Source organism: Oryza sativa, chromosome 8 (genome assembly GCF_034140825.1).
Source record: "Oryza sativa Japonica Group chromosome 8, ASM3414082v1".
NCBI classification, from domain to species: Eukaryota; Viridiplantae; Streptophyta; class Magnoliopsida; order Poales; family Poaceae; genus Oryza; species Oryza sativa.
Window position 1 is genome coordinate 18,571,446 of NC_089042.1, and position 67,741 is coordinate 18,639,186.

General features: G+C 42.4%; 5 protein-coding genes and 2 long non-coding RNA genes across 9 annotated transcripts; 3 read left to right on the forward strand and 4 right to left on the reverse strand.

Moving 5' to 3' along the window:
- Nucleotides 1-16,976: 16,976 nt before the first annotated feature.
- LOC4345471 (sulfite exporter TauE/SafE family protein 3) lies at nt 16,977-22,366 on the forward strand. Its single transcript, XM_015794510.3, has 13 exons — nt 16,977-17,135; nt 17,302-17,515; nt 18,414-18,573; nt 19,706-19,906; nt 19,994-20,058; nt 20,217-20,244; nt 20,318-20,394; nt 20,485-20,571; nt 20,724-20,774; nt 21,124-21,345; nt 21,507-21,600; nt 21,679-21,819; nt 21,911-22,366. The coding sequence occupies exons 2-13, from the start codon at nt 17,330-17,332 to the stop codon at nt 21,994-21,996; spliced, it is 1,398 nt and encodes a 465-aa protein (XP_015649996.1). The 5' UTR covers nt 16,977-17,135; nt 17,302-17,329; the 3' UTR covers nt 21,997-22,366.
- Nucleotides 22,367-24,023: 1,657 nt separating this feature from the next.
- On the reverse strand, nt 24,024-26,585 carry LOC9270059 (uncharacterized). Its single transcript, XR_001548254.3, has 3 exons — nt 26,187-26,585; nt 24,967-25,122; nt 24,024-24,695 (listed from the first exon to the last, which is right to left on the reverse strand). It is a non-coding gene; the product is annotated as an uncharacterized lncRNA (long non-coding RNA).
- Nucleotides 26,586-26,676: 91 nt separating this feature from the next.
- On the forward strand, nt 26,677-30,032 carry LOC4345472 (uncharacterized). Of its 2 annotated transcripts, XM_066303281.1 has the most exons (6): nt 26,677-26,993; nt 27,145-27,267; nt 27,349-28,119; nt 28,196-28,942; nt 29,018-29,471; nt 29,569-30,032. In XM_066303281.1, the coding sequence occupies exons 1-3, from the start codon at nt 26,820-26,822 to the stop codon at nt 27,406-27,408; spliced, it is 357 nt and encodes a 118-aa protein (XP_066159378.1). In that variant the 5' UTR covers nt 26,677-26,819; the 3' UTR covers nt 27,409-28,119; nt 28,196-28,942; nt 29,018-29,471; nt 29,569-30,032. The 2 variants fall into 2 exon arrangements, with proteins under 2 accessions (XP_066159378.1, XP_015649995.2); XM_015794509.3 differs by having other exon boundaries at nt 27,349-28,942.
- Nucleotides 30,033-30,174: 142 nt separating this feature from the next.
- LOC107282059 (uncharacterized) lies at nt 30,175-31,549 on the reverse strand. The gene is made up of 2 exons (XR_001548255.3): nt 31,314-31,549; nt 30,175-30,715 (listed from the first exon to the last, which is right to left on the reverse strand). It is a non-coding gene; the product is annotated as an uncharacterized lncRNA (long non-coding RNA).
- Nucleotides 31,550-38,445: 6,896 nt separating this feature from the next.
- On the forward strand, nt 38,446-45,121 carry LOC4345473 (proton pump-interactor BIP131-like). 2 transcript variants are annotated; one of them, NM_001403572.1, is made up of 8 exons: nt 38,446-38,595; nt 41,813-42,189; nt 42,421-42,615; nt 42,703-42,882; nt 42,982-43,176; nt 43,601-43,699; nt 43,791-44,300; nt 44,416-45,065. In NM_001403572.1, exons 2-8 carry the CDS (start codon nt 41,833-41,835, stop codon nt 44,743-44,745), a joined length of 1,866 nt encoding a protein of 621 aa, NP_001390501.1. In that variant the 5' UTR covers nt 38,446-38,595; nt 41,813-41,832; the 3' UTR covers nt 44,746-45,065. The 2 variants fall into 2 exon arrangements, with proteins under 2 accessions (NP_001390501.1, NP_001390500.1); NM_001403571.1 differs by having other exon boundaries at nt 38,537-38,595; nt 41,824-42,189; nt 44,416-45,121.
- Nucleotides 45,122-45,217: 96 nt separating this feature from the next.
- Nucleotides 45,218-50,947, reverse strand: LOC4345474 (protein unc-13 homolog). Its single transcript, XM_015794668.3, has 5 exons — nt 50,378-50,947; nt 48,149-49,015; nt 47,390-47,833; nt 46,727-46,916; nt 45,218-46,653 (listed from the first exon to the last, which is right to left on the reverse strand). Exons 1-5 carry the CDS (start codon nt 50,885-50,887, stop codon nt 45,737-45,739), a joined length of 2,928 nt encoding a protein of 975 aa, XP_015650154.1. The 5' UTR covers nt 50,888-50,947; the 3' UTR covers nt 45,218-45,736.
- Nucleotides 50,948-56,062: 5,115 nt separating this feature from the next.
- Nucleotides 56,063-57,635, reverse strand: LOC4345475 (DIBOA-glucoside dioxygenase BX6). Its single transcript, XM_015793894.3, has one exon. It carries the CDS (start codon nt 57,467-57,469, stop codon nt 56,279-56,281), a length of 1,191 nt encoding a protein of 396 aa, XP_015649380.1. The 5' UTR covers nt 57,470-57,635; the 3' UTR covers nt 56,063-56,278.
- Between the last annotated feature and the right edge of the window lie 10,106 nt (nt 57,636-67,741).

Sequence of the window (67,741 nt, forward strand, 5' to 3'; positions counted from 1 at the left end):
CGAGCACTTCGCCTTGGGGCGCTCCGGTCATTTTTGTGGAGAAAAAGGATAAGACGAAGAGGATGTGCGTCGATTACCGCGCACTTAACGAGGTCACAATCAAGAATAAATATCCTTTGCCGCGAATCGACGATTTATTTGATCAACTGAAAGGAGCTAAAGTGTTCTCTAAGATAGACCTGCGATCAGGCTACCACCAGTTGAGAATCCGGGAAGAGGATATTCCGAAGACGGCCTTCACCACTCGGTACGGGCTATATGAGTGCACGGTTATGTCCTTCGGACTTACTAACGCACCCGCATTCTTCATGAATCTGATGAACAAAGTGTTCATGGAATTTTTGGACAAGTTTGTTGTGGTATTCATCGACGACATTCTTATCTATTCAAAGTCCGAGGAAGAACATGAACAACATCTCCGTCTGGTACTCGAGAAGTTGAAGGAGCACCAGCTATACGCCAAGTTCAGCAAGTGTGACTTCTGGTTGACAGAAGTCAAATTTCTGGGCCATGTCATTACAGCTCAGGGTGTAGCAGTTGATCCATCGAACGTGGAGTCAGTTACAAAATGGACCCCACCAAAGACCGTGTCGCAGATTCGGAGTTTTCTAGGACTGGCAGGTTATTACCGCCGATTCATCGAAAACTTCTCCAGAATCGCCCGACCCATGACTCAGTTGCTTAAGAAGGATGAGAAGTTTAAATGGACAGCTGAGTGCGATAAGAGCTTTGAGGAGCTCAAAAAGAAATTAGTATCCGCACCAGTATTGATTCTGCCCGACCCGACGAAAGACTTCCAAGTCTATTGTGATGCATCCCGTCACGGACTTGGATGTGTCCTAATGCAAGAGGGCAGAGTGGTTGCGTATGCCTCGCGGCAGTTGCGTCCACACGAAGGAAATTATCCAACTCATGACTTGGAATTGGCAGCAGTGGTTCATGCTTTGAAGATCTGGAGGCATTATCTGATTGGAAACCGCTGCGAAGTATATACGGACCATAAAAGTCTGAAATACATCTTCACCCAACCAGACCTAAACCTTCGACAACGAAGATGGTTGGAACTAATCAAAGACTATGACATGAGTATTCACTACCACCCGGGTAAAGCCAATGTGGTGGCAGACGCTTTAAGCCGGAAAAGTTACTGCACTGCTCTATGCATCGAGGGCATGTGTGAGGAATTGCGGCAGGAGTTAGAACATCTCAACGTTGGAATTGTTGAACACGGGTTCGTAGCCGCTCTGGAGGCACGGCCTACGCTCGTGGATCAAGTTAGAGCCGCTCAAGTAAATGATCCGGAAATAGCAGAACTGAAAAAGAACATGAGAGTCGGAAAGGCTCGAGATTTCCACGAGGATGAGCACGGCACAATCTGGATGGGAGAAAGATTGTGTGTACCCGACGACAAGGAGTTGAAGGATCTGATACTCACGGAAGCTCATCAGACCCAGTACTCCATTCACCCAGGCAGTACTAAAATGTACCAAGACCTTAAAGAAAAATTTTGGTGGGTCAGCATGAGGAGAGAAATAGCTGAGTTCGTCGCACTCTGCGATGTTTGCCAGCGAGTGAAAGCAGAGCACCAAAGACCAGCAGGTTTACTCCAACCTCTTCAAATCCCGGAATGGAAATGGGAGGAGATTGGAATGGACTTTATAACGGGACTGCCCCGGACATCATCGGGACATGATTCAATTTGGGTAGTCGTGGATCGACTCACCAAGGTGGCTCACTTTATACCAGTACATACCACCTATACGGGAAAGAGATTGGCAGAATTGTACCTTGCAAGGATCATGTGTTTGCATGGGGTACCCAAGAAGATAGTATCCGACCGAGGTAGTCAGTTCACCTCAAAGTTCTGGCAGAAGCTGCAGGAAGAATTGGGGACCCGGTTAAATTTCAGCACGGCCTATCACCCGCAAACTGATGGTCAGACCGAGCGTGTCAATCAAATTTTGGAGGATATGTTGAGAGCTTGCGCTCTTGATTTTGGTGGAGCTTGGGACAAAAGCTTACCATATGCGGAATTCTCGTACAACAACAGCTACCAGGCCAGTCTACAGATGGCACCGTTTGAAGCTTTATACGGCCGAAAGTGCCGCACACCTCTCTTCTGGGATCAGACAGGCGAACGTCAACTGTTCGGAACAGAAGTATTAGCGGAAGCAGAAGAGAAAGTCAGAATCATCAGGGAAAGGTTGAGGATTGCTCAGTCTCGACAGAAGAGCTACGCGGATAACCGCCGAAGGGAGCTCACTTTTGAGGCAGGAGATTACGTGTATCTTCGTGTCACCCCGCTCCGGGGAGTACACCGCTTCCAGACCAAGGGCAAGTTGGCACCACGCTTCGTGGGACCATACAAAATTTTGGAACGAAGGGGAGAAGTTGCCTATCAGCTAGAACTTCCGTCCAACATGATCGGCATCCATGACGTGTTCCACGTATCCCAATTAAAGAAGTGTTTAAGGGTACCTGAAGAACAGGCTGATTCGGAACACATTGATATCCAGGAGGACCTAACATATGTGGAGAAGCCGGTTCGTATACTTGATACCAGCGAAAGGAGAACCAGAAATAAGGTCACCAGGTTTTGCCGAGTTCAGTGGAGTCATCATTCAGAAGAGGAAGCAACCTGGGAAAGGGAAGATGAGTTGAAAGCCGCCCATCCGCACCTCTTCACCAGCTCCTCCGAATCTCGGGGCCGAGATTCCGTTTAAGGGGGGTAGGTTTGTCACACCCCGAAGTTTTCCTCCCTAGTCAAAATTGTAATTTATAATTGACCCCAAGAAAATGCAGGTGAAATCAGGAGAAAACCCTAATAAAGTAATGCAATTAATAATCGGATTGGACATGTGGAATTTTTCTTGAGTTCTACATGTCAAAATTCATTAACAGGATTTTTAGTGGAATTTTCAGAGCCCTAGAAATAATTTTAACCAATTAAAAATCACTAAAGTGCAATTGTTAATTCCAGGGAAAATCCTTTTCCTTTTTCTTTTTCTTTTCCCTCCCTTTTTCCCTCCTTTTTCCTTTTCGGATGGGCCGCCGGCCCATTCCCCTCCTTCCTCCCCCTCCTCCTTGCTGGGCCGGCCGCAGGCCGAGGCCCAGCCTGGCAGCCGCCGCCCGCCTCCTCTCTCGGGGTCGCCGACAGGTGGGGCCCACCTGTCGGGTCCTTCCCCCACCTCCCGCCGATCCCGCTCGCGTCGCCGCCGCCGCAACCGACGCCGCGCCCACGCCTCCGCCTCTCCCGGGCCACGTCGGCCACGCCCGCGCGTGCGCCGCAATCCCCGCGCCCGTTCCCCTCCCTCTCCCGCTCGCGCCCGCGCCCGAGATGGCCGGGATTCGAAAACCGAATCCCGCCTCTCTCTCCTCCCCACTCCCCCACGTCGGCCGTCAAATCCCGCCGATCCCGGCCACGTCCGGTTTCCCCATCCCCTTTTTAAGCGTCGCCGGCACCCCCTCTCGCTTTTTCCCCATTGCGCCGACCCCTCCCGAGCTCCCGATCGCCTCCGCGCCGTGCAACCACCCGCCGCCGCCGCCTTTGCCGCTTCGGCCGCCGCTAGCCGCCGCTAGGCTCGTCGCCGTCTCGCGCCGTCGCGCCGTTAGCTTCGCGGGGTCGAGATCTACCTCGGCCGCCCTTTCCCCGTCGAGGTTCGCCGCCGGAGACCCATCCCCGTCGTGTGCCGGCAAGTGGCGCCATGGCCGCCGCCTTCGGCCGGCGCTCTCGCCCCCACGCTCTTTCCTCTCTCACTAATCCCTCTCCTTTTGATCGTTAGGTGGTTCCGGAGCTCGTCCCGCCGTCGTCGTCGTCCTCCGTCGGCCGCCGTCGTCGACCGTTGTCGGTGAGGCTTCCCCCTCCTCTTTCTCCTTTTCCCCGTACCGTGTAACCGCGTGCGCGCCGCTTAGCCGCGTAGCCGCCGCTTCCCCTCTAGCCGCCGCTCCCCGCCGCCGGTCGGTCGCCTTCGGTCGCCGCCTTGCGCCGCTGCCGCATGCGCGCCGCCGCCGTGTGAGCGCCGCGCCGCCGGCGCCATGGTCGCCGCCGTCTCGCGCCGCGCCCGCGCGCCCCCGCCGCGAGGTCCCACGCCGCCATCCGATCTACCCTTGGGTAGATCGGGGCCGTCGGTTCGGCCGCCACGTGGCGCCGCCGCCCCTTCTCTCTCCCGGCCGCTGACCGGTGGGCCCGCGCGCCGCCACCCCCTTCCTCTCTCTCCCGGTCGCTGACCGGTGGGCCCCGCCTGTCGGCGCCGAGCCGCGCCCCCTCGCTGACGTCAGCCCTGGTTAATATTGCGCAATAAATGATTTAAGGTTTTTCTTTTATAGTAATAAACACAGTGAATCTTCTAAAATTCATAACTAATTCATCCGAGCTCCGTTTAATCCCATTCAAGTCTCAGTAAATCAAGAAAAATGTGTAGAATCCATTAAAAATGGTTTTGTTCTCTGTTTCAGTAGTCTTATAGCCTGTTTGCAATGTTTGCTTTGTATGTCGCTAGATTCCGGTTCCTTCGACGCTCCGGTGTACTTCGAGATAGTCGCCGAAGTCCCTCCAGCAGCAGAGCAAGGCAAGTCATGCTTGTCACTTGATCATATTGATCCTATATTGCAAATGTCCTAATGTTTTCTTTCAAATATCGCATTCGTTTTGCAATTATACTATGGGATGGTTACCTATTGTTACAGCTATGCCTTTTGATACCATGCTCCTTTGTTAGCTTGGGTTATAACATGATTAGATTTTGGACTAGGAATTGCTTAGCCATGCTTAGTTCAACTAGCACACATTGGGGATCTCATTTAAAACCTAGACTATAGGTTTATATGATAATGTTGGTTTAATACTACCGCTCTGGTGTTGGTTAAATAAAATGAACCACATGGTGGGCTGTGGGTGCATGGTTTTGCTAGTCGCACCCATGGCAGTTAAGGACCGGTTCGCGGGATGCCCTGGAAGAATTTATCGTACTTACCACAAGCCAGCGTGGGCAACGGCTGGGCTTGTAGTGTAGCTTTCCTCTAGTCGACGCATCCAGGCAAGGGTGGGCGTGATGGAGCGGGGCGGGCCCTGCGACGGCCTCTGTCGCTTCCGGATTCACCTAGGCACGAGAGGGGACTGCCCGTCGCCCGCTGGGGACGGGGGTGAAACCTGAGGTGTGGTGTGCTTGGCTAGAGGGGGTTATGCGAAGGGTCCTGTCACGGCCTCTTTCCGGTATGTCGTGGTGACATGTCGGCGCACGGAAACGTGTCGTGGGGCTGTGTCTTGTGGGTACAGTTGTACACCTCTGATCAGAGTAAAACTATTCGAATAGCCGTGCCCGCGGTTATGGGCGGTCAACCAGATTCACCGTGATTAGTCTCACCCTAGTGTAATCTGTTGAATTTGGATAGTTTAGGTGGATGGCTGGGCCTGTCGCAACGTGGGTTAGCGTTGGACAGCGGATGTTTAATACTGCTTAATTATTACAACTGTTTTCGCATTAAATTCCTGTTTATAAATGCCAGTATTTATGCAAATGAACCACTCTAGCTCTTCTTTGTTAATTCCCTGCATCATACCCCCATTCCGGTATGACTTGCTGAGTACAGTGGGTAGTACTCAGTCTTGCTCTATTTTTCCCAACCCCAGAGGACGGGTATGTGTCAGATGAAGGTTTCCCCGAGGAGTAGGCTTCGTCCGTGCCGTCGAGGATGCCTGTGGAGTGGTGTTCCCGCTGCGGTTTAGTCAAGGCTTAAGCTCCAGTTTCTTTTGTTTTCCGCTGCATTTCTGTAAGACCTTTATAATGTTTGTAAGACGTGGATCTGTATGTCAACATTGTCGTTTGTGTACCCCGGCTGGTCCTGGACGGGGATTTTAATACACATTCTGCTTGGAATTCTATTTGGGAATTTCTGGGCGTGACATTCTCCCTTCCTTATCTCCTTCTATCAATGGTGTGTAAAATCAAATGTGTTTTTGATTATTATTCTGTGATGAACAATTGGGCATTGGAGATTATTGGTTTTGTTATTTGGAATTTATTCACGAAGTGGTTTTGGAGATGATTGGATTTCACAGGTGAATATACAGGTACTGCTGTGGTTTTATATGGACCGGTCAGACCGGGCTCTGGTAGCCGGTCAGACCGGCGTGTATTGCGCGGTCAGACCGGCGCAGCCCGCGGTCTGACCGGCCGACACTGTGTCGGTTTCGGTTTCGGGTTGTTTATTTGAATATCCGAGTTTATTCCATGACTATGACTTCTAGATGGATACTGTACGTATGTAATACTATTGTTTGCTGCTAATGAGTCAAATTGGAGATAGCTTGGTCTCGGAATATGGTTTCTTTGTTTGTTCCATGTGTAGGTGACTCGATGTCTCGGGAGAGTATTTGCGGTGATGGACCGGGAGTCAGCTTGGGGATAAGACGACGTCCGTGGTGGTCAGAGATCATGCGGGATACTTAGGCTAGAGTTGATGCACGTGGTTGATGGAGTTTCCATATGGCATACGATGGAGTTATTGTGTGCATATGGGATGCGGAGTCGAATTTGGAAGGAGTCCAAATTTGGTACGTTTGGTTATGTTAAGTTTCTTTCTTGTACTAGTGGGTTTCCTAAGGTGTTTAGGACTCCTAGTATGAGTTTGGTTCATGGCTTTAGGCTGCCTACCTCATGTATAAATAGAGGGGGAGCGTGAGGCTTCCCAGTATCGTTTTAGAGAGCAATAGAGTTGAGTTTTGAGTTAGGGTTTCGAGTTTAGTCGAAATTTTTGTAAGGAGTGCTGTTGATGCACTTTGTAAACACAGAGAGAATCAATAAAGTCGTCATCCACTTTAAGAGTTCATCGATTTGTGTTTACCAGGTTTCGGCGTTCTAACCGGCGATCTACCGGCGGTCAATAACTTTTATTTCCGCTAAAAGTTTTCGGTTTTTGGGTATACCAACCATTCACCCCCCTCTGGTTGGCTTAGTTCTTGTGATTCGATCCTACATGGTGATCCAATAGGGTAGGTGGGAGTCGAGTCCCCCAAACACCCACGCTAGATCTACTCGTGTCTTGACTGGGCTGGGGGTAATTTGTTTAGTTTAAGAAGTTGAGGGGTGTAAAATATCTGATAAATAATTAAGGGGTAATTCGTACTTATGTGATAATTGAGACACTGTATTAATCGGAGTGAACCCTTATACAAAGGTTAAAGAATTGCGCAATGGAGACTATAGATCCAATAAATAAAATGCCTTATATACGCGCATATATAGCAACTGTGTGGGTTTTGATTTGAGCAGCTACTGATCACACAGCAGTTGCTTCTTATAAAACATGGAAGCCAGATATACGTATATATAAACACTACCATACTTCACACACACACACACACAGGAGAACGCAATCCATGGTGTAGTTAATTAAAAATTCTACTCCCTCGTTCCCTAAATGTTTGACGTTGTTGATTTTTTTAAACATATTTGACTGTTTGTCTTATTCAAAAACTTTTGTAAAATGTGTTAAACTATATGTATACATAAAAGTATATTTAACAATAAATCAAATGGTAGGAAAAGAATTAATAAATATATAAATTTTTGGAATAAGACGAACGGTCAAACATTTTAAAAAAAGTCAACGGTGTCAAATATTTTGGAATAGAGGGAGTACTATAATTAAACTGCATATCAGTATATGAATGCTAAACGTGTCCATCATAGTTTAGCCTATCTTATAAGTGTAAACATATAGTCGTGCCGCTGCAAAACCTACCAGTATTAAAACGCCACGTCCTAATTAAAACAAATAGCTTTTGCATGACAATAACAAGATATATAACTCATCAGTACTGTATCTCATTGGATTCTTGCAGCAAAATGAGAATCCCATTTCACAGGTTTCTACTAGGCCACAACACAGTGGTCGTTCGGCGATTGATCCAACTATACTTTGCAATGATATGGTTTTAATTTTGTCACATCGGTGTGTAGCTGTCGGTTGGCCCGTGTGGCCGAATTGAAAACCCAGGGTATTTTGGCTACTCGTTCTGCATGATTGCAAATCGACAACCAAACAACAATAATATACTCCAATCTTGAGATGAGGGGCATGTATAGGGGTGTACATCGAGGTCCCGCCGGGCATCAATCTCTCTAGATAGGATCAAGTGCTACATGCTGCATGAAAGGTTTTATTTCCTGCCTTCCTGGTTTTTTCTTGATTAATTGGAAGTAGGCTAGTCTTTGTGTTTTCAAAAAGAAAAAAGGAAAATGCAGAATTAAAGTGTCCTCGCACCTCAAATGTCAGGGATTAAATTGTTTGTATATGGAACAGAAGATACATATGAAGAGACAGAAGATGTTTTTTTAGGAAGTTGAAGCTCCTATTAAAATTCCTCTCAAATTACTATAATTTGATCCAAATGATCAAACAAGATTTTTTTTTCATAGGACTAAATTCCTCCAAGAATGCTTTGTTCTAAGGATACCTTAATTTGGCAACTAACCAGTTTTATTTATTGATTGATCTCGTGCGTCAGTTCATCTAAAAGCTTAACATACACTGCTTATTGGCACAGCTCCAACTCCACCTTTTCTGGAGCTGGAGTCCAACCAAACAGTTTCAGTTCCACCTAAAAATGGGAGCGGAGCTGAGTGGAGAGCGTGCTCTCACAAAATAAACTAAATGGGCGGAGCTGGGTATGTAAAATCAAATATGTTTTTGATTATTATTCTATGATGAACAATTGGCATTGGAGATTATTAGTTTTGTTATTTGGAATTTATTCACGAAGTGGTTTTGGAGATGATTGGATTTCACGGGTGAATCTACAGGTACTGCTGGAATTGGGTCCGGTCGGACCGGCGGTATGCGCACGGTCAGACCGGCCAGCCCGCGGTCTGACCGGCCGACTCTATGTCGGTTTCGGTTTCGGTTTGTTTATTTGGATATCCGTGATTATTTCATAATTATGGCTTCTAGATGGATACTACACGTATGTAATACTGTTGTTTGCTACTAATGAGTCAAGTTGGAGATAGTTTGGTCTCGGAATATGGTTTCTTTGTTTATTTCATGTGTAGGTGACTCGATGTCTCGGGAGAGTATTTGCGGTGATGGACCGGGAGTCGGCTTGGGGATAAGACGACGTCCGTGGTGGTCAGAGGTCATGCGGGATAGTTAGGCTAGAGTTGATGCACGTGGTTGATGGAGATTCCATATGACATACGATGGAGGTATTGTGTGCGTATGAGATGCGAAGTCGAATTTGGAAGGAGTCCAAATTTGGTGTGATTGATTATGTAAAGTTTGTGTCTTGTACTAGAGGGTTTCCTAAGGTGTTTAGGACTCCTAGTATGAGTTTGGTTCGTTGCTTTAAGCTGCCTACCTCGGGTATAAATAGAGGGGGAGCGTGAGGCTTCCCTGTATCGCTTTTGAGAGCAATTGAGTTGTGTTTTGAGTTAGGGTTTCGAGCACTTTGTAAACACATAGAGAATCAATAAAGTCGTCATCTACTTTAAGAGTTCTTCAATTTGTATTTCACCGGGTTTCGATGGTCTAACCGACGATTCATCGGCAGTCAGACCGGCGGCAAGGCGACGGTCAGACCGGCGGGAGTGAGGCGGTCAGATCGGCGGCGGCAACAGGCGCGCAGGCGACTTCAGCGGTCAGACCGGTTGACCTATACCGGTCAGACCGACGGCATCTGAGCGGTCAGACCGGCAGGGATACTTCGGTCAGACCGATCTCCATCGATTTCGAGGGTAACTTTTATTTTCGCTAAAAGTTTTCGGTTTTTTGGGTATACCAACCATTCACCCCCTCTGGTTGGCTTAGTTCTTGTGTTTTGATCCTACAGGGTAAGCTAGGTTTAGGTTGTTCCACAGCTCCACTCTAGATCCAATTTCTGAAGCTAAATTTAGGAATTGGAGATCTACCAAACATATCCTTAAAAACCATTTTCGACAACACATATTTACTTTTACAAGTGAGAAAAATTGCCACCGGTACAAATACATCGGGGGTCCCTGGTCTCAAAAACCACATGGGAGTAGGCTGTCAACGAGCTGAGCTCAAGCGAGTTTGGCTATGTAGGCTTGAGCTTGATATGAACTCGAGCCGAGCTTGAACCGAGCCTGGATACTGATCGAGCTTGGGAGTGAGCTCGAGTTCGAGCTCGAGCGAGCTTCGAGCCTACTCGAGCTTGACAGCTTGACTTGGTGAAACTCCAAAAAACTTACTCTTATATAAGAGATATTAATGCAAATTATCGGTAGTCAAAATTAATGGATGCTGCTTGTCTTGAATGAAGCATCTGCAGCTTTTCTCATGAACTCATGGCTTTAAAACGTTGCAATTAACAAAAGCTAGCTACTACATCTAATAGGAATAGTAATACTATTACTAGCAGTCAGATAATTGCTTTATTGAGAAACATCGATGAGGTCTTGAGACTCAAGCAGGTCAAACACGATGATAAGTATACATTGACCCATCAAGAATATCTTCCTACATGCAATGCATCTTATGCTAATCAAACCCTGCCGAGCTATTCGAGCTCGAGCTTGCTAGGCTTGCGAGCCTCAGCCTAGGCTTGAGCTTGGCTTGTCTAGTATTCGAGCCGAGCTCGAATCAAGCCTGTAACGAATCAAGCTCGAGCAGCTTGCGAGCTCCAAGCTTTTTTGACAGCACTACATGGGACATCCATTTTCAGACATAAAAAAGCATCTGCCACCAAATAAGAAAACGATTATATAAATAAATCGAGCATACACATGGTTTCGATCAACTTATTAATAGTGTCCAATCGTACACAGCTGCAGATCTCAGATCAAGGGACCAGTAAGAGACCGTGCATGTGTATATGTATGGTGCTAATGTACACACACTACTGCACATATACTACTTTTTCCTTAAAAAAATAAATTCTACTTCCTCCGTTTCACAATGTAAGTCATTCTATCATTTCCCACATTCATATTAATGGTAATGAATCTAGAAAGATTGTGGGAAATGCTAGAATGAGTTACATTGTGAAACGGAGGTAGTAGCTACAACCTGAACACGCATATATTTAGATTCTTAGCTATGATTAAGTATTTTATAGAACAGAGGGGTACATGCAAGAGTCGTCATCAAACCGAGCTGGCTGTGTACGAAATGAGACAGCAACTAGCCCGCCATGTTCGACCATCTATCTATGTATCCATCCATATCGGTTGGTCGCTGAGAATAATATGTATAGTATTATACATGTGTTTGTATATATAGTACGACCGATAGATATATCGATCGATCGATCTGCAGATCAAAATTTGATCCAATGATCTTAATTACGACCGCTCCGTATCGCTGTCTCTGGTCCCGATCGCTGCACAGCGTTTTTCAAACCCTCGTGGAGCCGTGCTGACAAGGCAGAGATATGCATCACCGTTTACATCCATCTTCAATCGATCCGTTCTTCTTTTTTTCTTCTAGATTAATTACCCGGCAGACGCAGTTACGCGCAATAGCATACTCATACACCCACGAATGTATATCCCTTAACATATACTCCCTCCTTCCAAAAATCTGGAACATATTTCATTCTTTGGTTTCTTCAAAAATCTGGATCCTATTTGTAGTCACTATGTGCTAAATTAAATTGTTGATCGGAAACCAAGAATTCATTTTAGTACTTATTGGTTGCATGTGGTTGCATGTTCATTGATTTTGCCACATGGTGAGTAAATTAATTGTTTCTTAGGCTGTGTTTAGTTCCACGCTAAAATTGGAAGTTTGAAGAAATTGGAATGATGTGACGGAAAAGTTGAAGTTTGAAGAAAAAAAAGTTAGAATCTAAACAGTGCCTTGGTTTTGATGTAAAAAAAATATATCACAGATTTATTTATTTTTTTTGAAGGAGGGAGTATTCAAATAGAGCGAAACCAGCTGGATATCCCTATCCCTGATTATTAATGACAGAGACAACGTAGAAATGCTCGCGTGGGACACATGCATAAATGCATTTGCATGCATGTGCAGATAGAATAATTGTGAGAGGTGCAGAATTAATTAATGACACAGGCCAAAGATAGCCGGCCAAATGGACGTCCAAGAGCCAGAGTGCTGATGATCCACACAAATTAACACAATGATACAAACCCTGCAATTATATTTGTTGCTCATATATGTTCACGTCACTTTATCTACCTAGTTATAATTAGAGGGCCATATATGATATGGATATTAATTTATTGCATTAATTATTACTCAATATCGTTCAATCGTTGATAGCTTCTCCCACAAATTGAGTTTAAATTTATCAAAGTGATATATCATATATATACTCGATTGACCGTCAGTGACTTTGTGCCCAACGAAAGAGATCACATATGCAATAAACCATTTTTATTATATATTCTTGCAACTAGAAATACAAGCTTTTCTCACTAGCTTATGGGTGTCCAACTATTCACCTACAACATATATATATTCATCTAGAAGTGCAAACTTTTCCACATGCTAGCTAATTATATTGAGTAGAATTATATAAACAAATTAATTGCGTCCGTCCATGCATGGTATCTGCGGGTCCACCCACTTGTACCCATAGCAAAACATCAATCATCATATTTTATACCCATTTTCTACACAACTTGGAAAGAAACTTGTGGCTAGATCTTACAAATTATTGACCTTCCGGTTAGCTCCGTGATTCTTGTGATGATATATCTTTCATATCTAACATTTGCCATGAACTGGGGTGACTTCGAGCAACCACTTAGGTTTTGGGGTTAGGGTTAGGTGAAGGGGGATTGGGGAGGAGGGTGCGACAATTCATTAACAAGGGTATAATAAACATTCTGTGGAAAACATATGATTGAAAAAAACGAATATTGGCACTTATCCCTTACCAAGCGAATTGTTGGTTCCGGTGTGGCTAAATCTCATCATCATTTCTAGTTTCAACATGCTAAAATCTTGACATCAAAGGACACGACGTTGAGGTGTTGGATCTCATTGCGATCCTCAATGACGTCGAGCATCGATCTCGCAGTATTGTTTAATAATTTGTTGGTCAGGTTTCTGGCACGATCTATTGTTATAATAAGTTTCTATATACAGTTAAACTGTTAAAATTTCGGCATCATACAAACGTATATATTTTCCATGCATATATACATGACGAAAAAAAAAAGAGCAAGAGACATACGTACAATGATTGGTGGCCACTTGCAAAATAATTAATAGTAGCAGAGTGACCCAGTGAGAGAGAGTCGATCTGATCTGAATATATATGTGTTGGCGCATCTGTTGATTAGGACGTGTAATAAGTGTGCTTGGGAACGTGTATAAGCGCGACGGGCTATTGTCCTAATTAAACTTGTCGTCGTACTGCGCTTATTATCGCCGACGATCTCGACCGGATTGGATCGACACGATTGTTGTATACGCGTATCACCTACGGAACCTGGCCGGCTGTCAGCGTTAATATAGGAAAGCAAAAATAAGAATGAACTCTTCTCAGTCGATCCATGCCTCGTCTTATCTTCTTATTAATTGGCAGCCAAGCAGGTAGAACACGACACCCCCAATCAATCGACTTTTTTTTTCTCCTTCACTGCTTACTTGTCGATGATAATTAATACTCCACCAGTTTTAGATTGGAATCTAAAACGGAGGGAGTATATATCTCCACTATATAAGAATGACATTATATATATATCACTCGTTCGGTTTCGATCGGCTTGCTATATTGTTGTTAATTCTCGTGCGTACGGGAATGAAAATGTATTCTCGTTGTGGTCTGTTTTATTTGATCAAATTAGGTTAGATAAAATATGCTGCTCAATTGTCATGGCTCTTTAAATTGTTGCATAATTTTTGGAATAAAGTTAAAGATACTACTTATCTATTATTCGACATAAAATCAAATATAGCTATAATCACAGTTTGGTGCTGGTTCAAAAGCCTATATAAGTGATGTTTCTACAACCGTCACCCCACAAGTAACACTGATGAGATACGTTTTTTTTGCCGGTTTAGGAACCCTATATGAACTTAACAAGGAAAGAAAAAAGAATGGCTCGATGGATCAAGATGATGCTTTAAGTTCAACACCTCCTGAGATTCGCATCAAAGGCCACGAAAGAAGAGATCAAGAACATACATTACATTTCACTCAAAAACAAAATCCAGAACATTCATCAAAGTTCATGTTTCAATCCAACACAAACCCATATGCCCTAGAACACAAACTCCAGCATATTTCCCTTTCCCCGAAAATCAAGAAAACCAAGCACAAAAGTGGGCACCGCCGTTTTCACCCACGAATCCTCGTAGCAGGGGAGTTCCCAATTGAAGGAGTAGTCCTCCTGTGGAGCCATCCAACCTCGCCATCCTCCTCGCCGTCGTGACTCGGGGGCTGCCATATCTGGCCCAAGAAAGGAAGACCTCACTGGACCTCCTTGTCGCCGTCGTGTCAACCTCCCATCAACATCGAGTGGCCAGGAAGATCGAGAGGCGCCGGCCACCACGCAGGGTAGAGGGAGAGGTGTCGGCCATGGTAGGGAGAGGAGCGAAGGTAGAGATGGGAGAGAAGGAGCAACGGGAAAAAGAAGGGCGTGCAAGAGGATAAGAACACATGATGAGAAGTGCGAGGGGATAAGAACAAGGAATTTCTTTTCATTCTTGTACTCCAGGCCTAGCCATCGGCTCGGCTCCGTCATCAACTGTCGTTTGCCTTAAAATCGGACTTATATCCTAGATATTTGTGTGTGTGTTTTTAAAAAAAGTTATAAATATAATGGTTCCTTTTCTTAAAAAAAAGGTTGGCACTTATAATGAGTTATAGGTTACGCGCGAAAACGGCATAGAGTCCGGATAGGTTACGCGCGACTTATCCGGTTCAGTTTACGCGGGCGCCCTGATCAGGCGATCTATCTCTATATAAACCGAGCCACCGCCTTCACGCAACACACGCGAAATCAATCTAGGGTTTGCCTCCTACTCTGTACTGCGCCGTCGCTCGTAGACTACTCCATCCCGCTCGTCGGCGTGCACCGGCGATCGGGAGAGCAGGTCTCCGGAACCTCTGCCTTCGACGTCCTGCACCGGGATAAGGCGGCAATAAGGTTTTTAGGAAGCGCTTCGCGCGACTGCTCCCTGTTCGTCCGCGACGGCTCGCCTTCCTCTCCGCTCGCGTGCTTCGCGCCTTCGTCGACGCTCGCAACCGCGAATAGTTCCTGCCAAGCAACCGGTCTTTCCGCCACCTCGGTACGTGTTCGACATGTTGCGCATATTTGATCTGTTCATGTTTTACTGCTTAGTTTACATGTGTAGATCTAATGATGCGTCCAATCTAGTTTACATCTGCAATGTCATGATTTATTTATGGAATAAATTAAATCATTATGTGCTTATAATTTTAACAATTAATACAAAAGATCTGTAATTATCATAATTAGTTCCCTTTCACTGATGTCAAACAGAGTGTAAAGTGATATATAGCGTGACAATTCATCGCATTAGATCGTTTCAAAACAGTTCAAGCATACCTGGTCGAACACGATTCTTTAACTTCAAATTCCGTGGCCTAATCAACTAAACCACTCCTCCGGGCCGTCTTATATATTTATACGAAGATACAGTTCACTTGACGTATATCTGATCAATCATCTTATTAAAAATATAATTATTTAATTTATTTTATTTTATCATTAAAGATATTTTAAACATGACTGTATATTTTTGCATGTTTACATAATTTTTTATTCCAAATGTTAATTATAGAGTTTAAAATATTGTATTGAGCACATTATTGTCGTGGATTATCTATTTGAGTATAGGGATAGATTAAATATTATGAGAAATGAACTTAGAGAAAAAAAAAGAGCTTAAAACTGAGTGATTTAATCCCAGGCGCCACTGCCACTCCATCTAGCCGGGTCAATGCTGGCATGTCTCTTGTCCAGTCCAACACTGTCACTATCTTCCCTCCTTCCCTATGCTCCATTCTTCCCCTTTGCTTACCTGTGTCGATGCCCCCATTGTGCCTAACCATTATTTTCTTGATACCCCCTGCTAGCTTCTTCACCCACTAACCTCCTCCATTCCCACAAGTCGCCGTCACCCACTGCTAGATCTTCGCTGCCCCAGTCTCCCTTTAAGAGTGTGTTTAGTTCACATCAAAATTGGAAGTTTGATTGAAATTGGAACGATGTGACGGAAAAGTTGAAAGTTTGTGTATGTAGAAAAGTTTTGATATGATGAAAAAGTTAAAAGTTTAAAGAAAAAGTTAGGAACTAAACCAGGCCTAAACCGGGAACTTACTTTTCACCACCCTTCACCCAGCCCCTGCTACCCCAATTATACCCCCTATCTTAACTGGTAGAGTTCATCAAAGTCATCGGAGATCATGTAGCAGATCAATTTGTATTAGAATGTAGTTTAGCAAATCCTACCAACAAACATACAAGAGTAATACTACACAATTTCTTACAAACTCTTCGCTAACGAGAATATGTAACACATCAATGTTTGTAAAAAGTTTGCTATAAATTTATTAATAAATTTTCCGTATAAGTTTGATTGATTATGTTGTATCTTGCATGTAATTATAATGTAGCATGTATGCAACTTTTATATAATTTTGAATCGTTAGATTTTTTTTAAGATTTATGCAAGTGAAGAAGAAAAAAAAATCACAGCGCGCACGTGCGAGGGGATTCGGCCCCATGGCATTCGTTTCACAGGAAAGGCATGTTACGGAGGGATTTATGAAAGTCACATACAATTTACAATGCAATTACATAACGATTGTATTATAATTACATCTGTCAAATTTTTGACGAGAAATTGTTTACATCCTCAATAATTTAGTACGCATATTGTTTCCCAATATAATGAAGTGCCTATCCAAAAAAAAATGGAAGTGAAAAAATACAAATTTTCTATGTTTACAGGGTCTTTAGTGTAAAACTCCCCCCTCTCTAAACTGCTATACTAGGATCTCTGTCCTCTCCATTGGCAGTTGCCACAAGGATATCGTCGCTTCCGCTTCTCTCCCTCTCTCGCCCCGCTCTACCTCCATCCTCTTCCTCCTCGCATTCCTTGCCAACCTCGCCGCCCCGGCCTCCGACGATCGCCGGCCGCCGCCTCCACAGTTTCCATCGAACGCCAGGGTTGGTTTCCAAGAACTCTTCGCGCTATCTATCTATCTATCTATCTTTGTAAGTTCATTGCGAGGCACAGATCAAAGAAGCAAACTCGCTGCCTTATTTCTCTGAGGCCTGGAAGAGCTCAAAGATTTAATTGCACTTTCCTTCTTTAATTGGATTTCGCATGCAGGGGGGGCTAAATTAAAGAAGGATACAAAATGGGGAGGAGATGGCACGCCCTCGCCGCCGTCGGCGTGGCCGCCTGCGCGGCCGCCGCAGTCGCCGCCGGCGACAGGGGGTTCACGTTCGCCGACGCGGTGGCGGCGCCGGAGGAGGTGGGCTACATGAGGAAAGTCGTCAACTTTCTGTGGAGCGGCGAGGCCTCTTATCACCACGTGTGGCCGGTAATACTACTACTACTACAAAGCACACTCTCTTCTGTTTCTGACAATTAATTAATCTTGGAGCTGTATTTTTTTTTGTCCTTTTTTCCCGTGTTGGAACATGTTTTTTTTTTATGTATATATTTTTAGTAAGTATCTTGTTTTTTTTTTTAGTTTTGTCATTTTTGGTGCAATCATCTAAAAAAAGAGTTTAAGAGTTCTGGTGGTGCTGATGTAGTATTTTGTTTGATTCACGGTTTAAAACTACGAAAATCTTTACCTTTCTCTTTCTTTACTACTGGCTTTATATAGGATTCTCAGTTATTATCGGTTTATCCTAAAATTTGGTCAAAAACATGTCTAACTGAATGGAGTGTTCCTACCTTGAGTTTTTTCAGGGGAATAAATTTGCTGGCTTAATTGCTAAAGACTGCAGTTTTGTTTTGTGGAAGAACACTGCACTTATCTTTCGTGATGACCCTGTCAATAGTAGTTCATATACTGCTCTCCATTTTTTATAACATGTTGATTTTTTACAGCATATTTATAGGCTGTCGATTTTTTGTAGGATATTTCGAACATCTTTTATACTCCCTCTGTTTTATATTATAAGTCATTTGACTTTTTTATAGTCAAACTTCTTTAAATTTGACCAAGTTTATAGAAAAGCATAGCAGTTTTTTAAACACAAACCAAACATACTATAAAAATATATTCATTATTAAATTTAATGAAACTGATTTTATATTTTAGATGTTGCTAAATTTTTTTATAAATTTAGTCAAATTTCACAAAGTTTGACTAGAAAAAAAATCAAACGACTTATAATATGAAACAAAGGGAGTATATATATACCTCTCGTTTTTGTGTCAATATGCCGTTAATTTGTTGATTTAAATGAATCACTTTGTTTTTGCAGCCGATGGAATTTGGTTGGAAAATTGTTTTGGGAATATTAATTGGATTCTTTGGAGCAGCGTTTGGAAGTGTAGGAGGAGTAGGTGGCGGTGGGATTTTCGTGCCGATGCTGACCTTGATCATTGGTTTCGACGCGAAATCATCAACGGCGATATCAAAATGTGAGGGTTTAGTTCGTTTAACAGCATTTCATCTGTTCTTGCATGGATTATCTGAAAGAAGGAACCTATTATGTTTGTCCTTTGCAGTCATTGTCAGCACTCAGCAGTGCAATCAATATCATCCTTATTGGTACCATTGAACCGTGCCTTTCAAAATAAAAGATAAGTACTGTTGCTTCAGAAAGAAAAAAAAAAAGATAACTGAAGCTTTGAAAAAACGAGAACCTTGTGTTCATGTTTACAATGAACCCATAATGATTAGTACTACCTCCGTTTTTTAATAGATGACGCCGTTAACTTTTTCTCACATGTTTGATCATTCGTCTTATTCAAAAATTTTATACAAATGTATAAGATATAAATCACACTTAAAGTACTATGAGTGATAAAACAACTCATAAAATAATAAATTATAATTACATAAATTTTTTGAATAATACGAATGGTCAAACATGTAAGAAAAAGTCAACGGCGTCGTCTATTAAAAAACAGAGGTAGTATTGTTTACCGTGGTGGACCGATAATGATTATTGTTTCTACACTATACAGAAGATCAGCTTAGTCTGTCCGACCCATGCATTACGAATCATGTTTCTATTTCATTTTTAGTGAATTCTATAATTTTCTTTGACCCACTTCCACATAATTTGGTTTTGAGACTTGTCTAACAGTCATCAATTGAACCATACATATGACATTCACAAAAAGGGGAAAAAAGGAAGCAAAGAACCGTACATAACTTGGAATATTCACCAAATTGCTGGTGATCTATTTTTTAGAATACTGGTCTACATCTGAAAATGGATGTTTAGAACTTTAAGTGTTTGAGAATAGTCAAATATCACTTCAAGAGATTGTTGTGCAATGTTACTGCACTGTTTCTAAAACTGTACTGTAAAGTGAGTGCAGTACTGTACTTTATACTTATTCACATAAACCATTTTTACAATTTGTAATGCAACAGGAGATAAATCCAATGCAAACTTTATAAGAGCATAACAATTATGAAACTCTTAGCATCTAACATTTCAAAAAATAATGACACAGGGAAAGTAGAAAACAGTGACAGATATATGCGCGAAACGTTTGTTAGGTTCATGATCTGATTAAGCCATTATAAACTTTGGAACAGGTATGATAATGGGGGCAGCTGTGTCAACTGTCTACTACAACCTCAAGCTGAAGCACCCAACTTTGGATATGCCTGTTATTGACTATGATCTAGCCCTGCTTATCCAGCCGATGCTCATGCTAGGGATCAGCATCGGTGTTCTTTTCAATGTCATATTCCCTGATTGGCTCATCACAGTTCTATTGATCATCCTTTTCCTAGGTGCTCCCTTGTGTCCTGAAACAGCAAAAAATGGCTTAACCTATTGCCTTCTGTTGACTTCAGTTTAAATTTCCAATTAAATTGTAGGCACTTCAACTAAAGCTTTTCTGAAGGGTGTTGAGACGTGGAAGAAAGAGACAATACTCAAAAGGGTAATATTTCCTTCCCCTTGCAATCTTGCATCTATCAGCTTTCAACCAACATTCCAGATTTCAAGCTTGACAATCAAAGCATCATTAATATTCCTTTCCTTCATTAATATACTACTAATCTGCCAATATTGATCTTCTTGTGGTCCCACTCATTTTAGGAGGCAGCAAAGCGGTTGGAGCAAATAGGTGAGTATGAAACAAAATTACTCAATTTTCATGAAATGTAGATATTGTTGCTCATATAGTCTTTATGTATCAGCTGAAGAACCGGAGTATAGTCCGCTGCCCACAGGGCCGAATGCCACAGCTGAGTCAAAAGCCCCATCAGATGAAGCAGTAAGAAAAAAAATTGTGATCTTTATATTCCCTGGCATTGGTTAGCTATCATTTGAAGGACTTAAGAATATAACTTACCTGATACTGCAGGCATCTCTATGGCAAAATGTTTACTGGAAGGAGTTTGGACTTCTTGCCTTTGTTTGGATAGCATTCCTTGTGCTTCAGGTCACTAAGGTGTGCGCCTCAACTTAACATGAATGCCAGGAGTTTTTTTCTTTTTTGCAACTATAATGCGAAGAGAGATATTGCATTCCAAGAAACAAAAATACTGTAGCATTGACAGTAACATCCAGTCAACCATCTTATATTATTTTTCTTTTTTGCAGAATTACATGCCTACTTGCTCCACGTGGTACTGGGTTTTGAACTTTCTCCAGGTATTGTACTGTCTTACCTCGAATTTGAATAATAGATTCATAGCTTAGGTAGTTTTATGCAAATGTTGTACAGAATAGAAGATATGTATCACTTGATATTTAAGAGGCTTTTCATGCCATCAGGCTGTTAACTACCTGGACACATCATCACTTATTGCTATAAATTAACTAATTTTTTTGCAGAGGTTGTAATGCATCATAGTGGTCCATTCTTAATTTTTTCTCGAATTGGTCATTGATTAGAACTGCATATGGCATCCCTGCTAGATTGTACATCTCATGGCATGATCATATCCAATATAACCTAGCTAGTTAACTGTTACAGTGCATCTTTTCTTGAGAAATGCAGATCCCGGTGTCAGTTGGGGTGACCATGTACGAAGGATTGGGCTTGATGCAGGGGAGGAGGGTCATATCATCAAAAGGAGATGAACAAACCAATCTAAAATTTCACCAGCTTCTGGTGTACTGCTTTTTTGGAATGATGGCTGGTGTTGTTGGCGGCTTGCTTGGTCTTGGTGGCGGCTTCATCATGGGGCCTCTGTTCTTGGAGCTTGGAATCCCTCCACAGGTAACTTTTGGGTTTTGAATCATGAATGCTTTTGTTCATATGCATTTCTGAATCATGAATGCTTTTTGTTCATATACATTATGCGCTTCTTTCATACCTGTTGAATTTTGTCGGATTTTGTTGATGTTTGTTTTTCGCCTCCATAACTGAAACTATCACAGGTCTCAAGTGCCACAGCCACCTTTGCAATGATGTTCTCATCTTCCATGTCTGTTGTTGAATACTACCTCTTGGACCGGTTCCCTGTGCCATATGGTACTCTCTCTTCCCTGCACACACCTAAAACACAAATGATGCCGTGCATTTGACATTTAATCTTTGAACCCTTTGCAGCTCTTTTCTTCACCGTTGTGGCCTTTTTTGCGGCGATTATTGGACAGCACATTGTAAGGAAGCTGATCAATTGGTTAGGGCGGGCATCACTCATTATCTTCATTCTGTCCTTCATGATCTTCATCAGCGCAATCTCACTAGGTACCATTTCCTCCCCCTTACTGCACTGTAATTAGTTCGGAAACCATGACTTTAACACAGTACCACTGATGCAACCATTTGTAATCTTTAGGTGGAGTCGGCATCTCCAACATGATTGGCAAGATTGCGCGACACGAGTACATGGGTTTCGACAACATCTGCAATTATGATGTATAAGGCTCAGGCTCACAAGGGAAATATATGTGCAGTTCAGTGAATAGAACATTGTGATGTGGATTTTTCAGATGTCAAATTGTAGCAAGTACAGATTGAAGCATAGGGGCATGCCGATCAATTTTTTTGCCTGTAATTTAAGTAATTATTATTGCCCGACAACTCTGGAGAGGCAAACTCCAAACATAAGCAGTCGATATTCTCTGAAGAGAATAGCAAGAGCAGATCATTTATTATTCTTTTTACTGGTTTCGTTGTCATCGTTTTATATTTAAATGTTGTAAGAAAAAGCTAAACAGATTTGGAGCTCAGTGTTACTGTTATTTTTTTTTCCAGTGTTCAAATATCAAATACTTCTGCGTCTTGAAGATCATCCCAAATTTCTGTTGACGTTTTAAAATGTAGTTTTTATACATTTCCATGGAGTCAAAACTATGTTAAGTTGTTTATATTGTGAATATCCATGTCTTGCATTCTTGCTTTGGTCTTTAATATTATGAGATTGAGTAAAAATAATCTTAAGAAAGTAGTGCTTTGGCTTATGGCAAAATCCTTTTTCCAATATTTGAGAACGATTTATCAAAGTGCTAAACTGCTTTATGTAAATTGATGCGGTTCTTTACCTGTCATACATAGTTACAGTACTAGTGAGCGTGCACGTGCACGTGCAAAGCACGTCGACGTATAGACATATAACTATATAGGCAAGACATATAACCATATATACATTAGTTATATCTTGGAAGGCGATGCGCCTTCCATTGGTCGAAGCATTTGGATCCATACCTAACCTAACCGATAAAATATAAACAAACTTGAGATGCATTCCATTCATAATGTTGTGATTTCATACTGTAAATATGGAAACATGATACATAAATTGAACTCGTCAACACCAAAGACAACATTATACATCCCATTAACCTATAACAATACATGCCAAACCAAAACCATATCAACTCCACCCTTAAATGTTGGGATTCAGTTGCAAACCAGAAATGTGAAAGTGATATATTATACAGAATTGATTCTTCTTGTCAATCAACTGGCATGTGTTGTACAACCAACCCTTCAGTTCTTACCAAGCTACTACCTCCGTTTTTTAATAGATGACGCTGTTGACTTTTTCTCACACGTTTGACCATTCGTCTTATTCAAAAAATTTACGTAATTATAATTTATTTTGTTATGAGTTGTTTTATCACTCATAGTACTTTATGTGTGATTTATATCTTATACATTTGCATAAATTTTTTGAATAAGACGAATGGTCAAACATGTGAGAAAAAGTCAACGGCGTCATCTATTAAAAAACGGAGAGAGTATTTTGTTGAGTAGCAAAATTACTTGTGGCAGAGCTACAAAGATACACTACGAATCAAAGTGTCCAATTTGAAAAGTCAGAAGGGATATCTTAAGAAACACGACTATGCTTGACCACTTATTTATGTGAACGGAAAGAACATAGTGTGGTTAGGAGATAGAAGTTTGGTACAATAAAATCATAACAATTCAATGTAGTATTCACATTTATATACAAAAAGGATCTAAAAGTTGATATATACATATATATATAGTTTCATCATGAAAAATTATTTAATGTAGTTATGTTTTCATCTGATCCATCCCATTATCATAACCTGTAATGCAAAATTATCCCAATGTTCAGCCTTTCAGAATATTAGCCATTTCATGTTCCGAATTTCACACTTTCAGACTTTTTAGCCAAATTCAGACTTTTAGGGCTACCTTTTCTCAATGAATATTCCAAAGTTCAGACTTTCAGAATCTTAGCTATTGTAACTTATAACTTAAAGCGTCTTATCATGTGTTTCCATCTATGGCAATTTACATTCTGAAATCTGAAACAACACCATTTGCTTTCTGCAGGCATTCATTAAAAAAATTATGCAGCAATCTTGTATAATGTACCAGACTACCAAGTAAGATGATCTTGATTTTAGGTGCTAAATTAAGGTGCATAAATTTGACTAAATATACTCCATATACGCTAAATTTCAGAGCGTAGATATAGAAACTTTTCCTTCAACTTATCAAAACATCAAATTTCCTCCTTACAGAACTATTCAGATTATATTCAGATATATAATCAAGGAAACATTGAGGTATATAAAATCCTATCCTAAAAAGTTAAACATATAAATTGGACCCACATTGAGCTAACACAGAATGTAAAATCTTCAAATCCTACATAAAAGCAGTACCATTAGGCCTATTGGATATAGGCAGGATTTAATTAAACCAAAGAGACACGGCAGCACTCTTGGTTTCAGGAATATGAGGCCCTTCAGGCATGTACTTATTTCCCTACTGATTCTTCAGACTAATACGGCAAATCATTTTAGGTAAAATGGGATGAACACAGATAGATAAGTGGACACCAGCAAGAGAAAACGTGCAATTGTTCCTGTATAGCATCAAAATCGAATCCCGAAATACCATATCTTGCATTCTCCGAGACCATAAGAGAAATTGTGTTTACCTTTAGTGGATGGGAGGATACTTGACTATCGGTCAAACTGAGGAACGATATATATACCCTATATACAGAATTAGGTGCAGATAATATACTCCGTCTACGATGGCAAGATGGAATTAAGGTGCTCACCAGTAGTTTAGTTTCTTCATCAGTTAGTCCATTCAGAAAATGATAAATTATACCAGTATAACATGACAGCGTTCTGCAAATAAAATCACAAATAAGACCAGCAATCAATAGATAAGGGGACTACAAAATACGCAGTAACTGCAGTTTATACAAATTGGAATTGTTTATTGGAATCTATATATTATCAATTTTGTCACGGTTCCAAATAGGCCCTAACAAGCGGCTGGCAAAACAGACCCCTACCAATGTGAAATGTGAAATTATGTCGGAAGTGGTTAGTCAAGTATTCTGGGGAATTCTAAATATATCATATTATTGATAAATTATAAGTTTATAAACATTACCAGGTTGTGGACCAACTCTTTTCCTAAGTACTGACCAAATCAGTAGAGTTGGTTTTCCTGAAATAACTCCCCAAGTTGGGCGCTGAATTCTTCTTGTGCAGAGTCCAAGTTCTTTCCAAATGGCTTACTCTAGTACATTATCCAGCCGCAGGAAAACTGTTTATGCAAAGAAAATGAACCTTGATTAAACGAAATAAAAGCAAACAATCTCGTTTCAGAGCAGTAATGCACTAAATTGTGAAATCATGTTTATGTTCTTTGTTAACTTTAGTGGAAGAGAAGAAATGGGGATTGAACTTGTTGCATTGGATTTAGCTCATAGGAGCATATAAACTTAGTACAATGGGAAAAGACATAAATGCCCTTAACTAATATACATATACTCTTAACACATACACATTGCATTTGAAACTAAATACTAAATTAATGACACACTAGGATAAATCCAAAGTCCATGCTTGAAGATGTCGTCGAAGTGTGCAATTTTTTTTTTTTTGGATGATGACGATGAAGAAGAAAAGATCCATCTCCTCCTCAATGAAGTGGACCTCGGAGCCTTCACAAACTGTTCTTCGGCCCTCGGTACCTTGAAGCCTTCACGAACCGTTCTTCGGCTCTTCATTGATTCAGAGACATTGACGATGATGGAAGGTCCTTCACAAAATGTTCTTCGGACCTTCATAGATCTGATGACGACGATGATGGTGATGATGAAGGACCTTCACAAATTGTTCTTCGGTCCTTCACTGATTGATGATGATGCCAGCTCCAATGGGATGCTGATGGCGTGATAGACTAACTCCGATAGAGAGTTGGTAATGATGGTATGATGACGAGGACTGACACCAATGAGAAGTCAGGGAAATGATAGACTAGCACGACTTCGACAAATTGAAGGATATGCAGTAGGCTTTGATGGACTCAAGAGAAATCATAAGAAATTGATTCGTCGAGGATATTGATCTATTAGTAAATGACTTAGGATACTAGCAAAAGACATTAGCAAAGGAATGATGCTATAGCAGCAGCAAAGACACTACAAAAGCAGACATAATTATCTCCAAAACAGCAAAAGCCAACACGCTGTATGAATTCGACCAAAGCACAAAGGTTCGCAGCAACAGGCAGTTGCAAAGATGAGCTTGATTTACCACGAGCTTGATTAGTGGCAGCTTAATGACGAATGAGCCGTAGCAGTTTAAAGAGAAATAGAGGGTTACCACCAGTAGCACTGTAGCAGAGTGGAGCAGAGGCTGCAGCACGGTGAGCAGTGAGGATGGAGCTGCAACACGCAAGCTGTGGACTCACGACGGCTGTGATGGACGGCAAGTGCGGGATGGATGGGCAGCAGCCGCGATGGGCAGCGATGCCGCTGCCGCGACGGAGAAGGCGAGGCCGGGACGGAGTAGATCGACGCGGTGGCCAGCAGTCGACGGCGGATTGGACGCCCCGACGGTCTTCCCCGGCAGCGAGGATGGCGCGTGGCTACAGGACTCAGGAGTAGCCGCGACGGACGACGACGAGATCTGCCACGACGGGTGGCAGGCTGCAACGGTGGAGAAGCGATGCGGCGCCGCGATAGGCGATGGCTGCGACCGGAACGGGATCGGATTTTTTCCGGACCGGAAAAAATTCTGGTGCAGACCGGATGCAAACAGCAGTCCGTACAGCCCCGACACAGATGCATGACGCGTGGATGAGGTGCTCATCCGACGGCCGGCCCACACAAGCGAGTCCGCATCCTGCACGGCTCGGCTCAGGTCGTTCTCCCTCAGCTCGGCTTGCGCGGCTTAGGATTAGATTGGGTAGGGCGTGATTAGAGGCGGACGATTAGAGCGAAACAGATTCGCTACATGGCAGGACGAGGAGTCCAGCAGAAGAGCACAGGCGTCGCCGGGCTTCTGGTGCCGTCGTCTCATCTGGTGCAGCCTTTGCCTGCCGTAGCGCACGACATGGCAGGACAATCTTCACATGAACACGATGTAATCGTTGGGGATCGTGGAGCCGATGGCAAGCAGAGAACGCAGGTACATTGCCTAGCTAATTGACTCATGCTTTTTCATCAGTACATGCATGCATGATCGTGAGTGATCGTCTTTCATGCCCTCATCGCAAATACTGATGTGTGGCTAATACGTACCGATGTGTGATCATATCGTGCATGATCATCTTGCACAGATCTCCGAGTTTATGACCATGGAAGAAGATGTTGCCGGCGCTATCGATGCCAACGCTAATGGTGATGACAACACACTCTGTCGCATAGTACCTGAAGAGATGGCAGATAAAGCACCAAATCAGGTAACGATAATTTAATAGCAAATTCGATGGAAAACAGAATATTTCATACTGTGGTAATATAACTCATTTATCGTACAACAGGCCAATGATAAAGTTGCACAAACTTTGATCTTGCCTCAAGTTGGAATGGCTTTTGATTGAGAGCAGAAAGCGTATGATATGTACAACACCTATGCCGGGAAGATTGGGTTCAGTATTAGAAAGAGCCAAGCAAAGCACCGAGTCGATGGAACTATATACCAGAAATATATAGTTTGTAGTAACCAAGGACAACGACAGACTAAGTCATCACTAGACACTACTAGGACGAGTTGTGATGCTCGTGTTCAGTTTAGTATTTGTCAAAAGGGAATTTGGACAGTGCAAAAAGTTGTACTTGAACACAACCATTGTCTTGTTAGTCCAAATAAGTCGCACAAGCTGAGGTCCCAACGGCGTGTTATAGAAGCAGATAGGCAGCTAATTGGCCAAATAAGGGAAGCCGGGATGAAACCAGCGCAAGTGTATGAGTTCATGAAGGAGTGGTATGGAGGAGCTGACAAAGTACCATTCTCAAAGATGGATTGCAATAATGAGATCGGTCGCGAATGCAAGAAGTACTTAGAATCCAATGACACACAAACACTGTTGGAATACTTGAAGAATAAGCAATTAAAGGATCCTGCATTTTTTTACGCCATCCAAATAGACAAGGAAGATGGTCGGATAGCTAATTTCTTTTGGGCAGATGGTCAATCTATCATGGATTACTCCTGTTTTGGTGATGCTGTGTCATTCGACACCACATTTGATACTAATAAGTTTGAAATGCCTTTTGCTCCACTCCTTGGAACCAACCATCACAAGCAGACGGTAATTTTTGGTGTTGCGTTGTTATTTAATCAAACTATTGAATCATTTGTTTGGCTCTTTGAAACTTTTCTAACAGCAATGTCAGGAAAGCATCCAAGCACAATTTTCACTGATCAAGACACGGCCATGGCAGCAGCAATTGCTTTAGTATTCCCAAACACAAGACATCGTCTTTGTTTGTGGCACATTTATCTAAATGGTGGTAAAAATCTTGGTCATGTCATTCATAAGCATCCTAACAAGTTTCTAACTGATTTTAAGAGATGTGTCTATGAGGAGAGATCGGAGTATCATTTCAACAAGATGTGGCATGAATTGTGGAGTGAATACAAGCTTGAGGATAACGTATGGATGTCAAATCTATATAGGTTGAAGAAAAAGTGGGCTATTGTCTTTCGTGACTCTTTTACAGCTGATATGACCTCGACTCAAAGGAGCGAAGGTATGAATAATGTCTTCAAGAAAAGATTTCGTAGGAAACTTGGTCTTTCTGAGCTCCTTGTAGAATGTGATAAGGTTGCTGCCAGTCTTCGTGAAAATGAGTTGGATGCAGATTTTAAGTCAAGAAACTCGAGCCCCGTTACTTGCATCCCAAATTTACCTATGTTGAAGACCGCAGCTGACTCATATACAAGGAAGATGTATTCAGAGTTTGAAGAGGAGTTTACAAAACAATTTTCATTATCATGTAAGTTGTTGCAAACTGAAGGGTCAATATTGACATTCATGGTTATGCCCATGGAATCAGATCAGGAAGCAACAGTTGTGTATAACACTGCGGATATGACCATTACATGTTCTTGCAGAAAGTACGAGTCCATTGGTATGTATGCACACTTTAAATCGCATTATAATTTTTTTATACAAACATCTGAAAAATGGCATCCACATCTTATAGGTATATTGTGCAAGCATGCCCTCAGAGTCTTCAATATGAATGAAGTTTTCACTATGCCATCTCAATATATACTCAACAGGTGGACAAAATATGCAAAAAAAAGGATTTAATATTGATAAACAAGGAAGTGAGAAGGAAACTTTGAAAACACATGCTGCACGTATCTCTCAAAAGGCAACATCCATCGCTTTGAAATGTTCAGTTTCGAAAGAACTTCTTGATGATTTGGAGAAAGCCATAAATAATTTGGACTTGGAGGCAGATAGTTCTCTAAGCAAGATGCAAGAAAAAACATGTGAGGTTCCTCTAAATTCAAATGACTGTGTTATGGACACATTAAATGGTGCAATATCAATTAGAGTTCCTCGAGTGGTCAAAGGCCCAAAGAGTAGACGATCAAAAGATGCAGTTGAAAAGAAGAAACGGAAGAAAACAAAAACTGCTAAGAATAAAGGTGCTGATCCTATCCATTCCGGCATGTTTATTCCCATTGTATGCTTGTATAATTAATTTTTTTATACTCTGATATTTTGTATGTTTGAACTATATAGGAGAAGATCTAAATAATGCATCAGAAGATGAAGATGAAGATGTTGGTGATGTGTGTGGGCAATCTTTGACCATGGCTGCAAATGATGTGTGTGGGCAATCCTCGACCATGGCTGCATATGATGTGTATGGGCAATCCTCGACAATGGCTGCATATGATGGGTTTGGGCAATCCTCGACCATGGATGCTCCTTTAATCCAAGGCGGATTTACAAGTCTTTTATTTGGAGTTCAGCAAGATTCAGCCATGGCTGCTAGAAAGTTACATTTCAATTAATAGCATTTGGCTCAACCTACAATGAGTAGGCTTTTTTTAATAGATTTTGGTGTATCCATGAACCTGTACTCTTTTACCATGTTGCACTATATTTTATTTTCATTTTGCATCGTGTTACACTAAACTATCATTGACGCTGTCAGTTCTATCCATAAATTTGATAGCTATGTATGAGATATGAATTATCTACATTGTTTCTGAAAGACCAGCTTCTAGACATCACATTCTAGATTTGAACTTCAGGATTTCAGATCACACAATATTTCATATTTTATTTTGAAAGGAATCAGATGAATAATCAAAATTTTCAAGGCATCAATCACATTGCAGATTTCAGAACATCCAACATGCCATATGTATTTCAAATAAAAGAAATACATTGTACAGATTACATAGCGATCTGAGTTTCCTTGCAATTTGACCAAAAATGCGGTCCAAACTTACAGCATATGGACTACAATCCTTGCATACTCCTAAGAGTATACAGACTACATTGTATGGATTAACAGCGAAGGCTACATTCATCAAACTACAATCCTTTTAGCACCATCCACTTCTGCCTGCTGTATTTACCATCCTTTTAGGCAATCAATTTTTCTCTTTTGTATTTTGCACAAGGTTACAATAGTTCTCAGGATAACTTGACATCTGGCAAAACTAGTTCTCAGGATACAAGGTGTTCTGAATCTTTACAAACTCCTAATAGTGTATATACTACATAGTAGGAATTACAAAGAAAGGCTACATTCATTATCTTGTCATTGATTGTTCTATGTCATTTCTTCAGCATCCTCTCATTCATGCTCTTCCAATCTTCAATTGCCATTCATGCCGCACCCCATATATCTCACCTGCAATTCTGCATTGGCCTCCTGCACAAAAGCGGAAGTTGCCAGCTGCCAAGTGTGCCAAGAACATGTATCTGATTTTTGCAACTGATTGTGATGTCATGTAGTGCATATAAAAGAAAAAAGAGGGAAACCAAATGTGGTTCAGTTCAGATTTGGCTCTGTCTTGTAGTGACAGAAAAAGAGAAGCCACCAGGTGGTTCAGTTCAGATTTGTCAGGAGGAAGCCAAAGCCTTATGTTTCTCTAGTTGTTTCAACTATTTTCAGTGGAAGTGTCACAGCTGAATATACAACATGCAACATATCTTACTCCTCCACTATGCAATTTATTCAGTGTGATACTCAAGTTTCAGATTTTCCTAGTCAATTTTGATGTGAGCCTACTACCCCACTTAGCAAAATGTCCAACAATTTTACTGATATGATGATTGGTCGGCCAGGCACCGAGCGAGTTGCCAAGACAGAATGTCTGTTTTGTTTATGCAAAACAAAATCCGATTGTCTCAAACTAGTACTAATTAACACTATCAAGCTGCAATGATATATGCTAGGCTTACTACCTAATCACATGAAAACCAAAACTGAGCAATCAAACCAGAATCTAGTGACCATGATTAATTACCGCAATGAAAACCAAAACCGAGCAATCAAACTATGAAACTCAATGCACGGGAGGGTGTCGCCTGGCCCTTCCACTGTCGCTGCCCTGCTCCAGGCATGGGAGGGCGCCGCCACTGCCCTGCTCCAGGCACGGGAGGGCGCCGCCACTGCCCTAGCTATCCGAGGGAGCCGCCGCCGCATTCCATCTCCATGCGCCCAACAGCGGATGAGAAAGGGGCGACGGGATAAGAAACAGGCGGAGGGGAACGATGACTGCATCTCGGACTAGATCGAGCCGATCGGAGCGAGCGCGAGCCGAGTTGTGGTGTGTTGAGATCGCTCTTGAGCCGAGCTGAGATTTAGGTGCGATGCGGACTCGCTTGTGTGGGCCGGCCGTCGGATGAGCGCCCCATCCACGCGTCATGCATCCGCGTCGGGGCTGCACGGACTGCTGTTTGCATCCGGTCTGCACCAGATTTTTTTCCGGACCGGCTGGCCTCGATCTGGAGGGCAAAGGTGCGCCGGCTGACTGCTTGCTGCTTGATATTTGCTTGTTGGATTTGGATGACTGGATCTATTTGCTGCGCTTGATGATGGCGTGCTGATGTTGTTGCTTGGACCTGAAGAGGGATGATGAATGACGAGGTAGAGGCTAGGCAGTAGGCTGTTGTTGCTCTCAGGCTGCTGCATCCATGACGATGGGCTTATGCTGCTGCTTGATGATTGACCCAAAATTGCTGCTCCTGCTTGATGCTCAGATCGACGAGGCCGCCCCTGGGAAGCAAGATTTTCCCTCCCAGGGGCAGCGTGGCTGAGAACGTAGATGGAGATTGGATCAAGCAACCCAGTGCTCTGATACCATGTTAACTTTAGTGGAAGAGAAGAAATGGGGATTGAACTTGTTGCATTGGATTTAGCTCATAGGAGCATATAAACTTAGTACAATGGGAAAAGACATAAATGCCCTTAACTAATATACATATACTCTTAACATTCTTGTCAGAGAAAATGGACTCACCAACAAGCCACAGTTGCGGAGACTAAGCACGGCCACGGAGCGCTAGTGGCCGACGAGCACCGGGACGCTCGTGGCAGCAGACCCGTTGATGACCGGCGCAAGCGCGACCACCCTCGCCGTCGCCGGTCCGTAACACGGACCATGCTACGGATTGGCTGCGGCGTACAGGGTGAGGCGTCCCGGTATTTTGACAACAGAGAGACGACGCCCGGATCGTCGGCGGCTGCAGCTCTTGCGGCGGCATGCAAAAGGAATAGATGGAGGCGGGGGTGTGGGGAAGGGAGGGGCGATGGGGAGAGGGGATATGCAGGCGAGGAGGAGCGATGAAGGCGGATCAGCAGCGCTTGCGGCTGCAGGGGGGAGCGACTACGAGATTCGATTGTGGACGATGGGAGGAGGAGCGACTGACGGACAGGCGAGTCAGTGGACGACTGGAGGAAGTCGAGGTCAGAGGCAGAGTCGATGACGGCGGCGTGGAAAAAGAGGAGGATGTCGTGGTCGGCGGCGTCGGGAGGGCAGCGCAGGTGAGGTGAGGCCAGCGGCGCGGAGGCGTGGCTCAGGTCAGGCAGGCGTGGAAAAAAACAACTTCCATTACGAATTGGACATAGCTTATGTCTAAAAGTTGGCTTTTTCTTAACATAGGGAGTATGGCCATGTATCTATGCTACTCTTAAAGGATGTGTTCTTCTAAAGAGGTTGGAAACCCTTGCACCTCTAGTATGCAAACGGGAGCCACAAATTAGCTTATGCTTAATTAAGTATTACCTTAAAAAAACTTATAAAATGAATTGATATTGATGTGACCATGGCTACCACGGATGCAACCATTGCTCACATCATGGATGAACAAGAAGATATCGAGATCACATCGTCCAAGTGCTGGAATCCGATTCGGCCACCTGCTACACTGCTGACTTCAAACGGCCGCCGAATCTGCATACGACCTCCGTTTTCGGCCCGTGAGTACTTGATGGAAAGCTCTCAGAGCCCTCTTTCCAACGGATCCAGCCTCATCTCCGAATTCCATCTCGTGTGGCCGAAATCACAGGCACAAGGTGCTGCGTCACCTATAATGGGCCAATGGGCTTGTAACTTCGTTTGGGACCCCGGCCCAAGTGGGACCCAAGTGGGGTGCGCCCCAACCAGGTGGAGCACGACCCTAGAGTGCCCTTGGTCGTCCTCCCACCCCTATATATAGCTAGGTACCCCTTCAGGGTTTCTGGGGGTTTTGATTAATTGTAAGTTTAGCCATTGCTACTTCGCTTGCAGCGTGCGTGTCGGCTAGACCGTCCGTCTGCTTGTTCGGAACCCCACTTTATCGTGTATCAATTTATCTTTGTGCGTCTTGTCTATCTAGCAATTCAGTTGCTTTCTATCTTGTTCTTGCTTGTTCTCGATTGCTTACAGGAATAGGGTTGATCTGCACCGGCAAGATCAACAACCCACGGAGAGGTGTATCGATCGCTAAGGCGCAACGCAACGTCTTGTACGGTTGTAGTCGGGTCGTCAACGTCTTTTCCACAAATCGTAGTTATCATCAACTCACCGAAAGATCGGGCCAAACAACTGCCTTGAGTGTCGAGAGGAACTCACGGTTCATCAGGTGGTATCAGAGCTTTCGTTGCTCGGTGAGTTTTTATCTTCCTATAACCAGAAAATAGCCATACAAAAAAATTCGTATCATTTACCTAGCCATATTGTGCCATTGCATTGTTCTTTTCAGTTTTTGCTTTGTTGAATTTTATGTTGCATCGTCACGTCGTGTTGCTGGTCTTAGCGTCTAGTTCGTTTAGAGTTTCGAGTTCTGGTCACGTTTTGTACCACAGTCGTCGCTGCCACCGTGTCTCTGTTGTTGTCGGGACCTACGAAAACGGAATCGGCTCGCTGCCACGATTCTATTTTTGTAGTTTTCAGAAGTTTCTGTCGGTTAGTTTTGGAGTTCTTGAGTTGCATCTAGAGTTTGCCAATCCTTGTGTGTGTTTGTTTTGGCCGTGCCTGTGTCGTGCACGAGAGGAGGAAGGTGAATTACCATATCTGATTTTGGAAGTAGTCAAGTTTGTTTTGGAAAGATATAGTAGATTGGATTGGTTAAAAATCAGTTTCCTTTTTATCCCATACACCAAATTCGGCTGCCATCCACTCCACCTCTTGGCCGAGTCCCACTCGCCCCTTTGGCCGAGTCCGACTCCCTCCCTCTCTTTCACGGTTCCGAGTTGTGTCAAACACCTTGGCGAATTTTTGTTTGGTGTCAGTTTCGAGATCTGTTTGGAAAAACGGAACCGGCATAAATTCAACATTCCATTTTTGTATAATTTTAATTTGGGTTTAGACTTTTACATTTGAGTCCCTGTAAATTTTATATTTACGTTTGAGTCCCTGTAACCTTACATTAAGGTCCTTGAGTCAGTTTTTGTTAAAAAAATCAAGAAAAAAGTGAGAAAAAAAAGGCAGAAAGGTGAAAAAAAAAGAAAAGAAAAGAAAAAGCCGCACCAAAAAAAACAGAAAAGAAAAGGAAAGAAAAAAAAAGAAAAGAAGAAAGAAGAAAGAAAGAAAAGAGAAAATACTGTTATGTTTGAGCTGAACTTCATATATCAGAGTTGTGCATGAGTTGTTCCTAGTGCTATCTTGTGGTATCGTTTGTGTCTAGGCTTGCGTCTCTAGTACGTTCTAGCCTAGGACCAGTACGGTACTTGACTTTGAACAATTACTCAACTTTGCATTCTCTGATTTGAGCATTTGCTATTCCTTTGCAACATATTTAAGCCTACCCAGAGCTCCACAGATTTGATTGCAGCCGTACAGCAAGTGTTTGCCAAGGCATCGATACATCCAACCTCCATTGGGGTGCTTGGTTGAGTCGGTGTATGTCACCATTCCGCTTGCATTGGTAAGAACTTGTAAGAGCTCGATGTAAAGCTAGAGTGTGTGTGATTTGTGAGCTTCCACTACCTAGTAGTTGATAGGAACGTATATATTCTTGTATATGTTTCTTGTTTGCTACTAACTATGGCAGGGTTACACAAAGAGTTTGGAGCTGTTCGTGCTCAATGTGGACATTTTCACTTGCGACAACACATGGCAAGTGACCAGCATGACGCAAATAAGGTACATGATCATAATCTTGCAAGAGTGGAGTCTGTTTTGCCATCTTTTGATGGGAAGTACGATTCCGCTGCATACATTAATTGGGAGCTAGCAGTAGAAAAACAATTTGATGAGTATGATTTCTCTAATGCTCAAATGATTAAGGCTGCTAGTAATAAGTGTACCGGTTCTGCATCTTTTTGGTGGCATACTGTGGGAAATAAGCTTGAAACTTGGGATGAATGCAAAATACTAATGAGAAAAAGATTTGTGTTTTCATACTATAGACGTGCTCTCCTTGAGAAATTTGAACATCTAAAACAAGGTGACAAAACTATTAGGGAGTACTTTCATGATTTTAAAATTTGTATCACTTATAGTGGTTTACAAGAATCTAATGAGAACACAATGACTAGATTTTTCAGAGGGCTTAATTCTAATATTCAGGCTGGGCTTGTTAATGTGACATATAATCATATAGGCCAATTGTTTATGCTTGCTTGCAATGTTGAGCGCAAAATTTTAGAGAAACCAACGGAGCAACAAGCTATGCGTGTGCCTCCTATCGCTGATGTTTTGCAGGAAGTTCAGAACAATCCCCAAAATGAGAAGAACGATATGTTTGAGATGTCACTTCCATCACTCGCGAATGAGGAGAAGGCTGATGCATCTGCATTATCTGAAGAGGGCATAAAAGGTAAATTAAATGGTGCAGAAATTACTCAAGGTGAGTATGCTTCTGATGAATTACATTTTTCCACTTTCCATGCTGACCTAGAGCAAACTTTAGTGGAACCTACTTCTGAATTGCCTTTGTCACAGGTTGGTTTGCATTCTGTTCCTTGTGATAAAGAAGAGTTGTGCGATAGTACTTCACTTATATCCATGCCACAACTAGTGAATGAACATGCTATTCCTACTGTTAATTCATACTGCGCTGATTTTAAGCATGTTGCTCACATTGCTAATGAAGTAGAGGAGCGTGAATTGAGATCTTCTTTAAATACTTTGGGCTATGTTCAGTTTGATGATTTTTGTGAGCTCGATAATTTGAAGGAGAAATTATTTGCTAAGTCTGATTTGCCATATCCAACCAATGTTATATTTCACATCTTTGGCGAATATAATGATCTTGGAATATATTTTGTGCATAGAGTTTACATCTGTTCAGATTTAGAACTTCCTGTACATGTGGATAAAACAAACAAGCTAGAGAGAAATGTTATTGCTAACCAAATTGTCTCGAGTTTGCCTTGTTTTGATTGGAAGAAACAGGTTGTTGTAAATGGACTACGCAAAGAGCACCATATGGAAAAACCGAGGACGGTTTTCCGTGAAGAAGGGGAGGATGATGTGACCATGGCTACCACGGATGCAACCATTGCTCACATCATGGATGAACAAGAAGATATCGAGATCACATCGTCCAAGTGCTGGAATCCGATTCGGCCACCTGCTACACTGCTGACTTCAAACGGCCGCCGAATCTGCATACGACCTCCATTTTCGGCCCGTGAGTACTTGATGGAAAGCTCTCAGAGCCCTCTTTCCAACGGATCCAGCCTCATCTCCGAATTCCATCTCGTGTGGCCGGAATCACAGGCACAAGGTGTTGCGTCACCTATAATGGGCCTATGGGCTTGTAACTTCGTTTAGGACCCCGGCCCAAGTGGGACCCAAGTGGGGTGCGCCCCAACCAGGTGGAGCACGACCCTAGAGTGTCCTTGGTCGTCCTCCCACCCCTATATATAGCTAGGTACCCCTTCAGGATTTCTGGGGGTTTTGATTAATTGTAAGTTTAGCCATTGCTACTTCGCTTGCAGCGCGCGTGTCGGCTAGACCATCCGTCTACTTGTTCGGAACCCCACTTTATCGTGTATCAATTTATCTTTGTGCGTCTTGTCTATCTAGCAATTCAGTTGCTTTCTATCTTGTTCTTGCTTGTTCTCGATTGCTTGCAGGAATAGGGTTGATCTGCACCGGCAAGATCAACAACCCACGGAGAGGTGTATCGATCGCTAAGGCGCAACGCAACGTCTTGTACGGTTGTAGTCGGGTCGTCAACGTCTTTTCCACAAATCATAGTTATCATCAACTCACCGAAAGATCGGGCCAAACAACTGCCTTGAGTGTCGAAAGGAACTCACGGTTCATCAGATATAATCTTTTAAAAAACTTTCCCATAGAAATTTATTGTGAAAAATACACCAATAGCAGTTTGGGAAGCATACGTGAAAAAAAAATGAGAATTTACAAGTTGGGAAAGGGGGAGAAAAGAACATACCTGACCATGGAATTAGTCGACTCTTCAACTATATGTGCAATTTGATTAGTATCCCTCAACTATAATGTTATATCCTGACCCAATTATTAAAACCGATGAAAAATGGCTTACTTGGTGGTTTTCTCTGATGTGGCTTGTTTAGTTAGTATGTGGGGCCCGTACGTTAGCATCTTGCACTATTACTTCTCTATTCCTTTCTCCCCTCTCCTTTCCAACTCACGGGCACACAGCAACGATTGTCGATTGCGTCTCTTCTTGTTGGGACCCTCAGAGAAGGAGGCAATGATCGGTGTCGGAGTCCACAGGGGAGGAGAGCTATTCAACCGGGGCAGGGCAGGTCGTGAAATTTTTTCATTTTAATTTTTTTTTAATATTTAAAAAATATTATACCAGCGAAAACATTTACAAAAAATCACATGCGGTGAAAAATCCATTTCACCCCCTTGCCGCCCTTACAGAGGGTGGTCAAGGGCCTCAGCACAAAATGCGCACATGGCGCCGTGCCCTCCACTTAGGCGGCAGGATTTATTTCTGTAAATATTTTTGCGGGTATAATATTTCTGTAAATATTAAAAAAAAATTAAAATGAAAAAAAAATCGGCAGGTCGCTGCGATCGGCCACAGAGGGAGGCGGCGAGTCATCAAGCTGGGCCGGGCCCCGTCCCCTGTTGGGATCGAGGAGATGCGACGACCTCAGCGGCGGCCCAAGATAGAGGAGTTAATAACATATGGGCCACCAGCCCAGCCCAACCCATCCAGCGTGAATTGGCTGGCTTCGCTTCTCTCTGACTTGTTGCTCCCTTCCCGAACTTCGCCATTCTCGATCTCCATCTCCTCCTCACTCTGCTCGACGCCGGCGCCCAGCACCAGCAGCCTCCGCTCTCCATCTCCGCCGCCGCCGCCCTCCTCCCGCCGCCGGTGAGCACCCGCACGCACATCCTCTCACCTCTCTCTCTCTCTCTCTCTCTCTCTCTCTAGACCTACAACTTGGTTTCTTTGACTTAGCCTTAGCTTCTCTTCTAGATCTGGAACTTTCTCTCTCTTTGCCACACGCATCAGTTCTTTTGTTTCCACAGAAAAGGGAAAGGGAAAATTTTTGGGGGCTCAGCTCAGCCACCGCTGGATCGCGGCGCCTTGGCTTAATTCTTGTGAGGGATATTTTTGCCTTTGTATCCCTCTCCGTGTTCATGTTTTTTTTTCTTACTATACAGTTAACAACTCGGGGGATTTAGATGCATAATTTTTTTTTTATTATATGGTTTTTGGTGTACTAGTGGATGAGCTTGTGGAGGTTGGAGCCTTGAAAGGCGATGATTTGGGATTGGAGATGATGGGTTTTAGCAGCTAGATAGTTTGGTTAGCTTTGACTCGATAATCTCTGCTGCATTGTCCGGTAATTGCGATTGTATTCCACCCAGGTTCAGGTTCAGGTTCCGAATTACACAACATCTGGTAGGTGGAATGGATATGCTGAAGGACCTACGGTTTGGATGGTCAAGTATATATAGAGTTAGCAATGCCATTTCGGGAAAAAGAATCTAGGTTTTTTTGTCACTCAATTTATGGCCTCGCGTGCCAATTTGAGGCAATGTCATTTTGGGAAAAATCTAGGATTTTTTTCACCCAATCTAGGAAAAAAAATCTAGCAATGTCAATTTGAGGCACATCGTGGGACATGTTACTTGATGCCACGCTGATCTAGGCCCACGCATCAGTGAGACATCAAGTGGGGAATCCTGAATTGTCAATCTTTGGAGTGGTAAATCCTACAGTTCCCCTAGTATCTCTTAACCAGTAATAATGCAACTGCGATGAACATACCATGTCCATGCTTCATCCAGAAAGAGCTGCAGTTTGGCACTCTTTTGACACGCACATTGTATATGGCCAAACAATCCCATAAAAGGAAACATGTACATAGCAGTAAGTTGATGCCACCCAGGATGGGCGTATGATCACATCAGCCTGCGCGTAAAGGAGCTGTATGGTGCCTCGGTGTCTCCTCCCGAGACGTGCCACAACACCGACCTGTCACTCTGCAGTCTGTGCCAGGCTGCCAGCAATGTTGTATGCACACCATTTTCCTTCCTCTCTGACCTTGAGAAAGGAAATCGGTGGAAGAATTAAAGCAGCAGCAGCAGCAGCAGCCATGAGGAGATATCAATAAATAACAAGGGAAGAAAACTTCCATAAATACACATCTACCTGTCCCATTTAATTCAATTTGGAATTCATCCATATTGCTGGTGAGATAGTGTTGTGCAGCATCACCGGTATTAGATCATGCTGTCTTGCTTCGTTTTCTCTGGTGATGTGTCCTTTTTTCTTTTTCCTGATTTTTGCTATTCATTTGGCATGTTGTGTGCATTTTAGGTATGTTCAACACTAATTGGTTGATGCTAAGGGTGTTATGAACTTACGGATCGTGAATTACATATCTGGGTAGATTGTTTGTGTGATTGCAACTATGCAGTTGTTAGGTGTAGGTCAGTGTTTAGGGGCCTAAGGTTGATGCACCTGTGGCTAAGCGTTAGGCTTGGAATTAGGATTGTGTGCTCATGGTAGGTTAAATGAATTGAAACAGATTCTTAGTTGCTTTTCTGTAGTCTGGACAATCATGTCCAACTTGGTGAGAAGTGTGTTATGGCATTATTTCTTTCACTTGCATCTTTTGAGGGGCCTCTAATTATTATGCATCTTCCACCGCCTCATTTTCATGTGGTACTTTTTGATTTTTGGTTAGTGATGGTCTGCCTGATGTGATGTAGAACTAGAAAGCAGTAGTTCAAGTAAGGATTAGTACAGCCCAGAAGTTGCATTATTGCAGCTAATTAACATGCTGTTATCTTTTGCATTGTTATTCTTGTTTCTGGATTGGCCATCCAAATATGACCAGAAAGTAAAGTCAATTAGGTGGATGACATTGACAACTGAAAACACACAGGGGCCAAAGAAGGGAAGACAACAACTTGGCCCTGAACTAGATCTGAACACAAGTAGAATTCAGGGGTGTTGTATACTTTCTTGTGTACTCGTTCCCATTCCAACCTAACCACAGATACTACTCGCGTTGCATACGTGAAGCCTCCTGCGTTTACCTGTACCAACTTGCCAATGGTATCTGAAGTATATGAACTATGAACTGAACCAATTATTGGTCTGCCTCTGGGCCACCATTCTTGAAGATAAGATTAGGCTGCACTGTCATGTGGTATTTTTCTCCAATATTACCAAAAGTAATTCACTTGTAAATGCTTCATCCAAATCCAAGCAGATATATTTCTGTTCTATGTTTTGGTGAGGTGAGCCACCACTAGATCAGCATCTTCGCTTACGTGGTGACCAATATTATCTTTTTATGCCTTCTTTTATTGTTCCTTTTCCCCTGATCTATGCTATCTGTGCGAGATCAGTATGATTTGTGTATTAGCAGTGTTCAATTTTGAAAATAATTGTTAAGCCCGTAATATTGGGTGGATTATTGCTCTAATCTGGCAATTGATTTAGTGATTAGATGGCACTGTTGTTTGCTTGGGGATCTCTTCAATTGTAGCTTGGTATTTGAAATGGATCAGGGATTCAGTCCAAATGGATCAGCGACTCAGTCCAAAGGGCCTAGGCTTTGGATGGTGATGTCTACAGACTACACAAACATTTCCTCCTTTCAGGGTTCATATAACAGTTTGCTTTGGGCTTTGATGCACTATTGCACTCTTAACTTAATTGTAACACTTAGGCCAATATGACAGTGGCATAGAACAAAGCAATTTGGGTGCTTCCTTGGTATCTTCAAAACTGGAATTTCTTGAAACTTAATTTTGTATCCATCCTCAGTTGTGTGTTCATTAATTTGGATGGGGGATACACGTTCAATAAACCAAAAATTTGATGCAAGTAAAAATATGCATGGTACCCTTACTTTGTCTGCAGATGAGCTCACTAATGGTTTGTGCCTTTGATAACTACCTTGTGTTTATCACCACCTAATTTTAGCTAGTAGTTACTCTTAGCATTTTACCATCTGGTACTCCTTGAGTATCAACACTTTCTGTGCACTCAATTCTGTCAACTCTCTGAAGTAAAAATGTTGGTAATGCTCATGCAACTGTATTGTCTATTGACTGCACTCTTGTAGCTATTTTTCAGGATCAAGAAATGGAGGCCACTGGTGCTGAAGCTACATTGTCACAGGTTACAGCAGTTGATGGAGAAGATAACCTTTTCCAAGATAAGGAAAGTAGGGCTACTGCCAAGGAGCGTGGGGAGGCAGCTGTTTTTGGTTTGGAAAACATTGTTACTGCAAATGGAGCCACAAGTGCTGCTGATCTTGCACCCCCAAAAGATGTTGTGGATGAGTGGCCTGAACCTAAGCAAACTCACACGTTCTTCTTTGTTAGAATCTGTTCATATGAGGATCCTAGCCTGAAGGCAAAACTTGAACAAGCTGACAAGGAGTGCCAGAAGAAGATTCAAGCTCGGTCCCATATTTTTGAGGCTTTGAGGACCAAGAGGGTATGCTTTCTGAGTCCTTACGTCACAGAATAAAATAAACCTTTTTGCCATTCTTAATTCTAACTAGGAGTGCCATACAATTGAATATCTAGTTTAAACTTGTTGATTTTATTGTCCAGTGTTGAGAAGATATTTCTCATAATAGCTGATAAAATTGCTAGGGGAAACTGAAAAACAAATTTCCTTTGAGAATGGGTATCTAAATTAGGTAACTTCATTCTTTTTCTGCAGAGTGAACGATCCAATATTATATCAGAGCTGAAGCCATTGGCTGCAGAGAATAAACAATATAATGAAGTTGTGAGTGGAAAATTGAAGGAAATAGAACCTCTTCAAAAGAGTTTAGGAAAGTTTCGTAGTGAAAATAATGCTATGCGCGCACAAGGCGCAGGTTTATGCTCATCAATTGAAGAGCTTGATCAGTTGGTAAGCTTAAAAGTTGGAATGCCTCATTCTACAACTTTTGCAGTATTTGACTTCGTCTGTCTCATTTTCTGCTTTACTACCCTGTAGATCAAGAGCTTGAATGACCGAATTTCTCATGAAAGCATATCCTTAGATGAGGAAAAGAGGTTGGTCAAAGAAATAAAACAACTTAATGGAACCAGGTCAAAGGTTATTGAGAATGCTGCTAAGAGAGCTAAAATGCAAGATACAGTTGTTGAGAGAGGCACAATACATGATCAGGTCAAAGTAAGTATGTCCAAATATAACCTTGTGTTTATAGCTTCATGTTCTACTGGAAACTGAAAGCTCAGTAATGGTTCCATTTGATTTTAACTATTGTGTCAGCAAATTGGGGTGGGCATTGATGAAGTTAAAAGGGATAGGCAAGCTGTAAGAGACAAGATTAAGGTTCTTGAAGATCAAATCCACGCTGTTGATGGTGAGATTGCTGCACTTCAAGATGACCTCACTGCAGCTACTGCTAGAAAAGATAAAGCATTTGAAGCTCTAAATGAATTGAGAAAAACACGTGATCTTAATGTAAGTAACTGACATCTCTATTGTGTGGACTGTTATCTACAATTCATTTTTTTTCTCCATGCAGTGGGAACACATCTGTGCTAAATTGCATGTGTCCATAATAAATTTCTCAAAATATGCATCACGTGTATATCAGACTATCGTTGAACTGTAATGTAAAACCAATTTTTTGTTTGACAGGGTTATATAATCTGATTCTAGCAATTAGTTGGTGTAAATATGACTGTTCTTGAACATTGTTCAGGATATAGCTTTTGCTAGTTGATCCGCTTAATTCTTGCTGAAAAAACATAAGAGTCATATTTTAACTGCTTTTAACTTTATTTTATCTTCTGTGTCTATATTTGTAAATTATTTGCTATTATTTTAATTACAAGAGCATGGGACTTTTGTTGATAGTATCTGCTGAATTTTTCTGATTCAGAATACATCCTTCCATCAATACCGCACAATCTCAAACAGTGTTAGAGACCTTTCAGCGAGGGGTGAAGTAGAAGCGGTGCAGCAGCTCTGCCAGAATGAGGTTTGCCTGCAATATAACTTACTCTTGTTTCCTTTTGAATCTTGGCCTGTTCCCGACCTTCCATGGCAAAATGATTGTTTCTCTTACATAGGTTGAGAAGTTCATGGCACAATGGTGCAGCAGCAAGTCCTTTAGAGAGGATTATGAGAAGAGGATACTCGTTTCCCTCAACAGCCGACAGCTGAGTCGAGATGGACGAATGAGGAATCCTGATGAGAAGCCTATCGTTCTCGAAACACAAGTGGCACCACCTGCTGAACAGGAGCCTGCTCCACTGAAAAAGCCGGCGAAGCAGGCGAAGGAGGCTCCTGCTCCACGTGCAGATGTTACTCCAAAGGATGAGATTCGTGCCAAAGCACCTGCCAAAGCTGCAAAGGCAAAACAACCTCTTGATATTGATGATATTCCAGATGTCCATGATGATGAGCCCCCAAAGGAGAAGACAAAACCTAAAGTAGATGAAGCAAAATTGAAAGAGATGAAGAGACAGGAAGAGATAGAAAAGAACAAGCTGGCACTGGAAAGGAAGAAGAAGCAGGCTGAGAAACAAGCAATGAAAGCGGCCGCTCGAGCAGAAAAAGAAGCTGAGAAGAAGCTTAAGGTAGATACGTTATATGCTTATCTGTGACTATTTTCCTCTGTCTCTATATGCAATCTTAGCCTCATCTCTGTTACAGTTCTATATTGTCAGTCATTCATGCAATTAACTGTTTCAGGAGAAGGAGAAGAAGGCCCGGAAGAGGAGTGCAACAGCTGGAGGTGCCGAGTCCGAGGAGGCAGCTGAATCCGATGCCAAGTCTGATGAAGCCGAAGCCCAGGAGGAAGAGCCAGCAGCTCCTGTCACAATTAAAAAGAATGCCCGGCACAGAAGTACGGTGACGAAAACGAAGACCCCTCTTCCGAAGGCGGTCCTGAAGAGGAAGAAATCTCAGGCTTTCTGGTCATGGGGTGCACCCATGGCAGCATTGGCAGCTGCGCTCGTGGCCCTTCTTGGAGCCCTGGTCTACTACCAGTACTACTACCTTCCAGCTAGCACCAGCAACTGATGAACATGTCACAAGTGCTCTGGCTGTGATACAAGTGCCTGCCTGATCAATTTTTTGCATTTGACTAGAGGCATATGATCTCTGAATGAGGATCCCCTACATGGTTCCTGTTCTTGTAGTTCCTTTACTAAGTGAATTCTAGAGAAGGATTATACCGTTATAATTTTGGCTGGAGAATGGTTTTCGCTCTACTATACTGTATGTTGGGTATCTGTTGTAGATGGATGGACGGCTTGCCGTATGAAATAAACAAATAATGCTTGTGTTGATACATATGTATGTTTCGGCTGATGAATTCATAGCTCGCTTTGATTGGATTCTGCCGCGGCGAGTTGCACATGTCACATGAAATTATGAGAAACCTCCCTTTTCTTTACTAGAAGATAGCCTATTTAATGGTCTACTATGGTTGGTTCATAATCCAAATTACATGACAAAAAAATTGATTACATTTAAAGCACACAAATCACAGTGATCTCAAATATCACATGCAGTATATATTAGTATTATCAGTAAATTGTTATAGGCCCTCGTGTGCCCTTTTTTTTTTCTATAGTCAATTTGTACAAAACAAGTGTAAGCACTCGTGTATGTGTAGAATTTAAGCGTGTCTATAGCTTATTCACAGATTTGAGTGTGTACTTTTAAAAAAAAACCCTTCAATTCTAAAAAGAATAGAGCGACAGAAAAACAAGCCCACGCGTGCACAAACAACTCTCCAGACGAAACAGGAATCATCGGATCCAGCAGTAAAACTCACAAGTCGTAACCTTTGCATCTTTAGACCAGCGTGGACTTGACACTTCAAAAATGAGATCCTCTGTCTGCATCCATGGAGCCTGCCACATGTTGAAGGCACAACTCTCCCGGAGCATGTTGCTGTTGGTATCCTTCAAATGTATAAGCATCATAACCCTACTCAATCCAACATATCTTTTGCAAGCACCAAATATATACATGAAAGGATCAAAGCTTCCAAACTGCTGACAAATCAAAGTTTCTTTGGTAGATTGTATGCTTTCTTGAGGAACTTTGTAGCCGCCTCATCATTTCGGTAGCACAAAACTCGCAAAATTGTGTTCGGGTTGCTTGGGCTCCAGTGGGCGGGTACTGGAGGCATTGGGAACCCAGATTTGGCTGTAGATCCACAAGATTCAGAGATTGCTTGCTTGAACCGCTCAATAAGCGTTCCTGTGTCTGTTCGTAGGAGTGGCAGAATGTTCTTCACCTCTGAGGACGCCTTGTCGACTAATTCCTCTGGCAGGCCACGGCCATTGGCTATATACAAGCTCCGGAGGGCTCTGAAATCATTCTCAATCATCTGAGAGTCCTGAAGGGTGAAAGCACGGGTAGGTCCACCAGCCAGAAGCACCAACAGGAATCCATCGAAGGAACCTTTCATCAATGATGTTATAACACGGTTCCGCACACCATTATGCAGTATGCCAGATACCATCCTAAGGATAGGATCAAGCTCTCTCAACAAAGGCTCCACCCTGTTTGATGCAGTATCACCAGCATACAGTGAATCCAAAAGGACATGGCTCAAATCATTGTATATCACCTTGTATGCAAATGTCTCACAGAGCTGTCGGATGCCTTCTTGGCAGGCTGACTGAGAGAGCTTAAAGTGGATATTCAGCTCATCTGTGCTACGGTCAATTGATTCAACATTTCGGAAGTATGTTTTAATCTTCTTCTCCAAGCTCTCCAACTCAGTTTGGACATGATAGAGTGTATTAATTCGAACGCAGAGTTCAGGGATAACTGACGCACCATTTGTGGTTGATCCAACTTGTGATCCACGCTTCATAAGTACCTGTGGCTTCTCCTTTTTCATGAATAATTTGGATCCAACATCACATCTTGTTAAATGAGGTAGTTGGGGAATAAGAGTACTCTGGGTTCCTGTGAATCAACACAACGAGAATTCACCATTGGTATATTGTACGTGAAAAAATGTGTTCTCCTTAATACGTACCACAGCCAGCTTTTGATTTAGAGACATAATACTGAATATTTCTGTCCAGTCCGGTTGCTAGATCAGAATGAAGAGTGGAGTGCATAGTTAAGGGAAACTGAAAAAACGCCTGTAATGTGTCATCAATTATCTGCATCATCTTCATCGAGGAAGGAGCAAAGTTCTCTCCATTAGCCTTTGGATTCCAAGTCTGCACAGTAGTTCACCAACTTAGTGGAATGTTCTATTTTGAAGTAAGACTACAAAACCATTGCACAAAATACTGTGATAGAGTGCTTGGGATTTAACTGATATCAGCTTTCTGACAGATTTGAGAATGGGTGAAAATCTAATTGCTTTTCGGATATTAGTGCCTCAATCTAAAAATGAAGATACCAAAACTTCTGGGTGAAATAAATCACATGGTTGGATTTTGTTATCAGTCATGGTGATAATTGATACACCAAATCAGCATGATGAAACATGCAATATTTACCATGGAAAATGCATTTTATATCTTTCATCAACGGAAAATGTAGTAGCCATTATGGCTGATGATGAAGCAGTGTGGAAGGCTACCATATAGTATTCAATAATGGATAACACTATAAAAGGATTAAAAAGTACTAAATTATAGTAATCGTTACTGCTGCACTTAAAAGGTTGGGCATGTGTAAAGTTCACCTCATGCTGCAAATTTTTGTCAATCCATCCTTTTAGTCTGTCCACGCGTTCTTTTACCCATGCTTTCACCAGGTTTGCCATTACATTTTCAGCTTCATATGGTAGCATTTCTCTGATAAGTAATTTGCCATCATCATCAATATTCACAGAATCTTCGACAGCAATATTAACCAGATCCTTCTCTAACTTGTCAGCTGCCTTAAGCACTTGAGCTGCATCTGGTGTCAGATCTGTTAGCCCAGCTATAAATTGCTTTATCTCATTCCCAAAACAAGAATGAAGGGTTGCAACTGCAACACTTGTAGCAAGTGGGTGCCATTTCTTGAGTACTGGACTGTAAACAGTTTTTTCCTTGGTAGCAAGGTCACCAATTGCCTTTGCAAGGATTGACAAAACTGGCACAGGGTGCCTTGATGACCGCTTTGAATCAGCCTCTTCCATTTTCTGAACAAATAAGTACAAACAAAAGACAAGAATAACTCTTATAAGCATTTGTACAAGCGGCAAACAGTCAGTATTAAGATCTTGTGTTTCATAGAACTTTAAAAGAACCACAACTAAGCATGTGCATTAAAAAAATCAGGCAATTATTTAACAGTGTTTCATGTGCAAGTTTCTGGCATGTTGACGCAAGTTACATTCATTGTGTGTGAGGGAAAATAGCGACAATAACTGAATAAAAGCAAAACTGCAGTAACTTTGCACCATTCCTCCTTAATGGAAACCACCAATCTTGACAGATTCCTAACTGGAACTTACTTGAGCAAAAGCAGTACGGAGTGAGGACCTTATATAGGTTTCTATCTTGCTGTGTACTACTACGTCAGTCTCTTGCTTCCTTTTCCGGTGGTATTCATGAGATATATCTTCGGCAAGAATCTTTGCAGTTGAGACACCTATTGAGACAATACCTTGCATTGAATCAATATTACTAGCACTGAATGTTTCATGGTAAGCAAGCAATCTTTTCTCTGTCCAACCCATTATTGAGTTTATAGTGGAGATTAAAACATCACAGTAATCTGGATCTTTTGTAGTTTTTGCATCTTTTACAACTTCAGTCAATTGAATTCCTGCACCAGACAGCAACTCGATATCTGCTTGGCCTGACATGACAAAATGGTTAAACAGTGCCCACGCAAAGCAGAGATTGTGAAACATTTGATTAATTCCGAGAATAGGCCAAGTCTTCGTCAACATCTCCACCACTTCATCAATCTCATCAACCACAGCACCATCCTCACTATCAAAGCAAGCTTCTATCAGCATTTGGTAGATATGGAGATTCAAAGGAAAGCCATCGGCCCAGTGGCATTCATCAAAAGTTTCAATAAGGGATCTGCCAGCAAGCGCCCTGGCAGCACTGCACAGCTCCACCAAGAGTTTGGAGTTCTTCTCAGTTTCAACTGGTTTATCATAAGCTCCATGTATTACTTGGCGCAGTCGTAGTGCAGAAATGTCTGATTTTTTTAAGGGAACAAGTGGGTGGAACAGTAAACCAGCCTCTAGAAGCTTCAGGTACCTCAGCTGCCAGGCCTCGTACTCATGCGGATCAAGGAAATCTGATGCTTTAAACTGCTGCAGGAACTCCAAGGGCAAAACCAAAGATTCTGCATGTTTACCAAGCTGTTTCATGGATTAAAAAAAGGATCAAATTAAACTTAAAGTGGAAATTTTCATTTATAAATAATATAGATGGTTGTCAAAAGTTTTGTATGAACAAGGCAGTGCTATGGCTACCAATAGCTGTACACATTAATACTGATATAAATGTAATAAAAAAAACTCGACCCTAAAGGAGGGACGTTCCAAAGCCGTTTCGCTAAGGTCGAGAAAAGGCCCAGCCAGCTCATACCCGCATGAGGATCCGTAGCCCGAAGGCTGGTTCTAACTCACATATTTTGGGGAGTACACAGCAAGAGGCCTTTTTTTTGTGAGAGCGAGGGTTCGAGCCCTGGCCGGTGGCCTTACATCAGAGGACGACACCGCCGCGCTATGAGCACGTTCTCGATACAAATGTAATTCACTCCCCTATATAGAATATTTGTGGCATACCAATTTCAGAACAGACAAAAACATACCTAAAAATTTCCTATCATTTAAAAAGTAAAGAAGCATTTCACATTTGGCAGGTAGACATTGATCTGAAGTTCACAACAGAACAAAAACACAAGTTACAGAAGAAATGTATAAGAACCATCAGGAACAAAGCTCGGTGCCTAAATTTAAAGCCGTCACCACAGGTTTTGCACATATCAAGTAAAACATCATCGCCCAATTTTAGGTATTAGAGTATTGCCTTAGGATCCTACAAAAGCACTACGGACAAAAGGATGCATGCCAAAAGAAGGTAAAAAAACATAAGAATGTTCATATTGATTGCATTAGAGAAAATGCACCAGAACAGACAGACACAATAATTGAAGTGATTTACCTTATATACATGACTGAGACCCCATATAAATATGAAAACTCATCAGTACTTCATTCCACACATAACTGGCGCATAGAAAAACCCATACTAAAGCAATATAGAACATTATAATTGTATAAAGTAAACATTAAAGTACAGAGTGCAATCTAGTACCAAACAATTAGTACAAAGGACACACATACTAATCTACTAAGCAAGCAGCAATCATGGCAACATCAGTACACACTAATCCATGCAACCGCACTGTAAAAAAAACCCGCATGATATCAGCATAGAACAAACATACTTAGAAAAAATCGCTCCCTCCCGTGATAAAATATGAATGTTCGCAACATGTCAACTGCAACATCAACCATAAACTAATCTGTAAACCAAGAAAACTGAAGTCCCATCCCCACTGGTTAGTCAAAGTCTGGAACTAACACGAACACAAACTGAGATCCAGTACAGTGCAACCCCACCGACACTGCAATGGCCACCGAAACAAGCAACCTAAAGAAAAAGGTAAAATAAACGATGCTACATTTCAACAAACAGGTGACGGATATGCCCACCTGGCCGGCGGCGATGCGCAGCAGCGCGCGGCGGATCCTCGCGTCGGCCTGCTCCGTCACCCCGAGCTGCACCCGCACCAGCTCCGCCACCGTCGCCGGCCGCCGCGCCCCGCGCCGCTTGGAGGACGACGACGCCGAGGACCTCCTCAGCCCGAGCGCCTTCTTCACCTTGCTGCTGCTCGCCGCCGCCGTCGACGCCAGCGAGCGGTGGATGGAGGACGACAATGAGGGGGCGGGTGCGGCGGCGGAGGCGGCGGAGGCTGCGGACTGCGTGATGTAGGTGAGGGGCTTGGCGCCGGTGGCGCGGGAGGCGGCGACGAGGACCTCGTAGGCGGTGGCGCGGAGTTCCGCGGCGGAGAGGGGCACCCCGAGGTCGGGAAACGGGGAAGGGAGCGGCGGCGTGCGCGACGAGGCGGCGGTGGTGGCGGCGGAGGCGGAGGCGTCGGCGCCGGCGGCGAGGTCACTGCTAGAGCGGGACGAGGAGGTGGAGTCGCGGAAGAAGCGCGCCATGATGGCGGCGGTTTTTTTTTTTCTCCTTTTTCGGTGGGAATTTTTCTCTTTTTTGGTTTCGTTTTTTGATCTCCGTTTGATCGGTTTTTTGTGTGGGTTTTGATCGGTTTGTGGTTTTGGGATCTTGGAAGAGGGAGCGAGGAGTTTTTGCGTTGCTGTCGTTTTTGCTGTCTGCACTGCACTTATTAGTTGTACACCAAACAAATTGTCTTCAATTTTTTTATTAGATATTCAGAGGGGGCAAATCTTCATTTTTTTTAGATGGCTTGGCTTACAATGACACTGTACCTGTCACTTGACCAAGCACCTAATCCTCAGCCTTGGAAACAAATTTAATATTTCTCAAAAAGGAGAGAACAAAATGTAGCATGAGAGCAAACTCCAAGCAGTACGAATTTCGAGAAATTGGTTTGAGGACTTAGTCACACAAGTCACATCATAAAATTTGTCCAACTATATTTTTTTATATTTATATTTATTTTTTAAAATATTTATAAAAATAAATTACCGTTTTAAAAGTTTTGCAAAAATATACTCCTCCCACCCTCTATTAGGGCGATTTTAGAAAATTGCCCTAATAAAGGGCGAGAAGGACCTAAATGTAAAATTTTCTGCAACACATAACACGTAGTATTTGTATAATTTGTAAAATTCTCATATGATGTCGGATGAAGTTAAAGTTTATACGAAAGTTGTAGAGCTCGACGATATTTACAACTTTGTAGTTGAAAACTTTTCCATTAAAATAATTTATGGGTCCTAATATTTATATTTATATTTGTATTTAGCCCTCTCCCATGTGTTTTCACTAATATGAAAACTAATATTGATTATTTGGTACTCTAAATAGTTTTAAATTAATGAGTGGCCAAGTACAAAATTATAGATCTCGTCGAGCTCTATAACTTTGATATAGGGCTTGACTCCATCTGAGGTCGTTTAAAATGTAGATCTGAGAATTTGTAAAAATAAATCTAAGACATTTTAAAGAATATTTGGACCCATAAATTATTTTAATGCAAAAGTTATCAACTTCAAAGTTGTCGTCGAACTGTACAATTTTCATGTAAACTTTAACTTCATCCGATATCATATGAAAATTTTACAAATAGTACAAACGCTGCGTGTTATGTGTTGCAAAAAAAATTTACATTTAGAGCGCGAGAAAGAACTAAATGCAAATATTTTTGAACCTCGTGCTGCCGCGTCACATAAATCGCCCTCTATTAGGGCGATTTTTAAAAAATCACCCTAATAGAGGGCGGGAGGAGTGTAATTCTGCAAAACTTTCAAACAGTAATTTATTTTTTAAATCTTTTTTAAAAAATAAAAATATAAAAAAATTCACCAATTCATTTAATTGTTACGAACATAATCGGATTGTAAATCAGATGACTAATTTAAGAGAAAATTTTATTTGAAGCATAGATGATAAGAATATTTTCCCTACTTATTTAATGGATTAGTACTATAAAAAGCATGCACGTTGACATAATAGGTTAGTACAAATCCATACCAACCAAGCCTTAAACTCTAGTTTAGATTTCTCTCCCACTGCAACTGGACCATCGCTGCTTAGTACTAAACCGAGAGCGCTCTTGGTGTATGGCCACCCTCACCTTCTTCCACCACCTCTCCCCCTAGTACTGTCTCTCTTTCTCCTGGTGAGCGGCTACTAGCAGCGAAGTGCCTCTGTTGTGCTCCCCATCTTCGTTGTCTCCACGCACTCCAACTCCCTGATCGAGCCCCCATGCATCCACTGTCTCTTTTGTTGAGCGTGGTTGCCTCGTCGAGCTCTGGTCATCGTAGATGTGCATGCTCCCATGGCAATACGAGGGACATCTGGTGAATAGCACCAAGGTAGAAACTGGTGGGACCTAGCTTAGTCGGCATGAAGGAATGAGGATGGCTGGTTGTGGATAGGCACCAGCAGGCGACGGAGGATGTCAACGATCCAGTGCTAAGATGACACTCTAGAGCTCGCTCAACATCGGGATCTCTACTGAGAGCCGGCCAGGTCGAGCTCGCCTAGCACCGAGCGCCGTCGCCTCCACACATCACCGCCACAGTCATCGTGGTGACGGTGGCCCCAGCTGGTGGCACGGCGATGGGTGGGTCAACAAGGGCAATATCGATCTTGAGGTCATTTTTGTTTCCCCCATTCTACTTACCTCAGTGCTGTTTGAAAACTTTGTAAACAGAAACTTTATATACACAGAATATATGGTGTAACACTTTATACGTTTTTTCGTAAAAAAGAACACTCTATACGTAGAGATATTCAAATAAAAAAAAAGACAAAACACTTCATTTGGGCCACGAGGTTCATCTTGCCTGTTGCATTGTGGGCTGCTACTCGGATTCTGAAAAGTCTACTGGGAGAGCCCAATATTCTTTTTCCCAATTTCGGCTTATCACATTTTCCCATTATGGATATCCCGGACGCGGACGCGGACGCGGACGTTTGTGTGTGTGTGTGTACGCTCGGCCTATGACTTTGTTTTTATGATACGTAAAATCTAATTCGAGAGCTCTCTCGTTTTAGCGCTATCGCGCGACGCTAGCAGAGCCATCCGATCTCCAACCACGCGCACACGCAATTCCTGCTAGAGAGAGTCACAAAGAAAAAGGCTACAGTTTTCTCTCCCATGTCATTTTTCTCTTCAAATAAAGTTTTCTCTCAAATTATTTATCCGATCTACAATCCGATTACACATTTGTGTTTGTTACAATTAAATCTTCACAACAAGATCTTACATGATTATATTACGATGAAAAATTATTTATATTTGTAAATTACTTTTATTATATACGTAAGTATCTTTTATATATATATATATATATATATATATATATATATATATATAAATAAGTTACTTCTAGATTTCACTAAATTACTTCTTATACATATAAAAGTAAATTCGATAAAGTCTGAAAGTAATTTACATATATTATAAAAGTAACTTAAGACAAAACGTAAGTAACTTTGTCACGATATTAGAAGTAAATTCGTTGTAGGAATAAAAATATGACTTTATCTAGAAATCAAATATTATCACCACAGATCAACACACGTAAGTTTAACAATTTTTAAAAGTAACTTCAATGTTTATTGGAAGTAACTTTTGCATGGTTCAAGTTGAAAGGATATACTAGATGGAGTATAAACTAGCTACCACTGGCTGTGTAGTCACGTCCAATGAAAAAATGTATTAATTAAAGTTACTTTCTTTTTGTTATAAGTTACTTCTATAGTATACTCTCTTCGTTTTTTAATAAATGACACCGTTGACTTTTTCTTACATGTTTGACCATTCGTCTTATTCAAAAATTTTATGCAAATGTGTATGATATAAATCACACTTAAAGTACTATGAGTGATAAAACAACCCATAACAAAATAAATTATAATTACGTAAATTTTTTGAATAAGACGAATGGTCAAACATGGGAGAAAAAGTCAACGGCGTCATCTATTAAAAAACGGAGGTAGTATGTAAATTACTTTTATGCTTTATTGAATTACTTTTATATGTCTAAGAAGTAATTTAGTGAAATCTAAAAGTAATTTAGATATATTATAAAAGTAATTTATTATTTTTCATCAAAATATAATCATGTGAGATGTTGTTATAAAGATTTAATTGTTACGAACACAACGGTGTAATCGGATCGTAGATCGGATGAGTAGTTTAAGAAAAAATTGTATTTGAAGTATAGGTGGATAGTGCCTCTTATAGATGGAGTGATAGGTGGTTTAGACAAACTAGCTACCACTTGCTGTGTAGTCACATCCTTTATCATAACATTACTTTTTGGACGTGACTACACAGCTAGTGGTCTAAACCAGCTACCACTCCATCTAAGAGAGATATTATTCCCTTATACTTTAAATGCAATTTTCTCTTAAACTACTTATCCGATCTACGATCCGATTGCACCGTTGTGTTCGTAACAATTAATTCTTTATAACAAGATCTTACATGATTATATTTTGATGAAAAATTATAAATTACTTTTATCATATATCTAAATTACTTTTAGATTTCACTAAATTACTTCTTAGACATATAAAAGTAAATTCAATAAAGCTTAAAAGTAATTTACATATATTATGGAAGTAACTTGTAATAAAAAAGAAAGTAACTTTAATGAATGCCTTTTTTTCATTGGACGTGAAGTCATATTTTTATCCCTACAACGAATTTACTTCTAATGTCGTGACAAAGTTACTTCCGTTTAGACTTTATTGAATTTACTTTTATATGTCTAAGAAGTAATTTAGTTAAATCTAAAAGTAACTTATATACATGATAAAAGTAACTTACATATATAATAAAAGTAATTTATAAATATAAATATTTTTTTATCATAACATAATCATGTAAGATCTTATTATGAAGATTTAATTGTAACGAACACAATGGTGTAATTGGATTGTAGATCGGATAAATAATTTGAGAGAAAACTTTGAAGAGGAAAAATACATGCATCTCTATTAAAAAAATGCATGCATGTAGTACGAGTACGACGTAGTAGACTCCACATCTTCTCCATATTTAGGCGTCGCTGGTTAAGACAAAAACGAGAGGTCTCTCCAAATAGATTTTACGTTACATTTTCCGTTACAGCGCACATATATTTTTCTAGTTCATTTAATTTAAATATTTCATCTATGCCAAAAATTGTACAAAAACTTTCGTATAATGTGCTAAAAGATAAATTTTTTTTTTTTGAGTTTTAATAATTAGTACTACTTGATTAATCATATGCTACTCAAGTTTCTTGTTTTGCGTAAGATTATAAGCCACCGTAAGCTCCTATAAAAAATCGTATAGAATCAACACCTGATTGTATGGGTGAGTACGCATTTCTTGTGTTTAAGGTTCACATTAAAATTGAAAATTTAATTTAAATTGGAACTATGTAATGAAAAAGTTGAAAGTTTGTATGTGTAGAAAAGTTTTGATGTGATAAAAATGTTAGAAGTTTAAAGAAAAAGTTAGGAAGTAAACTAGGCCTCATGTTTGTTTTGTGCTTATAAAAGAATGGGTATCTATAAACATTGTAATGCATCTTTAATCTACTATTATCATCTTATATGGACACACCTTCTTACTTTTGAAACAAAAACATTGAGGATGCCCTCATATGTGAGTGAGCTGTGACCCCAAATTAAACCACGTCAAGATCGACATTTATTACAGTACAAAAATCACCAAGTTTTACATGCCATCCATAGTACGATCATACAAATTAATCAGTGACGTAACACCTGGCCTAACCTGACTGGCAACCAACAAATCGCCACGCGTACACTGCTACGACCCTTCCGGATAACACACACTAGCTACCAGCAAGCAACAACCTCAACACGCACCGACACGATTGCTACCGTGGAATGGATGCGGCGGCGGTGGTGGAGGAGGAGACGACGTCGACGGCGGAAGAAGCCGCAGCCGCCTCCGGAATCCTGAAATGCTCCAGCGCCGACCGCCCGTCGAGCCCCTTGCCGTTGAAGTACGCCAGGAAATCCCTCGGCGTCGTGCTCCTGTACACCGCCGCCGCCCGCCGCGCGCCGCCTTCGCCGGAATCCACGATCGGGCCGTACGACCTCGGCCTCGTCAACGACGCCGAGTACTCGAGCCGGAAGAAGCACGCCACCGCCACGCGGGCCCGCGCCGCGCTGGCGGCGGTGGGCAGCACCCGGTGCTCCATGCTCCGGAGCCGGCCGTTCGACACCAGCTGGAGGAGGTCGCCGACGTTCACCACCAGCGCGCCGGCCACCGGGGGCACGTCCACCCACCGCTCCTCCGGGGGCCGCGGGAGCACCGCCTGGAGCCCGCCGGACTCGTCCTGCAGCAGCACGGTGAGGAAGCTCGGGTCGGAGTGCCGCGTCGTGCCCATCGTCTTCTCCGGCTCCGGGCACGGCGGGTAGTACTGCGCCACCATGCTCATGCCGTCCATGCACCCGGCGTGCTCGGCGAGGTACCCGGGGGGAAGGCCCAGCGCCTCCGAGAGCAGCTCGGTCACCCGCTCGCCGAGCCGCCACACCGCCGCGGCGAACTCCTCCGCGACGCCCCTGAGCGGCGGCGGGATCTCCTCCGGCGAGGGCGCGTCGGGCACCATCTCCACGTACAGCGTGTCGCGCCACTGCGCCGCCGGCGACTGGAACAGGTCGAAGTTGCAGAAGAACCGGACCTTGCTGCCGAGGTCCCTGGTGTAGTAGGGCGCCTTCGCCTCCGCGGGCTGCTCGTTGAACCGCCGCGCCGCCGCGAGCATCGCGTCCATGAGCTCCCCGGCGACGCCGTGGTTCACCACCTGGAAAAGCCCGGCCGACTCGGCGGCGGACCTCACCTGGGAGACGACGTGGCCACGGTCGACGTCGGCCTTGGCGAGGTCGATGAGAGGGATGGCCGCGGCGGCCTCCGACGGCGCGGCGACGGGGAGTGGGTCGGGGTGGTGGCGGAAGAAGTAGGGGACGGTGGTGACGCCGGCGTCGACGAGGCCCTTGACGCCGGCCTTGGTGTCGTCGAAGGCGTGGAGGTCGCGGAGGCGGTCGGTGCCGGAGAAGGTGGCCATATGGGCGAGTCCGCGAGTGTGGTGTTGTGCGGTGAATGAACGTTTGAGTGCTGCCGCCGTGCTGGTGGCCGTGAGCAAGCGATACCGGTCGAACACTTATATAAACCTCAACAACCAACGTGGATTGTGGCGCAAAACGGTAATCCCTCTTTTTCGTATTGTAAATCGCTTTTGATACATTGATATTGTTTTTCCATGTAACTAGCATGGTGGCCCGCGGATTGCGCGGCTAGCATTATTATATTTTCTCTCATATAATAGCATATGTGTTTTCTTATTATATTATTCAAATATATTAAAATGACAACATAATTTTAAATTTTGCAATAACTTTACAAAACTACTAATGTGTAATTTTCATATTATATTTTATATACATGTTAGTTATTAATTATTTTTAATATCAAATTTTAGTTATTTGTAAATTATATACTCCCTCCGTTTCGAAATGTTTGACGCCGTTGACTTTTTAGTACATGTTTGACCGTTCGTCTTATTCAAAAAATTTTGACACTTAATAATTCTTTTCCTATCATTTGATTCATTGTTAAATATATTTTCATGTAGGCATATAATTTTACATATTTCATAAAAGTTTTTGAATAAGACGAACAGTCAAACATGTGCTAAAAAGTCAACGGTGTCAAATATTTCGAAACGGAGGGAGTATATTCCTATATGGACTCTAGACTCGTCTTTTCATATTTCTTTTTTTTAATTTCAAATTTTCTGTAAATTGTATTTGTAAATTAATAATATTCCTATATTATTTATTTTTATTTCTGAATTTTTATTATTTCTAATTGTATTTCTATATGGACTCTAAACTCATCTTTCAATATTCTTTAATTTTTAATTTTGAATTTCAGTTACTTCTAAACTGTATTCCTATACTTGTATTCCTATATTCACCTTAAACTCTTCTTCCCATGCTTTTCTTAATTTCGAATTTTAGTTATTTGTAAATTGTATTTTTATATGGACTCTAAACTCTACTTTTAATTTTATTATGTTTATTCTAAATTTTAGTTAGTTTTAAATTCCTATATAGACTCTATACTCTATTTCTAATATTCCTTATTTTTTATTTCCGAATTTCTATTTTTTTTCTTAATTGTATTTCTATATGGACTCTATACTCTACTTCTAATATTCTTTATTTTTGATTCCGAGTTTCTATTATTTTCTAATTGTATTTCTATATGAACTCCATACTCTACTTGTAATATTCCTTATTTTTAATTCCGAATTTCAGTTATTTCCTAATTGTATTTCTATATAGACTCTAGTCTCCTCTTCTAATATTTCTTATTTTTTAATTTCGAATTTCATTTATTTCCTAATTGTATTTCTGTATGGACTCTAGTCTCCTCGATCTTCTAATATTCCTTATTTTTTTATTCCGAATTTCAGCTATTTCTAAATTGTATTTCTATATGGACTCTGTCTTTTCTTTTTCTCCGATTAATGTGAGAATTTCTAGGCCATGAGAGCGAACGTGGAGTCTCCTTTTTCTATTCTTTTAATAATATGCTTCTTTTGGTTTAACTTAGTTTGTAGAAAAATTTAACAAACCTCTACAAAACCAAGTTTATTTACATATAACATTTAATATATTCTAACAATAAGTTTATTTTATATTGAAAATGTTATTATATGCTTCTATACAAACTATTCAAACTTTAAAAGTTTGATTTGAAAAAAAAGCGCTTATAATATGAAACATACTAGAAAATCCGCGCGCTAGTTGGCACGCCAACTAATTTACACCTTGGTTTTTCCTTGTATAATATTTTATTTACATAAAAATCATACACTTATTTCTGGATGTTATTATTATTATTTTGCGAAAAGGTTTAAGGATGGATTGATGTACGGTACTCCATAGTAATATACTCCCTCCGTTTCATTTTTTTTAACTTTTTCCATAGTAAAACTTTTTTTTAGTTTGATCAAATTTATAAAAAACTTTATCAATATCTACCAAATCTAATTAATTTCATTAAATATAACATTTGAATATATTTTGATAGTAATTGCTATACGTTTTTTATTAACTTGGTCAAACTTATAAAAGTTTGACTAAGAAAAAAAAATTCATAATGACATATAATATGATATGAAACAGAGAGGGCATTGTCATATAATATAATATAATATGATATGAAAACAGAGGGGGCGAGTGTGGTGTTGTGCCGTGCTGGTGGCCGAGAGCAAATGTGATACCGGTCAAACACTTATATAACCCTCGACAACCAATGTGGCGCAAAACGGTACTCCCTCTTTTTCCTATTGTAAATCGCTTTTGATACTTTGATATTTTTTTTCATAAGTAATATGCTTCTTTAGGTTTAACTTAGTTTGTAGAAAAATTTAACAAAACTCTACAAAACCAAATTTGTTTTATTACATATAACATTTAATATATTCTAACAATAACTTTATTTTATATTGAAAATGATATTATATGCTTCTATACAAACTTGTTAAACTTTAAAAGTTTGATTTGAAAAAAAAATAAAAGCGCTTATAATATGAAAGATATATGAAACATACGTAGTATTTTTTCCGCTGCTTATTTATTGCTTTTTCATTTATTTAATTATATCACGCAACGTTTCAAAGTTTTAGATGGATTTTTTTATACTAAGTCACAATCGTGGTTTCAAAAATATACTTTATTTAGAACCTTTTAACGTGTTGATAATAATTTGTTACTCCTACATTTTGATCAATCATGCTGGCTCGACATAACGACATATATAAGGGAGGGACAAGGGCTAGCTGTCGCGAGGGGCCAGAACAAGGACCTCTCCTGTAGGTGGTCGGTCGTGGGAGGCCATGAACAATGACCTCTTTGTAGGTGCTACACACTGAGGTATGACAATGGGGAGGTGACCGCGTGGTGCACTGCTCTAGAAGCGTCAGCGTCAATGTGCGAATGTGTCGGTTCATGGTGATGTAGGTGATTGTGACACTAGCAATGTGGTAGCGGTAGCTTTAGCAGGAACTGTCGCCGTAGTTCCAAAGTTTTTTATTCAAACATCTAACTTTTCCATCACATTAAAACTTTTCTATACACAAACTTCCAACTTTTTCGTCACATCGTTCCAATTTCAAACAAACTTCCAATTTTATCGTGACTAAACATAGCTTGTGTCAAGAGACACCGGATGTTAGCATGTCTTTTTGTCTTTTGAATTTCTTTTTCAAGCTATTTTTGATGTTTTCTTTGTGTGTAGGTTTAATTAGTGCTTCTAATCTCCACGGAGTTTCGCCGAAAGCCTATTATTGTATCATTCGCTAGCTTCTTGTCCATCTACGAATATAAGTATTCCTGAATTAGTTCTACACACCACTTAAAAAAATCTTAATAGGAGTCGGCTTAGGTGCCAGTTCATTTAAAACCGGTACCTATTGGCCGTTTCCCACCCCTATGGGATAAAAAATTGAAAACTGACACTTTAAGAACATATAGGTGTTAGTTATAAATAAAAACCAGTAACTATACCTTTAGTTTCGGTTTTTTTTTAAAAAGACACCTATATAAATATTATAGGTGCCGGTCCTTTAAAAAACCAACACCTATAATTAAAGAATAAAAAAATGGGCGACCGAGCCGGCCGGCTTTATCTAGTCGTGCCCTTCTTCATCCTCAATTGATTCTTCTCCTCCCCGCCGCTAGGCACTCTTTCTTTCTCCTATTAGCTACCACTGCCGCTACCCCGACTTCCTCCTCCCTCTTCCTCCTTGCCGCCGGGCGCTCCTTCTCCTCCTTAGCCCTCGGCGACGCCCCGACAGATGCCGTCGTGCGCTCTAGGCCGGGTCCACATCGCCTCGTGCGTGCCAGCCACGCTGCCCCACATCTCGCGCGCGACGTACATGTTCACGAGCACGACGTACTTGCCAGCATTCCCGGGCTGCAGCCGGAAGGAGCGCCGGGCAACGAGGAGATGGAGGCGTCCCGTGTTCTGTTCCATTGCCAGATTTGATTTGATTTGGATTTTTTTGGTTGATTTTTTGTATGGTGAATCTTTCTCTTAGTCATTTTGATTTAGTGAATTTCTGATGGATTTAGTGATGTGAATCCGCTTTGCAATGCATGCTCTGCTCATATCGGTTTGACTCGAGCCGAGCCGGCATTTTTTTTCCTCGTTAAACCCTATAGGTGCTGGTTGTAGCCAATATCTGGCACCATTAATAGAAAATATAGGTGGATTTCGAGAAGGTTACCTTACTCCACAACCTCCACATGAAATCCCCTCCAAATCCCATTGATTCCCCATGGGTTAGAGGCGGATTAGGGTCAGAGAGGAACGCCGCCGTCGCCATCATAGTTTTTGTGGAGCGGGAAAGAGAGAGAATTGAGAGAGCTCCTTCTCTCGGCCGGGGCGGGTAGGCCTTAATGTCTCGAAGCTCTGTGCCATATCGAATGGCGCAGAGATTAGCCACCTCAACGCCGAGTCGGGTGGTGCTGAACTTTGACATGTTAGCACGCCGAGTCAGCCTGCCATCCACGGTGGCATGCCATTCAGCGCCGGTTGACCAAGCGCTGAGCTGGCTACGTTCAGCGCCGAAGCATTTGGCGCTGAACCTTCGGTTCATTTTTGAAATAAGTTTTGGGCGCAGTTCATTTGCGAAATAAGTTTTTGGAAAGGGTCAAATTGTCAAATTTTTTGGTCAGTTTGCTGATGGGAAAGACATAGGAGGGACCATTTATTGGGAGTGTTGTACATGAGATGTATTTACTACATCGAACATACACATTTACTATTTCACATGAAATGCTATCTCCTTTGGTTTCCTTTCTCTATGTTGTGTGAAGAAAGTACCATTTTTTAGCCACCTATCTTATATATATACTTCTCGCTATCTCCCTTCCCCTCTTCTATTTATATATTCCCCAGTTAGTGTTTATTCTCTTTTCCTATCCATAATTTGTCAAACATCACATTCATCCATTGCATAGGAAGAAATTAACATCCTCTTATATCTGTCATTTATGCTGTTTGATAACATGTACACATCTTCCGACAGCAGCTCGAATAGTCGTTTCCCGAGCCACTGCACCGCCGCGGCGTACTCCTCCGCCACGCCTTCACAGTGGTAGGATCTCCTCCGGCGACATCTCCATGAACAACGTGTAGCGCTAGTTGGCCACAGGTGGAAATCGATTCCTCTTAGCCCTAAAACCTAACCCTAGAATCCAGAAGTCACCGCCACTACCGTCATTGCCAATGTCGCTCTAAGCCACAAGCGGATCCGCGTGCATGAGGGCGGAGAGGCGGCCAAATCCATGCGGGGGGTGGAGGAGGTGCTGGATCGGCCCCTTCCATCGCCATCGTCAGCGGGATGATTGCCACGGTAAGCCTGATCATCCGTCAGGTGAAGATAACTATCGATTTGGCAGAAACTTGACACACACAATTCCCCTCCCGATCAACATGATCCGAACCCTACAATCACAGTACCATGTCTCCTCTAGTTATTAACCATGCCGAAACCCAATTGACCTCGCCAAGAAGGATAATCCCCTTTGTGTGAATCGAAGGACAAGACAACAACTCAATTGCAGATGAATAATTAATCAAGATCTCGAAATTGAGGTACCACAAACCGTGCTAACAGTGGTATTGTAATTGCAGAAATAATCTAAGCGAAACCCAACCCTTACTCAATGATGGCTACTGAATATATAGGTATAAGGGTCGACCTTGGACCCTTGGATGCATCCCTATTGGACTCCGACATGATACACTGCCCAACGGGCCCAAAGACGGTGATGCAACACCCGGACAAATTATGAACGTCTTATTGTTTCGATGTTTCCTATTGACTTGTAAGGAATTATGACGTTAGACCAGATCCATTGGAAAGGTGGTCTCGTTAGCTTTGTATACACATTTAGAACGTCGAAATCGGAGTCCAAATACAATCAAGGCGACGATTTTAGTGTGGACTGCTCTTGGAGCTCGAGGTGGACTTGAACTTGATATGAGTTGGAGCTCCATCTTGACTTGAACGTCCATAACAATCTTGTCTATCTCCTAGCCTCTCTCCAAGTGCTCCATGGTATTCTCCATAGTTCGTAATCATAATTAAATCATTAGATAGCAATCTATACTCAAAAGCACATAAAGAAGTACTAAGAAACGAGCTCGCATGTAAATTTAATTATCGGGCGTGAGCTCTGTGGTTGGATCTTGCAAAACAATTTGAGGAGTAGTGTATGTATCTAAAGGAGTAATGTCCTCATCACGAGATCCCTCTCGCTCGAGCCTGCCACCGTTGGCGGAGCCCAAGGCTGTGACCCTCACCCGTCATCACCTTGTCGGGGAGGACGTCCCCGTGCCGGATCTGCCGCCACCGAGCCCCCCGCCACAAGATACGTCGTTGCAAGTCCCCTGCTGCCAGATCCACTGCCAACGAGCTCCCTGCTGCCGCCACCCTTCGCACAGTCGGATCCACCACCACCGCCCCCCTAACCGTCGGCTGCTCCCGCCCGTTTGCCCGCTTGCCACCATCATCGTCATCATGGCCGCGGTGGAAGAAGGAAGGGGAGAGGACACGGCCACTGTGAGGAGAGGAGAAAGGGATGAGAGGAGAGGATAGGAGAAGAAAGAAGGGAGGAGTGAGGAGTCCTTTTGGAGCCCAAGCCCATCACCGTCGCCAGTCTCACCTTGTCGAGAGGGGAGGGAGTAGGAGGGGAGAAAAAAATAGTGGGGGTATTTTCGTATGGAGAGAATCCACTCATACCACTGAGTGGATTCTCTTGAATAATATACCACTGACTTTATCAAGTTGAATAATATGCCATCGTGTTCTCTTGAACCTCTACCGCGTGCCATTGCCGTCCACAAGCCGTTAGTTGGCATCCGTTTGATGTATTGATTTTTTTCTTAATGACTAAAATATCCTTTGACTAATATTTAGCACTAGTTGACTGAAAACCCTAGCCCTGCTCCTGCCCCAAATCGATCTGCCTAGTGTGAGGCGGCGCAGACTCCCATCGATGGAAGGCCGGCCGCCCAAGTCCCCGACGCGCCGCCGGCTGCCCCAGTCCCCGACGCGTGGCCGAGCGCTCGGCTCCCCATCGACGTGCGGCCGGGCACCGGGCTCCCCATCGACATGCGGCGGCGGCAGGTCGCCGGGATCCCCATCGACGCGCGGCATGGCCGGTTGCCGGCCTCCCCATCGACGTGCTGCCGGGCGCAGGGCTCCCCATCGACGCGTGGCGGCGGCCGGTTGCCGGGATCCCCATCGACGCGCCGCCGGCCGGCCGGCCGGCCGACTGTACTGCTGTTCTTGTGATTTTTTTTTGACTCTGAACCTCGCTGTATGGGATTTATGCCGTTGCTCCTGCTTTGCTAGTGTATGGTAATCAACGTTTGTAGTCATCTCTCATTTTGTAATCTGTATTAGTCATCTCACGAGGGGCGAGTAAAATGGCATGGGAATGGATTTTTTTTTCTGAATGTTATACAAATATTCGTCCATGTACATTTTGATGCAGTAGAACGAAATGCTGCTGTGAAAAAAATGCGGGTAGTAATAATGTCGGAATTGTTAAGCGTAATATGGGGGTCAAAATGCGGTGAATTTCAGGTTTTCAGCACAGCAGTAGTAAGTTTGAAAGAAAAAGGCAGTGGAATTTCAGCGCAGTTGTAAGAGCATCACCAACAGCATCTTGATATCATTCCCTATGTGGTATTTTGGGGATTTTTGATCAAAGATTGCTTCCAACAGATTCCCTACCAGCTCTCCCAATCCTTCCGGTACCCAAGTCGTGGTTTTTCGTTCTCCAATTCTAGCAAATCGATTTTGCTCCCAATCCTTTTGCTCGCAGCTATTTCGCGCGCGCTTGGTGAAACGTTCCCACGCAGCTCCTCTTGGCGACCTCGTCTACCGACGGCGTCCTCTTCCTCGCAACAGAGGCCATGTACCAGCAGGTGCCCGGGCAATCACTGGATCCCATCTCCCACAACGCTTCCAGCGCCATTTTGTCCATGGCTTGGTTTGTTGGTGAAGAAGAGTTCCTTCGTGGAAGCAATTTCTGCAATTTCAACAAGTCCTGTCCCCGATTCTGGATCATTGTTGCATCTCAAGTCTATTGTAATTGTGCATTATCTTATCCTGCTGCCGAATCTGATGTTTGTGGTTAAGTGGTACATCTGAACTCCATATTGATAATCAATTAATAATGAAATTTGCTAGCTTAGCAAGTTAGCAGTAACCAATTATAAATTATAAGTGTATGAAATGGAAAAGTTGCCCTTTTTTATATCTGTAGTTTGTAATAAGTCTGCAAAAAGCTCAATGTTCAGGTGTTCTGTTCTTACTGTGAACAGAGAGAAAATTATAGTGTCAAATTTATATAATTCAGAAATTATCTAACCCACTTGTGTTATCTGTTATTCATAAACTATGATGTCAGGGCTGATATGAACTGTATATATTTGAATTTGGACAGTAGTGTCAAATTTATACAATTCAGAAATTGTATGAACCACCTATGCTATCTGTTAGAGCTTGCATTTTCATAAATAACAGTAGTTGGACATGTTTTCAGAAATGAGCATGTATTCATAGTGAATTTGGTGCTATGTATTGCTGTGGCTGCTTGCTGCTTGCTGCCTGCATAGGAGGCAATAAGAAAAAAATATGCTCTTTTAACTTTCTGGGCTGAACTTTGTAAATCCAAACTACTTCTGATATATGTTATCCTGACAATTCAGAAATTAATGTAAGGATTCAGGGATATGATTTGTGCATTTCATATACAAAAGCATATAGGGGTATGTATAGAATATGAGAATTTTTACAGTCCAACACTGCTAGGTACCAAACTAAATCCAACCATTAAATCAGCAGGGGCATGATGGGAAAAAAAGAAAGGAAGCTTCGACTCTGATGCGTTAGTGTTCGTGAACTTCTTGTCACCACCGTCCTAGAATCTTCGCCACTGCATTAGTGCTCTTCCACGGCACCGGCTCCGGTGGCACCTCCTGGCCGCCAGCGCCGCCGCAGCATTGGGCGTTCTTCCACCCTATTCCTTGATCCGTCGTCGCCGTCGATTAACTGCTAATTACTCTGAGCGGTGCCGACCAACATGGAGGGATGAAGCCGTAAATCTATGTATCGTCAGATAAACTTTATTTGACTTGATTTGCTAACCAGTTTAAATCTAGCCTTCAAATGTAATTAATCCCTACGCCAAAGACTGAAAGTGATCTGAATACAATGAATCCATTGTGGAGCTGTGCCGTGCAAGTTGGAGATTAGTGCTCTGAATCCATGTACAGAGCGCTTCATCCATCTATGAGAGGACACCATGATTGAAAAAGGACGAGAGGGGAAAATCAAGGGAGATGGTACCGCCATGGACGGCCAGGGAAAAATAAAGAGGTCAAGGAAGATGGTTCCGAATCAAGCAGATGGATCTGTATCGCTGGCAAGAGAGAAGCGCTGTGCGGCGAGGATGCTGGCAGCTGCTCCTCGAGCTCCTGCATGCCGTCGAGTCGAGGAGGGGTGGGGATGGTGACGCTGTGTCGTCGCGAGGCTGGAACCAGCGTCCTCGGGGGCGGCACGACTGGATCTGGAACTTCCCAGGCTTGGGGCAGCCGGATCTAGTCCCCAGTTCCTGCTCTGATTCCTTCTCGCCTTCGGTGGTGAGTGGTTAGGCAAGGTTGCGGAGGGCGGAGCACCGGGAGAATATGATGAGAATGGAGCACGGGGCGTTAGGCACAAGAGAGATCCCGACTATGCTAAACACGAAATTCCACTTTTACCCTTTGGACTAGTAGTACCAGGCGGGGTGAGCGCCTGAGCGGTGGTACCGCGAGGTACTCGTCTCTCGACAGTCGTCCGATCGTGTTAGATCGACGGTCTAAATTTGGTACCGCCTTAGTCTTGTTGGACGGTAAAAAATCTCATAGTTCTATAGTTTACAGAAGTACATAGGGATATGATTTGTTACTGTTGTCAAACTTGATGCTGGAGTTGATGGATGCAGCTGGTTCTTGCTGCTGTTGCTGCTTCCTACTTTCTATGGGAGCTGCAGATTTCTTGCTGATGTTCTGCTTACTTGGTGATTTGCTGCCTGCTGTAATTGCTAGTCGTGCTTGCTGCTAGTTGGTGCTTTCCTGCCTGCTGGAATTGCTGGTGTACATGTTGAAAACTGGGGGTGCACGTGTACCGGTCGGGTTGATCTGCCGGCATGGTGCTGCTTGAGAGGGGCGACGAAGGGGCACGTGCGCAAGCGTGATCTCGTGA

Coding starts and splice junctions, on each gene's coding strand:
- LOC4345471 (XM_015794510.3), top strand. CDS start 17,330: ATGGGGAGGAGATGGCACGCCCTCGCCGCCGTCGGCGTGGCCGCCTGC. Junction 17,516..18,413: donor CTTATCACCACGTGTGGCCG/GTAATACTACTA, acceptor TTGTTTTTGCAG/CCGATGGAATTTGGTTGGAA. Junction 20,572..20,723: donor TTGTGCTTCAGGTCACTAAG/GTGTGCGCCTCA, acceptor TCTTTTTTGCAG/AATTACATGCCTACTTGCTC.
- LOC4345472 (XM_015794509.3), top strand. CDS start 26,820: ATGGCAGGACGAGGAGTCCAGCAGAAGAGCACAGGCGTCGCCGGGCTT. Junction 26,994..27,144: donor ATGGCAAGCAGAGAACGCAG/GTACATTGCCTA, acceptor CATCTTGCACAG/ATCTCCGAGTTTATGACCAT. Junction 27,268..27,348: donor CAGATAAAGCACCAAATCAG/GTAACGATAATT, acceptor ATCGTACAACAG/GCCAATGATAAAGTTGCACA.
- LOC4345473 (NM_001403572.1), top strand. CDS start 41,833: ATGGAGGCCACTGGTGCTGAAGCTACATTGTCACAGGTTACAGCAGTT. Junction 42,616..42,702: donor TTGAAGAGCTTGATCAGTTG/GTAAGCTTAAAA, acceptor ACTACCCTGTAG/ATCAAGAGCTTGAATGACCG. Junction 43,700..43,790: donor AGCAGCTCTGCCAGAATGAG/GTTTGCCTGCAA, acceptor TCTCTTACATAG/GTTGAGAAGTTCATGGCACA.
- LOC4345474 (XM_015794668.3), bottom strand. CDS start 50,887: ATGGCGCGCTTCTTCCGCGACTCCACCTCCTCGTCCCGCTCTAGCAGT. Junction 49,016..50,377: donor TGCGCATCGCCGCCGGCCAG/GTGGGCATATCC, acceptor TCCATGAAACAG/CTTGGTAAACATGCAGAATC. Junction 47,834..48,148: donor TCCGTACTGCTTTTGCTCAA/GTAAGTTCCAGT, acceptor TTATTTGTTCAG/AAAATGGAAGAGGCTGATTC.
- LOC4345475 (XM_015793894.3), bottom strand. CDS start 57,469: ATGGCCACCTTCTCCGGCACCGACCGCCTCCGCGACCTCCACGCCTTC.